This window comes from Phocoena sinus, chromosome 13 (genome assembly GCF_008692025.1).
Source record: "Phocoena sinus isolate mPhoSin1 chromosome 13, mPhoSin1.pri, whole genome shotgun sequence".
In the NCBI taxonomy this organism is placed as follows: domain Eukaryota; kingdom Metazoa; phylum Chordata; class Mammalia; order Artiodactyla; family Phocoenidae; genus Phocoena; species Phocoena sinus.
Window position 1 is genome coordinate 89241769 of NC_045775.1, and position 72089 is coordinate 89313857.

The 72089-nt window shown below is 42.3% G+C and overlaps 1 non-coding gene across 1 annotated transcript; it reads right to left on the bottom strand.

Moving 5' to 3' along the window:
• Positions 1-30964: 30964 nt before the first annotated feature.
• On the bottom strand, positions 30965-31037 carry TRNAK-CUU. Its single transcript has one exon. It is a non-coding gene; the product is annotated as a tRNA-Lys (tRNA).
• Between the last annotated feature and the right edge of the window lie 41052 nt (positions 31038-72089).

A 72089-nucleotide genomic window follows, 5' to 3' on the forward strand; every position in this document is an offset into this window, starting at 1 on the left:
TTATCATCTGATGTGGCCATGTTCAAGTTGTCCTTTTTGGATATATTCCCTGGGATTCTTGGTCCACAATACAGATGTGGTCCCTGACTTGTTCTCGTCTGGGACAGGTCGAAAGAGCTAAGAAAAAAAGAGGTTAAAATTTGAGCAGTTTTTCAATCCCAAAAGTTATTAAACATTATTCAGTCTAAAAAGGAATTTGTTCAAACTATATTTTAGACTGTCTGAAATTAGCAGCATATTTCAAAATCTTCTTCTTCGCATTGGCTATATAGATCCATCAAGTTAAAAAAAACCGAAATCAGTCTTTATTGGACAGGAAATACCCCTGCAGAACAGACAAATTTGAAAAAAGATAATTGGGATCATTTTTCGCAAGTATGGTAAAATAAATCTGGATCAAAATATTCGTACCATTTATTTCTTTTTCTTTTAAGAATATTTGATGTTCTGCTCAACTGTCAAATCATAGAAAAAAATGTATAAGGAATTTCTAAAAAGCTATCGGAATATTTAGAACATTTTCTGCCATGAATGTTACATCTTCTTTTGGCTCCACACAAAACTCTCCAAATCTTTCCTCTTGATGAGTCACTAAACATTTTGCAGAACTGAATCTGGGTGTAAGATGTAAAAGCAACCAGATAAGGGATTAAATATGGAAACGGGTTTCTTTCTGACAGCTAAAAGGTGTCATGAATTTTAAATGCTTTTTCTTAAAAAGAGTCAAGCTTTTCTCCTTAAGAGTGTTTTCCTTTGACTCTAGAAATTATTTCAGCTGCTTATGGTGTGGTGCTGTGGACTGGTCTGCAAGCAGTCGCCATTCTGAGGTAAGATAAGCAAAAAATCGAACCTTTAAAACTTTTATAGTCATTTGAGCATTGATAGTAAGTTTATATCTGTTTAATCTAATAAAAAATTTAGGGGCTTTATTATATATATATTTCATTTCTCTAATAATTTGATTTTTATATATTTTGTGAAAGTTGAAAACTTTAAAAAAAAAAACTTATTTCGGCACACACAGTTTGAGAAGCATTTTTCTAGCACACACAAAACACTTCTAATTGATTTTCCCAAATTAAAGATGTCCTGTGACTCCATATGCCTTTGAGAATCACAAGTCACTTAGATCTAAATGAGCACCAAAGTGAGTAGTGGTGGAGGCGCTTATAGCTTATCTGCAGGTTATTATTTTTTTAATTAATTAATTAATTAAATTTTGGCCGCGTTGGATCTTCGTTGCTGCGTGCGGGCTTTTTCTGGTTGCAGTGAGCGGGGGCTACTCTTCATTGTGGTGCAGGGCTTTTTGTTGCAGTGGCTTCCCTGGTGGCGCAGTGGTTAAGAAGCCACCTGCCAACGCAGGGGACATGGGTTCAATCCCTGGTCAAGGAAGATCCCACATGCCGCAGAGCAACTAAGCCGATGCGCCACAACTCCTGAGCCCGTGCCCTAGAGCCCACGAGCCACGACTACTGAAGCCCGTGTGCCGCAATAGGTTATTTTTTTTAATGGAGACAACAGAATCAAAATTGATTGAGAATATATTTTGGAAAGATCTATAATTTATAGTTTCGTTTATATGAACCTAGTTAAAAAAGGCTATGATGTGTAAAGAGCAGAAAGCATAAAGAGTAGCCTAGTTAAAATCCCAAGGTTAGGAAAGTTAATTCCAGCTTCAGCCAAAGGACGTTCTGTCAACGCGTGTGTGGCCGAGGCTTTAGGTTTCGTCCTTGTGATCTAGGTAGGCCTGCTAACTGAAGCCAGATCAGAGCAGGAAGGCCAGATGGACCCGTCCTTGGTTCATTCCCTGATGGCAGAGTGCACTTCCTCAGTCCTGGGGGACACTGCCGAGGTCAAGGTCACAGGACCCAAAGAGGTAGATGAGCTCCTCCCTCTCTGCCGTCCCAAGGAACATCCATGTTCAACAAGCTAAGCCAAGTTGTTTAACTGTTAAATCCAAGGGTGACTTTTTTTTAAACTGAAGTTTGCAAGGGAATGAAACATGAGATAAACATTTCTCAATTTTAAGTTCCCATTTACCATGATTTCAAAACTCACGGCGTCTTCCTCTGAGCATCCGCTTTCCAGCAGGAGCTATAAAAAACTCGAAGGGCCATTTTTCTTTCCTTTAAACATGGCTTCTTAAAAATATTTCATGTATTAAAATGTTTAAGACGAACAGATACATATTACACAGAGCTGTATATTTTTGCTCGAAAACGATCGTCCCAGAACATAAAGAGAAATCAGTTTTTATGCTAAAAAGACAACATAGCACGCAGATATTTTGCATGTTGAATACATTTTGAGACTGACGGGCTTAGATCAATGCTTGAACAGTCCTTCCTAATCTGGGCAGGTGGACCATCGATTTACAAATGAAACCCACACTTATTCACTTGAGGGACTGGGATTTCGGGGGGCGTTTCTCCTTCTCCCTGAGTAGTGTTCTTTTTGAAGGCGTTGTGTAGAACCCCTTCGTTATCTATTGTCAGGTAACCATTGCCTTTGTCTATTCATTCATCAACAAATATTTCAGCATCATCTGTATGCCGGGCCCTGGGCTAGTTACTAGGTACCCAGTGTTTAATAAAACACCAGGATCCCAGCTTTTATGTAGGTAGCAGTCCAGCAGGAGAGGCAGACAATGAACAAGAAGATAAATATGTCATTACAAACTGTGCAAAATGCTAAACAGGAGACAAGAATAGGAATAGGGCTGTGCTGAGAAAATGATACGGAGAAGCCCTCTCTCTGCCGTTTCCTGGGTCCTTATCTGCCTGCTCAGTTCTCCCCAGGGCTGGTGTGAGGTTTACCTCCTTTCAGCTCCTGGTCCCATAGTTCTGTGAAAACCTCTCCACTGTCCAGCGCAGAGGGTCTCACAAGACACTTGCTACAAAAACTCCCACCCCGTCAGCTACAGCCACAGCCATTGGGAGCCGCGTGTTATGACCCCCTCCCACTAATGACTGGGTCCTTCTGGAACAGGACCCCACATCCTTCACCCCCTCTCCCCACCCCTAACCCTGTTGCAGAAATAAGCAGATTTTCCATTGTTAAGTTGCATTTTTGTTTCCCGTGTTACTCCCTTGCCCTGGTTTGCCCTCTGTTTCCATGAATCATAATTTCTAGATTTTTCTGAGATAGTTCTGATACCAAATACTCTGTCTTTTTATTCTCATAAAATTAAACAAATGTTAGAATTGCAGTGTTTGAGCATTAAAACTATATTCGAAAGTCACTCTTTGCACCAAAAGTAGAAAGAAATTAAAAAGGCCATGGACCCCCACCCCCCCGACAAAGCATGACGTCACTCACTCCCCTTCCACTGTTACCTGTTGAAAACCTAGTCATCCTCCATGGTCCAGTTCAGAGGCGACTTTCTTTGTGAGTCCTTCCTAGACCAACCAAGCAAGAATAAAGCTATCTTCCTCCTCTGACCTCCTAAGGCATGTAGTCTGTATATCACTAGGAATTCATTGCAAATTACCTCTTATCATAGACATTTTTATAGGATCAGGACATTCCTCCTCCTCCCTACTCAACTGCACATTTATTGAAGGCTTTATTTTTACCCTTAGCCAAGATTTGCCATTGTCTTTTGCAAATAAGTATTTTTGAAATAAATGGATCAATGGCTAAATCAGTGAACGAAAATGTTCATCGGAAATACTTCTTTACCAAGGATTGATGTTTACACCAGATCAATCACACATTTCAGCAATGTACAAAACTCTCATCATATTTACTTATGGACTTATTATTTACCAAACTCTTCATATGTTCATACTATCAGACCAATACTAAGCTGTTACTATATTCTAGGTTTCCAGATACTATGGTGAGAAAAAAAAGTAGTGATTACCCTTTCTCTTAAGAAATGTATAGACCAGTGGGGGACACAGACATTAATTAGTTCCTCACACAAATAAATGAATAATGACAACGATATCAACTACTGGTAAGGAAATTTCCTTCCTTCTCGAGAGGCTACTAAATAGCAGAGTTGACCCAGACTGGGAGGTCTGGGTGGGCTTCCCAGGGGCTGTGCTGCTGGACTTGAGGTGTGGGGGGAGATCACAGAGGGAACAGGATGTCCCTGGAGGAGGAGAGAATATGGAGGTGAAGAAACTGAGAAGGTACCTGATGCTGGAGGTAATGAGAGGTACAGGGAGGTGTGGCTGGGGCGTGGGTAGGGCTGGGACCCTCTGTACAGAGCACTCTGCTGTGGTGTTAACAACAGATGGGACAGAATGATAACTTTTAAAAAATTTTTGGCTGCACAGTTAGGCTTGTGGGATCTTAGTTCTCTGGCCAGGGAGTGAACCTGTGACCCCTGCAGTCACGGAGTCCTGACCATGGACCACCAGGGAACACACTACTATATATAAAACAGATAACTAATAATAATCTGCTGTACAGCACAGGGAACTCTACTCAATACTCTGTAATGACCTACATGGGAAAAGAATCTTAAAAAAAAAGAGTGGATATATGTATAACTGATTCACTTTGCTATACCCCTGAAACTAACACAACATGGTAAATCAACTCTACTCCAATAAAAATTTAAAAAAAAACACAAAACAGATGGGAGGCAGAGGGGACCACATGGCTCTAAGACGTAGTCAGGAGAGCAGAGTCCACGAGACAGGATGCTGTCTGGACTAAGGCAGAGATGGAGAGAAGATGGAGCTGAGTGATGCTCAGGAGACATGGCGACTTGATGTGGTGGGTGTCTGGGCGTGAGGGGATGAGGGGGTGGCTGGGGACATACAGGAAGCCTCCCTGGTCTCCATCCTGCTCACGTGTTTGAGGGTGTTGACATTCACTGACCAGAAACTGGATTTCAGGGGGTGGTGAGACATGGTGGGTGGAATGTGAGGAGTCTGCTTTCAGACCAAATGAACCTTGTGTTTAAGATATTGTCGGTCCTTTCTTTCAAACATTTAGAGAAGAGCTAACACCTATCCTTCTCAAACTCTTCCAAAATATAGCAGAGGGAGGAACACTCCCAAACTCATTCTACGAGGCCACCATCACCCTGATACCAAAACCAGACAAAGATGTCACAAAGAAAGAGAACTACAGGCCAATATCACTGATGAACATAGATGTAAAAATCCTCAACAAAATACTAGCAAACAGAATCCAACAGCATGTTAAAAGGATCATACACCATGATCAAGTGGGGTTTATCTCAGGAATGCAAGGATTCTTCAGTAAATGTAAATCAATCAATGTGGTACACCATATTAACAAATTGAAGGTTACAAACCATATGATCATCTCAATAGATGCAGAAAAACTTTCAACATAATTCAACACCCATTTATGATAAAATCTCTCCAGAAAGTAGGCATAGAGGGAACTTACCTCAACATAATAAAAGCCATATATGACAAACCCACAACTAACGTCATTCTCAGTGGTGAAAATCTGAAACCATTTCCTCTAAAATCAGGAAAAAAACAAGGATGCCCACTCTCACCACTATTATTCAACATAGTTTTGGAAGTTTTAACCACAGTAATCAGAGAAGAAAAAGAAATAAAAGGAATCCAAATTGGAAAAGAAGAAGTAAAACTGTCACTGTTTGCGGATGACATGATACTATACATAGAGAATCCTAAAGATGCTACCAGAAAACTACTAGAGCTAATCAGTGAATTTGGAAAAGTAGCAGGATGCAAAATTAAGGCACAGAAATCTCTGGCATTCCTATACACTAATGATGAAAAATCTGAAAGAGAAATTAAGGAAACACTCCTATTTACCATTGCAACAAAAAGAATAAAATACCTAGGAATAAGCCTACCCAAGGAGACAAAAGACCTGTATGCAGAAAACTATAAGACACTGATGAAAGAAATCAAAGGTGATACAAACAGATGGAGAAATATACCATGTTCTTAGATTGGAAAAATCAACATTGTGAAAATGATTATACTACCCAAAGCAATCTACAGATTCAATGCAATCCCTATCACACTACCAATGGCATTTTTAACAGAACTAGAACAAAAAACTTCACAATTTGTATGGAAACACAAAAGACCCCGAATAGACAAAGCAATCTTGAGAAAGAAAAACGGAGCTGAAGGAATCAGGCTCCTGGACTTCAGACTATACTACAAAGCTACAGTAATCAAGACAGTATGGTACTGGCACAAAAACAGAACTATAGATCAAGCCCAGAGATAAACCCACACACATATGGTCACCTTATCTTTGATAAAGGAGGCAAGAGTATACAATGGAGAAAAGACAGCCTCTTCAATAAGTGGTGGTGGGAAAACTGGACAGCTACATGTAAAAGAATGAAATTAGAACACTCCCTAACACCATACACCAAAATAAACTCCAAATGGATTAAAGACCTAAATGTAAGGCCAGACACTATAAAACTCTTAGAGGAAAACATAGGCAGAACACTCTTTGACATAAATCACAGCAAGATCCTATTTGACCCACCTCCTAGAGTAATTGAAATAAAAACAAAAATAAACAAATGGGGGCTTCCCTGGTGGCGCAGTGGTTGAGAGTCTGCCTGCCGATGCAGGGGACACGGGTTCGTGCCCCGGTCCGGGAAGATCCCACATGCCACGGAGCAGCTGGGCCCGTGAGCCATGGCCACTGAGCCTGCACTTCCGGAGCCTGTGCTCCGCAATGGGTCACAACAGTGAGAGGCCTGCGTACCACAAAAAATAAAAATAAACAAAAAAAAAAAACATAAACAAAAAAAATAAACAAATGGAACCTAATCAAACTTACAAGCTTTTGCACAGCAAAGGCATCCATAAACAAGACAGAAAGACAACCCTCAGAATGGGAGAAAATATTTGCAAACGAAGCAACTGACAAAGGATTAATCTCCAAAATATACAAGGAGCTCATGCAGCTCAGTATCAAAAAAAACAAACAACCCAACCCAAAAATGGGCAGAAGATCTAAATAGACATTTCTCCGAAGAAGATTACAGATTGCCAAACACATGAAAGGATGCTCAACATCACTGATCATTAGAGAAATCCAAATCAAAACCACAATGAGGTATCACCTCACACCGGTCAGAATAGCCATCATCAAAAAATCTACAAACAATAAATGCTGGAAAGGGTGTAGAGAAAAGGGAACCCTCCTGCACTGTTGGTGGGAATGTAAATTGATACAGCCACTATGGAGAACAGTATGGATGTTCCTTAAAAAAACTAAAAATAGAACTACCATACTACCCAGCAATCTCACTACTGGGCATGTACCTAGAGAAAAACATAATTCAAAAAGAGTCATGTACCACATTGTTCACTGCAGCTCTATTTACAATAGCCAGGACATGGAAGCAACCTAAGTGTCCATCGACAGATGAATGGGTAAAGAAGATATGGCACATATATACAATGGAATATTACTCAGCCATAAAAAGAAATGAAATTATTTGTAGTGAGGTGGATGGACCTAGAGTCTGTCATACAGAGTGAAGTAAGTAAGAAAGAGAAAAAACAAATACCATATGCTAACACATATATATGGAATCTAAAAAAAAAAAAAAAAGATTCTGATGAACCTAGGGGCAGGACAGGAATAAAGGACAAGGGCAAAGGGAAGGGTAAGCTGGGACGTGGCATGTACATATATACACTACCAAATGTAAGATAGATAGCTTAGTGGGAAGCAGCGGCATAGCACAGGAAGATCAGCTTGGTGCTTTGTGACCACCTAGAGGGGTGGGATAGGGAGGGTGGGAGGGAGACGCAAGAGGGAGGAGATATGGGGATATATGTATACGCATAGCTGATTCACTTTGTTATAAAGCAGAAACTAACACACCATTGTAAAGCAATTATATTCCAATAAAGTTGTTAGAAAAAATTATTGTTGGTCCTTGTTGCACTTTTTCTATTTTCCTTATATGTTCACTAGGCTCTGGCTCCAGAGCTGAAACAATCGTGGAAAATCTGAAGACAGTGAACTAATGTGGTGTCTGTCCCACTGGGATTTAGCATTTCAGCCCGAGCTGATGCTCCCATCTCCAGGGCTTACAGGCCTTAGGTGTTTTCAAGAGAACTAATGCCCTGAACCGCTGAGAAGCTACCAGGGGGCTTAGAAGCTTAACTCTGCAAGGGGAGAAAAAAATGCACCCGGATCTCTTCCTTGTTAAAGAGGCATTTGAGAGCACAGAACAATGATTCAGTGTAGTATAATCATTCTGAGTGATACGGCTTTGATGCAAGCAGATTTCTGAGTTTAGTGAAGTTTAACTTTATAATCCATGCTGGAAAAAAGGTTTTTAAAGAATTTTTGATAGTGCTTGAGATTGCTGGAGAATTGTATGTGCTTTTTTCTTTACACGTTCCATACGTTTTCTAAAAATCAACATGTTTTATTCTTACAATTTTAAAAACTAAAGTTTTTCAGTTAATAAAACGCCGTTTTCTTTATCAAGTTCCACATGGATTTTTGCCTGAAGCGATAAACGTCTGATGTGTGTAAACTACACAGCGGGAGGGGCGGTGTCTGATGCTGGTCCCTGTTATGGATTACGATGGGCGTGGATATAGATGTTGCCATGGCTGCAGTGCACGACAGCATGTGTATCAGGAGCAACAGCTGTAGGGGCCCCTCACTGTGAGGGCCAGGCTTTCAGAGCAACAGTGCTCCATTCAGTTCTCTGGGCCAATAGCACTTAGAAGTCCATAGTGATACTCAGCGTCCTGGGACTAGACAGCCCCCCCCGCCACTTGCTCTGGTGTGTCCATCACTGTTTTGCTTTCCACACAGAAGAACCCCCGTCTCTAAGTGGCCTGTCCACATCCAAGCCTGGCCACAGTGTCTGCGTTGCAATGCTCTCTTTGTGTTTGTGTTACGAGGCTGCTGGGCGCTGCTGTCGTATTTAATGAGCCTTTATCAGACACACTCCCTGAGGGTCTTTTGTCAATAGAAGGTCCAACTTTAAAAACCACTCAATATACATTTAATCAAATATGTACTCTGAGAATGAAAGACAGACAGTGTTTACCACTTGGTCTGAGTCTCCCAGACACTGATATTTGCATTTGTCATAAATATCACTAGCATTTCCTCATCTGGCGTCTTAGCCTGGGCTTTGATAACAAAATACCACAGACATTTATTTCTCACAGTTTTGGAAGCTGGAAAGTCCAAAATCAAGGGGTCAGGTCATTTATTTTGGTGAGAGCTGTCTCCCTGGTGTACAGATGGCTGTCTTCTTGCTGTGTTTTTACCTGGCAGGAGAGAGGGAGAGGGAGAGGGAGAGGGAGGGAGGGAAAGAGGGGGGGAAGGAGACGGATGCTCTGATATTTCTTCTACAAGGACACTAATCCCATCATGGGCGTCACCCCCATGACCTCTAAACTTAATCTAATTATCTCCCAAAGGCCCCACCTCCAAATACCTTCCTGGGAATTAGGGCTTCTACATATGAATGTCTTGGGGGTGGGTCGGGGAGACACAATTCACTCCACAGCACCTGGTCATCTCACTATGGGTTAGGGTAGGAGAGGGTGAGGGGTCCACATTTCAGTCTTTCAAGGTCAACTGTTTTGGTCTTATTATATACTGTGTTTCATGCTTTCATTTTATTTTCCTTCTACAAGGTCCCTTCAGTAATAGGTATACTTGTTTATTTTATCATTAGTTATTTTGCAGGCAATGCATTTTTCAACTGATTTTTTCTTCTAGAAATGCCTCATAAACGATCCTATTATTCAGTTTCCAAGTTGTGGTTACCGGCATGACCTGCAGTCTCATCGCTCCCAATGTCTGTGTCTGACGCACACATAGCGAAGCCGCTGGTTGTGATACTGTCTCTTCTGTGAGCTATACTGTGCCTGCTTTTGTTCCTCACACACAGCACAGTCTCCTTTAAGTATCTATTGTTGTCTAGTTAAATAACTCTGAGCTTTTAAAAAAAATCCCCAGATAAAATATTCTTATTTTAAAAGGGTTGAATATCCTTGCACGTACATATTGCATGATTGATATTAATACAACAAGATTATGGAAACATTTATATGCAAAATTAAGCAAACTTTAAGTGAAAGTATGTTCTCATCACTTTGAGGTATGTCTGGAAATGGAATTGCTGAGTCATATAGGAAACTCTGTGTTTAACATCTTGAATGCCAGCCAAAATGCTGTCCAAAGCAGCTGCATCCTTTTACAGCCCCATCGACAATGTATAAGGTTCCGTTTTCTTTACGTCCTTGCTAGCATTTGTTATCGTTTGCCTTTTTAATTCATCCTAGTGGATGTGAAGTGCTATCTCATCATGGTTTTGATTAGCATTTCCCTAATGACTAATGATTTTGAGTATTATTTCATGTGCTTATTGGCCATTTATAGATCTTCTTTGGATACATGTCTATTCAAGTCCTTTGTTAATTTTGTCCACCTTAATTGAAATATATTTGACATATAACATTGTGTAAGTTTAAGGTATACACTGTGGTGATTTGATATGTACTGACATTATGAAATGACCACGGTAAGGTTAGTTAACACATCCATTGCACAGTTACCATTTGTGTGTGAGTGTGTGTGTGTGTGTGTGTGTGTGTGTGGTGAGATCATTTAAGATCTCTCTAAGCAACTTTCAAGTATATAATACAGTATTGTTAACCATAGTCGTCATGCTGTACAGTAGATCCCTAGAACTTATTCATCTTATAACTGGGAATTTGTGCCCTTTGATCACCATCTGACACTTACCCCACCCCTTGGACTCTGGCAACTACCAATTTATAAAAAATAAAAACAACCCAAATATCTATCTACCGAGGAATGGATAAACAAAACATGGTATATCTATACTGAGGAATATAACTGGCAACTAAAAGAATAAGCTGCATGCATGCTACAACATGGATGAAACTTGAAAACATCGTGCTAAGTGAAAGAAAAGTCTTTGGTGAAAAGACATTCACCAAAGTCTACACTGTTCCATTTATAGTTCCACAACAGGCAAATACGCAGAGACAAAGTCACTTAGGAGCTGCAGGGGATCGGGGGAGGGAGAGGACAGGGCAAGATTACTAATGTGTATGAGATTTTTTTTCTCAAGTGAAAAAGTATTCTAAAATTAGAAAATGGTGAAGGTTAAACAACTGTGCAAATATACTAAAAGTAAGAAACCAAAGTACACTTCAGAAGGATGAATTGTATGGTACGTGACTTATATCTCAATAAAACTGTTAATTTGTTTTAACTAAGCAAATGCCGTTCTTGTCTTTACCTGTGAGAGTGTGATGGTCTGCCACAAGACCTGTAAGCAAGATTAAGGATTTGGGAAATTGAATAAATATAGCCTTTTATTTCCTCAAGGAAATTATCAGGGGCAGTAACAGGTTTCCCCCAACTTTTAGTTTGAAAATTTTCAAACCTACAGAAACACTGAAAGACTAGTACAATAAACACTCAAATACACTTTGTCCATATCCGACAATTATTAATACGTTAATAACTGTTAACGTATTACCACCTGTGTGTGTACGTGTGCGTCTCAGTGATTAGATGGTGAGTCGCAGATATCATGGTCCTTTCTCATCAATACTCCAGATCCAGAATGTGTCTCCTAAGGACGAGGATGTTCTCCTATATAACCTCAGCACCATCACTGGCAAGAGACCCACAGGTGACAGTATGTGTAGCATCCTGGTAGGTGATACACAGTCAGTAGTCTTGTTTCCCCAGTTTTCCCAGCAAGGCACTTTATAGCTTTTTATGGCCCCAGATCCAGGATCAAATCATTGCCTGACATCTAACATCTTTCAATCCAAGACGGTCTCCCTACTTCTTTTATCTTCCATGTCACTGACATTTTTAAGGAGTCGAGGCCAGTTATTTTTCTAAATGTCCTCTAATTTTTTTTAAAGTATAGATTCATGTTACACACTTTGGGCAAGAATATCACGTTGGTGATAATGTATCATATCTGAAAACATGATATCAGCTGTCCCAGTCTTAGTGAAATTCAGTAGAACAACTTGGTTAAAGGTGGGGTATCTGTCAGACCTCTCCAGTGCAAAGGTACCTTTTTAATTCCTAATTAATAAACAATCTTTGTAATTAATAAGTAATACAAGTGAATATTCTGTTCCCCCAAATAATGAAACAGATACTACGTGCTAAGAATTTACGGGGAGTATTTCTGATTTCCAGTGAGCATTGCTGGCTGTGTCTACCCTGGGCTGCCTGGTGGGAAAAGCCTGGGGGATTGTCGGTTCTCAAGTTAATGGTGTCACCACAGCAAGGATGTGGGGTTGGGGAGTATTTCTTAATCTATGTCAGTAGTATAATCACATGGAAATTTGAAGACTTAATAGAAGTCTAATAAAGTAATGTTGCAAACTCCTTCTATACATTCTGCTTATTTTTAAAATAGATTTAATAGCACCTAATTCTGTAGATTGGTGCCAAGAGAGAGGAGCTGGATGGTATGCAAATGTCCACGGGAAACGTCTATGCTCTTGGACGTGGTTAAACTATTGTTTCTGTCCCAAGAAGAGCATGTCTGAATAAACCGCAAGTTGAGGAGAAGCTTAGAGATAACACTTTGCTTTTCCAGAGCACTTTTGTGCCCAATCACTGGATGCACTCCAGTCATCATTCAGTCTACCTCTAGGAGACACACAGGTGGTAATGCGCTACCTACATCATTTCCTTTGAGGGCTGGAGAGAACCAGAGCACAGAATTGTGACCTGCTCTGTGCATCCATCCGCATCCCTGCAGGGGTGGGAGTGCCTTATGCTTTCCTGCTCATTTCTTTAACGTTAATGAAAAGCAGATTAATTTTTTCATTGGAGGCTGCTATGAGATAAGTGAAAGGTGAGGTCAGCTGAGTCTCTTCCTGCTTGAAAATCGCGCAGTCACATCTTCTGAGACACCTTCTTAATTCTAAAACTATCCTGGAGTAAAAGGAGTAATTTAGACCAAGAGGATGAATGAATGCTGAGGAGTGGGGAACAAAGAACTTAAGGAAACACTCAAAATATCTCAAGGATTTAGTTCGGAGGCAAAGCTAGGAATTCAGAGTCCTATTATCCTGGTTTTGAATGGGATTTCAAAACACTAATTAGTGCCCTAACTCTCCCCCCAAGCAACCTGTTTCACTCAAAGGCCAGTGAGGAAGCAGAATTAGAAGTGAAAAGAATGATTCTCTAGGCGGCTTTGTTGCCCTTCTTCCCCATCTCACTTAGGACTTAACCATGGGGGAAACCACCGGCAGGAATAAGCTACAGTGTGTGAGAGAGATGGGGTCCCTGGGGCTGCAGGTGGCATCAGGAACACTGCTCAGAGCAGGTTAGATGGTCTGTGAATTGGGGGTGGGGCAGTAGCAGTTTGGACTTGGTGGTTAGCCTCCAAGCAGATCACACTGGTCAGCTGGAAGCTTTGCCCCCTGAGTTGGGCACACAATGATTCAAGCACTCTGGCTAGATGTGGGACCCATCTGCCAGACCTTCCAACCAGAGTCAGGCTCAGGACCTCCTTCTGTTACCTTCACAGCTGCATATCCTATATAAATGTTAAGGATGCACTTCCTTCAACAAGTTTATATTCTGAAACACAATGTTGAAAAGTACAAACACATCAGTTTGTGAAGTTTAGATCCATACTCTGAAGGAGGGAAGCGCACCCGTTCACTGTCAGAGCCCCTCACATCTGCAGTTCCGATCACTTTCACCTTTTTCTCCTGGAGAGCAAGTGTGTGTTAAGTTGGTGGGAACCCACATTTTTACTGACTGAACTCAGATAATACTATTGACAGAATGGGTGGTATCAGAATCCCCACCACCGCAAACCTAGCTTAGACATTATTACGGGAAAAAGAAAATACTTCCAGTATGTGTAGAAGCCAAAATGGGACCATGACACCTCCACGGACCTTCAGAGCTACCAGCTGACAACAGCAAGATGTGAAACAATGACCCGGGCATCAGCAAGGTCTCAGCTAAGGGCCTGGGTGCTGAGTGTTTCCTGGAATCACAACAGCTAACATCTTTATTAAGATCTGGTGATTTTGTTTGTTTGGAGCAAATTAATTTGTACTTATTTGCATGAAACACATTCAGTTCCCTCCCTTCGACTAAAAATAGTTTCAATTCCTATCCATTGGGCAGGTCGCCTGTCTGGGTTTTAGACGTGGACATGAAGCCCTGAGGACCCTTGATGAGCTATTGTTTTAGCCACAAAAGGACTGAAGGACACAGTATTAGAAGTGAGGAGGGAAGAACAATGAGAAACAGTTGATGAGAGTTCCAAATGGAAACAAGAGAGGAAAAGAAGCGGACAGATTTTCCTAAGAAATAATAAAAGAAACGTTTTTAGTTTCTACATTACAAGGTTCCATTGAGTGTCCTAAGTAAAAATGGGGGGGAGAAAAGGAAACTTCTCATGGAAATTAGCTGATTGCTTCCCAGCCCCCATTTCCCCTCTCTCCTTCCCGACAGTCTTTTATTTCTGATGGGGACCTGTGGTCCCCGAGAAGCAGACTTCACCCCCAGCCCTAGGGCTGGATGCTGTAGTCTATTTCATCTCTCTGGCTACAGAGATTGGTTCAAAAGTGGACAGGCTACTTATGCAGCCTCAATTGGTGACTCCCAGGTTTTCTGGGAATGCAGAGATAAACCATTTGAATGAGGAATGCTGGATCCCAAACAAGGAAGCTGGGAGCTGGTGGCAGCCAACCTGGTCCCCTGACTTGATGCTGAAAGGCTGAGTGGAGATACAGGGAGAAACCGAGCCCTTGCTGGCACCCATGTCTCTGTTACTGGAGCACGTAATTCCTTTATTGTTCAAGCTCATTTGGGCTTGCGTTTGTTTCCCTCTGTTAATGAGAATGATTTATAATTGAATCCGAGTAAAAGAAATCTCATCAAGAAATTTCAGAACAGCCAGGATGAAGCTATAGTTCTAAAACCTTCTTGCAAGAAAAAATTAAGTACATCACCTACAAGGAAACGATCAGGCTGTCAGTTTTTCAGCAAAATTTCCAGGTGGTAAAAATCGTGGAAAAATATCTCCCAAATTTCGAGGGAAAATTATTTTTATCTTAGAAATTTATGTAGTGAATCTCTTCTGAAGTGTGAAGCCATGACATTTTCAAATTTACATTTTTAAGTTCGCCTCCCACTACTCTTTCTTAAGAAGTTGCTTAAAGATGTGTTTTCAAAGAAACGAGGGGCTCGAACAAGGGAGAGGAAGACATGGGCTGGAGGCTGCACCCGGTCAACCCAATAAGGGATACAGGGATGTCCTGGGACAGCAGCTGTGCCCCAGCCTGAGGGGTGGTCTGCATGAGTGGGGGGGGCGGAGAGCCTGGGGCAGACACCTCTGCAGGGGTGGTCGCTTGTGGGAAAAGCTGACCTGATGGGGCAGATTGGAAAGAAAAGTCACCTGGAAAAGCATGCAGTTGAAAAAGTTAGGCAGATGTTTACTATAGTGAAGAAGAAAATGCTGTATAAAAATTTCATGGCACACAATCGCTATCAGGGATAATGGTAAGAACACAGACTATCGCTTAGTTATCAAAAGATGTGACGTGGCACCATTGGGAGAATGTGATATGGCTTTTGAAGAGCCCCATTCACATCATGACACAGTGAAATGCACCCTTACTGCCTATAACTTACAGATAATTATGAATAGTTAGCAAATGTTGTATTTTACAACGAAGCGGATATGAATTTTATTTTTGTTGTTTTCTTACATTTTGGAACCCTTTTTTTCTCAGGTTTCACACATAAGTGCTTGAAAATCTCATAGGTCCTAAGCAAATATCTATAGTGCCTCCTAGATAGGACATGATGGGAGCAGTGTTAGGACAACACGTCATCATCTGCTGTAAAGTGAATCAACTGGAAAAACAACGAAACTGTGATTAATGACAAAATCAACAACTTACACGTATTGAGTGCTTACCACATGCCAGGCTTGTTCCAAACACTATTTATGTGTTATTTTATTTAATGATCTCACTGACTACATGGTATTGGTATTATCGCTTCTATAGAAAATGAATGGATGGATTTTAACCTCTAGCCTAGAGCCGCCCATGCACTATTTCTCCAGAACCTGATGACATCTAAAACAGAAATCAAGAAAGAACAGAGAAGCACGGTATTTAGAAACATGACAGTCAATACCAGCAGAAAAAAAAAAAAACGAAAAAACTTAAAGTGATCATTTGAAGAGTGGGTTTGCAGGTAGGAAGTGGTAGGGAAAAAAACTGCTAATTTTCACTATAAACTTTTTGAACTGTTTGATCTTTGAATACCTGCCTGTATTAATTAACAAACTTTTTTTTTTTTTTTTTTTTTTTTTTGCGGTACGCGGGCCTCTCACTGTTGTGGCCTCTCCCGTTGCGGAGCAACAGGCTCCGGACGCGCAGGCTCAGTGGCCATGGCTCACGGACCCAGCCGCTCCGCGGCATGTGGGATCCTCCCACACCGGGGCACGAACCCGTGTCCCCTGCATCGGCAGGCGGACTCTCAACCACTGCGCCACCAGGAAAGCCCAATTAACAAACTTTTAAAAAATAAAATAAAGAACATGAAAGCAACAAATGGCATAATTCTGGCCCCAGACAAGCTTTTTCCATGTTACTTTCCACATGGAGTTGAACTTGGGTGAGCGCTTGTCAGAGTTATCACTACCTGAGTCATGGAAGCAGAAAAGAAGGCTCCAGCAGGACCACTTCAATCCCCAGGAGCAGATTCTTCTCTGCCTCACCGCACTGTGATGTTTTTCACTCAGTTTTAGACTAGAATTCAAATAGTGATGTGAGAAAGAGACACGAAGAATTTCAATAAAATATTTGTATTCTGAGTTAGTTGCATTCAGGAGCAATGCCATAGCCTGCTCTCCACTTACATATTGAAATTCCTACTGCTTTGCTCATTTGTCCAGTAGCATTTAATTGACAAACGTTAGCAGATGTGAATTTTTTCATGGTAGGTCCTGTTGGTGGAGGGAACTGCTAGGTACATATGAGCTAAATCAGAGGCAAGCAGAAACTTAGCTGGAGTGTGTGTGCGTGTGTGTGTGTGTGTGTGTGTGTGTGTGTGTGTGTGCGTGCACGTTGGGAGGGGTTTAACAGACCCTAATCTCAACTACTGAATTAATCTAATTCCTGAAAGCTTGAATCTTTGGGTCTTATTCCAATAGTTAAAATATCCTAACATAGTTGATCTTTGTACTCAGACAGTGTACAAAGTCTATTTGATCTAGACAGTGCGTTATAAGGAATTGAATTCTTTTTTTTTTTTTGCGGTACGCATGCCTCTCACTGTCGTGGCTTCTCCCGTTGCGGAGCACAGGCTCCGGACGCCCAGGCTCAGCGGCCACGGCTCACGGGCCCAGCCGCTCTGCCGCATGTGGGATCTTCCCGGACCGGGGCACGAACCCGCGTCCCCTGCATCGGCAGGCGGACTCTCAACCACTAGCGCCACCAGGGAAGCCCCTGAATTCCTTCTTTAGCTTAGTTTTGGACATTCTGTCTCATATTATAATGCAGTGCTAGAACAAAGATCTTTTGAACACTCAGTGATTGTTCATTTTTTTCCCAGGAAACTATGTCCATGTCAAGAATTTCTCCTACTGGGGCATCATCGCTCAGCGCCACTGGCAAACACATAGCTGAAGACTTACAGAGATAGAGTGCGGGTAGGGTGACAAAAATCATGATAAACCTCATTGACAATATCCTTCTTTCTGACAGAAACTTACTGAGACACAGGATCTGAAAAGATGTAAGGTTGGTGAAACTGAGAACTTTTAAGGTTTGATTCTCTTCCAGTGTAGGAAGATGAGTTATTAAATATCCCCAATGCATCCTTAAATTTTTAATGCATACAATGAACAAGGCAGACCACACAACATGGAAACAACAGAAAACTTGTCATTCCCATGCAGGAGAAAAGATGGAGTGGGCATGTACCAGGTGACAAGCCATGGGACACAGAAATGGGAAGTTGAGGAACAGGTAAGGTAAAAACATTGAGACAAATGCTAATGTTTTGTTCCAAACTTCAAAGAACGTTGTCAGTGAACTGTGTAATGATTCTCAGTCTTCTCCTGCCATCAGGGAAGTTCTGAGATGCCCAGCATCTGGTAGTCAAGCCATCAGGGTCCATGACATCATTTTTTTCCCATCAGTTGAGTAATCCAGCCGTAAGTAAAATCAAATTTTTCTTTCCTTACTTTTTATTGATTCAGTATTTTGTTTTAGTAGTCTCTGCTATTGTGTCAATAGACTCACAAATAACTCAGAATCCTTTCCACATCTATCACCAGGCTCACGGGGCTGCTGTCAGCAGAATCTTCTTTCCATCGTTTCTTGAAAACCAATGATGTGCCCAGCTCCGGGGTGATGATGGCTTTTGCCCTATTTTCCATGTTTTCTTCAAATCCTGCTGAGTAACCTTTAAGTAAAATTTCTGATAACTTGTGAATCAATTAAATCCCATTTTATTTCTCCACCTTTCAATAAGAATAAGAGTCATTGTTGTTGGAACCTTGGAATCAGCATTTGTTTGCATATTCCAAGGCTTTTTGTCTCCTGAGACATCAGGGGCCATGGCTGCCCTTGCTGCTTACAACCAGGGAGGTCAGGTGGATGATCTGTTTCAAAGTTCACTCTCACCCATTGTCTGAATGTGGCTTCCTCTCATTACCTGTAGGTGTGTGACAGGGGAAATAATACGCATACCGGTTTTCACTATTAATATAATGGGGAAATATGTTGAACCATAAAATTTTAGCTTTTCCTAAGTTGACATTCTCTTGACTTCCTCTCTACAAGGAGAAAGTGAAGTTCAGTATCACAGTGTCTGAACAGTTTTGAAGTACAATTAATATGTTTTTGTTAAATAAAGACCAAAATTTACTTAGATGTGTTCTCTCAGAAACAAAGAACTTTTAAAAAATCTAACTCCACCAACTCTTTCAAGCCATTTAGGAACTGCCAATAAATTTTTAAGGAAGAAGGAATGAAAGGAAGGAAGGAAGGAAAGAAGGAAAAGAGGGAAGGAAGGAAAGAAGGAAAAAAGGAAAGAAAGAAAAGAAAGAAAGAAAGAAGGAAAGAAAGAAGGAAAGAAAGAAAGAAAGAAAGAAAAGAAAAAGAGAGAGAGAAAGAAAGAAAGAAAAGGAATGACTCCTGTACCAGAGTTAAGTCTGGGACCTTCTAACTTGTCTCTTCAATTACGTCAGTTGAATATGCTTTTAAGAAATTCACTTTAAAAATTCAATCAGTTGGACTGCATTTTTTTTCTTCAAGTTTTAATACCATAAATTATTTTTAAAATATTAAAATGTTCACAAGACCACAGATTCAAATAGGAAAGGCAGGAAAGTACATGCCCAGTCATGAGCTACCATGGTGGTTTCCAGCTTGGAAGAGTCATAGACCAGAAACACCTTGAAAAATCTTTCAGGGGAATTGAACCAAATTACCAACTTTTGATTTTACTAAGTAAGAAAAAACAAGTGAGGAAAATTAACACACCAAACAACAAAACACATGATCTCAGAATAAGAATTTTTTAATTAAAAAAAATTTAGTTTTTAAATTAAATGAGTTTAGCTTTATGAGAAGTGCAGTGTATTTTTCTGATTTCTTTCATAAGCTCTTACTTGAGAGATGAAAACCTTATCACAAAATAGCCTGGGTAGTTTTATTACTGCGTAGAAATCACTGAGCTAAAGGGCTGACACTTCACTCAGCACCGTTTATGGAAAAGTTCAGAAAATGAAAAAAAATCTTCATTGGAAGCTCTGCTCCTTCCAGATGAATGAATAGTGTCATCGGGGACTAGAAAAGATAAAAACAGACACATCTGCTCTGCTGCCATCATCCTTAACAAATACAGAAATCTGGAAATGAAGATAAAAAAGATAGATGAACATTTCCAAAAGTATGTTGCATAAAGCACAACTTTCAGAAGCTGTTCTGTGAAAAGTGGCCAAAGACGGGTCGGTGACGTTTGGAGTTTCATGACGGATTGTGATGTATGGAAGCTCTGAGAAACTGCCATGCTGGACCAGAAAACCTGATTAATTCTGTCCAGCTACTGTCCACGTACATTTAACCTCAGAACTCCCCTTGTAAGAACTGTGAACCTGGAACACGTCACGTTCTCCAGTGTTTCACTAATCTGTGTGACACTTAGGAGAGCTTTCAGGAAATTAAGGAATTAGTCTAGGCACTGAAATTGTACCGTCTTGAATTATATCCAGTGACTTGAATCATATCCAGTCACTCATTAACTCACATTCACTGAGCAGTAACTGCAGGTAAAATAATATCCTAAACAATGTGAAGAATTAAATAATAAATGAGTAAAGTATAAGGGGTCTAACTTCAAAGATCATAATCTATAAAGAAAAATAAAACTTATTCAAGGAGCAAAATAAAGTATAAGCACATTAAATCAAGTTGAAGATAAATTATTCAGAATCACTGAAGGTTGAAAATAAAGAGGAAATAAAATTGGGTTGAAGATATACAGGTTTCTCACAGGCTTTTTTTTTCCTAAGCTAAATATTAAATAATTAATTTATTTTATAACTCTGAAAAAGTCATTTAACCCCCCCTGACCTCACTTTCCTTATCTGAAAATGAGAAAATTAAGCTAAACTTTTCCTTCCTGCTCTAAAGCCTGATGCCGGGATTCTGACAGAATTTCCCATCCGGCAGAAATGACATTTGAAGAAAGATAGGGATTTTCTTTTATCAAAACAAGTAGATAGTTCTTCTGTCACCCATATTCAGATCCCTGGAGATGATTCCAGAGGAAAAGTTCCATATGGCAGTTGTGGAAAGCAATGCACTTGACAAATAGCTCCCAGAGCAATTTAAGGGCAAGGAGGGCGTGCCTCTAATTCATGCCCCACACCAGGGCCACATTAATCTTCCTACAAGACAGGTTGGGCACACTGGACCTTGCCCAAAACACTTTAATAGTTTTCCACGGCACACAGCTACTCATTTCAAACTGCCTTGAACGTATGTCCCAAGATTCCATTCTTAATTACAAATTATTGGGTTGCAAAGAAAACAATGTTCATGGGCTACTTTATGCAAAAGAGAAATATATTAAAAGAAGCGGGGATACTCTTGAAACACAGGGCAGTAAGTACAGCTGGATTTGCTAAGGGCTTCACTAAGGAAGGGAATCATACAGAATCAAGATACTTACGTATTTATTTTTATCGGGATAGAATCCTAGTACCACAAAGTTCACCACTTTGGAGTTTACATTTCAGTGGTTTTTCATATATTCACAAGGTTGTACAACCAGCACCATTGTCTGATTCCAGGACATTTTCAGCACCCAAAGAGACCCACACTCCTTACTGTCACTCCCTACTCACCTATCCACCCTCCTGTAGCAAAAAATACTTTATTTACTATCTCCATGGATTTTCCTATTCTGAATATTTTTAAAAAATGGAATAACATAATAGGAGGCCTTCTGTGTCTGCCTTCTTACAGTTAGAAAGTGTTTTCAGGGTGGATCCACATTGTAGCATGTATCAGGACTTCATTTCTTTTATGGTTGAATAATATTCAATTGTGTTGTCATGCCATGTTTTGTTTCTCTCTCCATCAGTTGATAGACATTTAGACTGTTTCCATTTTTTTGGCTATTCCGAATAATGCTGCTATAAGCATTCATTTACAAGCTACTACATAAACATATGTCTTCATGGGTATATGCCTTGGAGTGGCATATGCCTAGGAGTGAAATTGCTGGATCATGTGGTATCGGGGATTGAATTTTGTTTACCTCCCCACACCGAATTCATATGTCGAAATTGTAACCCTCATGCAACCTCATTTGGAAATAGGGTCCTTGCAGGTGTGACTAGTTAAGATAAAGTCATCTTCATTGGAGTAGGCCTGGCGTCCTTATAAAATGGGGATATTTGGACACAGACACACTACATGAACAAAAAGGCAAAGATTGCAGGGATGTGTCTACAAACCAAGGACCACCAACCATGGCAACAAACACCAGAAGCCTGGAGAGAGGCAGGGAACAGATCCTCCCCCAGAACCCTAGGCAGGAACCAACTCTGTGGACGCCTTTGTCTCACACCTCCGGCCTCCACAACTGTAAGACTATACAATTCTGTTGTTGCAGGACATAATACTTTGTTCTGGTAGCCCTGGGAAATTAATTCATATGGTAATTCTACGTTTGATTTTTGAGGAACTGTCTAAGTGTTTTTCCAAAGTGAGCCATAACTACTGAGCCTGCGCTCTAGGGCCCACGAGTCACAACTACTGAAGCCCGCGCGCCACAACTACTGAAGCCGGCATGCCTAGAGCCCGTGCTCTGCAACAAGAGAAGCCACCGCAATGAGAAGCCCACACACCGCAATGAAGAGTAGCCCCTGCTTGCTGCAACTAGAGAAAAGCCCATGAGAAACAACAAAGACCCAATGCAGCCAAAAATAAATATAAATAAATAAATAGATAAATAAATAAATAAAAAAGAAAGAAAGAATGCCAGCAGTTTACTTGCTCTGTGCCAGACCCTGTGCTCATTTAATACTTTTTCTGGATTATCTCATTTGGTCTTCCCAGTACCTAGTAAGGTAGGAAATACTGCGATGTCCATTTTATAGATGAGGAGGTTGAAGCCCAGAGAGGTTAAGTAACTTGCCCAAAGCCACAGAGATAACAAGCAGCAGATAGCACATAAAAACCCATCTGCTCACACTTTTTTTTTTTTTTTTTTTTTTTGCGGTACGCGGGGCTCTCACTGTTGTGGCCTCTCCCGTTGCGGAGCACAGGCCGGACGCGCAGGCTCAGCGGCCATGGCTCACGGGCCCAGCCGCTCCGTGACATGTGGGATCTTCCCGGACCGGGGCACGAACCTGTGTCCCCTGCATTGGCAGGCGGACTCTCAACCACTGCGCCACCAGGGAAGCCCTGTTCTTCATTTTTTATTATCTGGTTGTTTGTTTTCCTTGTTAATATCGTCACGTATTAATGACTTTTTATTATTCAGTGGGTGCTAATCCATTACTATAATTGCTTATTTTTATGTTCAAATTGTTACGTTCAACACAAACCCGTTCATGTTAGTACCTGTGACCTTGTGACCTTGTGACCTATGACCTCCTCCCACTATTCTTTCAGCATTTCTCCATTTTCTGGAGCAATAAGATGTCCCAGGATCATCTCAGAATTTCCCTGTCCCAACTATGGCCTCATTTATCTAAGGAAACCTTTTTCATTTTACTGGGGAATGATATTTAGAAATCAAGATCTGGGTGTTTATCGGACATTTATGTATCTTCCTTTGTGAGTTTTCTATTCAATATTTCATATTTGATGGTATAGTTTTCTCTGTTTTCTACTTTGAATTGTCTCCAAAAGTGAATTAATTAAACTCAACCCGAAAGTTGGATGAGGTGAAAATTCCTAAAGGAAATAATTGTTCTTCCCTAAAGAAAACTCCAAAAGTCAAATACGTACAAGTTTTTCATAAAACATGATATTACAGAGGGGTATAATATTCATACCTGTTCTACTTTCATTATTGAAGGGTCACGTCCTTCATCCTTGCCCTTTTCCTCAATCAACCTTAATGTATTCTCATGGATTAAATTGCCAATCTAATATCCAAAAAGTATTGAACAAATTAGAATAATTATTGGCTAATTATCATATCTATTTTTAAATGAATTATATCCTTTCTAAGAAATGTCACAATACTTCTACATGCAACACATTCTTGGAATAACACATTAAATCTAAGAAAATCTATGTCAGTCATCTAACTCGGGATACACAATCTTTTGTCCAAATTCTTACAGACGGGCCCCACTGATGCCTAACCTTCCCAGTGAAAGTGAGCACTTGTTTGAACCGCTTGTTTTCTCCCAGTGGGTGTGTGTCCTCAGCTCCCCGCTGGGCCCCCCACTGATGCCAGGGACGGGAAGCTGAGGGTTGACTCAGAAAACACTCTTTCCAGCTACGGGATTGAGGCAGCCGCTCGGCCACTCAGTGGGGCCCGCTGACGCCAGGGGAGGACGGCGTTGGGGGGGGGGGGCTGGGGGGGTTCAGGGCAGCCTCATCGAGTCCCAGCCCTCACAACTTGCCCCCGCCAACCCTCCCCCTGCTGGTGCCGTGAAGATGAGCGGGTGCCGTGAAGGTGAGCGGGTTCCGCCTCCCTCTGGGCGTCCCTGGCTGTAAGTGGAGGGATGGAGGGGAGTGCTGAGTAGCCTGAGTGCCTTCGGGTGTTAAATCTTCCGGCTGCTCGGTGAGGGGCAGGGCGAGGCTCAGCTCACAGGGGGATCCTGCCTCTGAGGGGAGGGGCTTCAGAGAGCAGCTGCTTGCACAGTGGGTGGGAGGTGGGACAGAAGACCTGAAGAGACATTTTTCCAAAGAAGATAGCCAGACAGTAAACAGGCACGTGAAAAGATGCAAAACCCCAGTGAGCTATTGCCTCTCACCCGTCAGAATGGCCATCATCAAAGAGTCTGCAAATAACAAATGTTGGCCAGGATGTGGAGAAAAGGGAACTCTTGTTCACTGTTGGTGGGAGTGTAAATTGGTGCAGCCACTATGGAAAACGTTATAGAGGTTCCTCTAAAAATTAAAAATAGGACTACTATATGATCCAGCAATTCCACTCCTGGGAATATACGGGGAAAAAATGAAAACACTAATTTGAAAAGATACATGCGCCCCGATGTTCATAGCAGCATTGTTTGCAGTAGTCAATATAGGCAAGCTACCCACGTCCACCGACAGAGGAATGGATGAAGAAGATGTGGTACATATGTACAATGCGATATTACTCAGCCATGAAAACCACAAAATTCTGCCATTTGCAGCAATGTGGATGGACCTAGAGATTATTATGCTTAGTGAAATAAGTCAGACAGAGAAAGACGAATACGGTGTGATATCCCTTATATGTGGAATCTAAAAAATAAAACAGAAATAGACTCACAGACATAGAGAAGAAACGAGTGGTTACCAGTTGGGAGAGGGAAAGGGGCAGGGGCAAGATAGGGGTAGGGGATGAAGAGATACAAACTACTATGTATAAAATAGGTAAGCAACCAGGATATATTGTACAGCACAGGGAATCATAGCCATTATCCTGTAATAACATATAATGGAGTATAATCTATACAAATACTGAATCACCATTCTGTACACCTGAAGCTAATATAATATTGTAAAGCAACTATACTTCAATTTGTAAAAAGTCAGTGCTAAGTAGATACTGTGGGACTCCTTGAATGTAAAGTAGGAAAGCAGGTGGACCAGGCTGTTGATAGAGGTCAGTGGTGGTTACTGTGGGGAGGGTAGTGACTGCTAGAGCTCACGGGGACTCCTGGGACACAGCTGTGTCCTGTGCCTGGGTGCTGGTTACACAGACATGCTCACTGATACAATGAATATTATCCTCCAATAGAAAGTTTAAAGAATAGTTTACTGGAGGAAAGCTGCGTACAAGAAAGAAGTGGGATCTTGAGAAAATGACATCATCTTTCTCGGAAACAGTAAGAACGTTCTCCTTTATAGTTTGAAATTGCACTGAACTCTTTAATTCCATATTTAAGATTTTCTCACCCTCTCCCCAAAATCCTACTTTGAATACATTATAAAAACACAAATGGTAGCTATAGATGCTAATTTTCAGCTCTAAATGCCATTTATAAAATATGTTCTTCATTATTTTAAGAAAAGGAATTATAATCCATCTTTACTATTTCATCCCCCACTTGAAAGACAAAAATCTTGTCAAGGTTTAAAAAAAGGGGGGTTTTCTTTACCCTGACATTACCATTATAATGTATTTATAACTCAGCACAATTTCTATCCTGAAAATAGGGAAAATGCAAATGCACTAAGATGCTGAAAATTCAAAATCATCAAAATATGACCTCAGCATGACCAGGGCAGAGAAGGAAGGAAAGGCACCGTCCTGATCTCAGGATTATTCTGATAATCCAGCATTCAGTGTCTTCTTCATGTAGTCAACTTTCCCCAATATAAGTTGTTCTAGCTCTGGCACTGCTGTTTCCCAGGCAATTGCTTTGAAAGCAGAACACATTCTTACGCTACGTAAGTGTGCATGCCTTGGTGCTGAATATCATTTCTTATTCTAAGACTAGAGTATTAAAAATAAATATTTGCAGCCCCCATGATAATAAAATAAACACACTCCAATGAGAATGTAAGAGCAAAAGAAGAAAAACATTTAAATGCTGAAATTATTTTAAAAAGAAAGAAAGAAAGAAAACTCAAGCAACTGTTTGGCCTTTTAGAACTCATTGGCTTGAATTATTTGCTTATTAGGAATTTTGTTGTTGTTGGGTTTTTTTCCCTTAAATTAATAGTATCTAGTTAGATAAGCAAACCTATCCTTTTTTGCTTAGATGGACCCCAGTTTGTATAACAGCATAGAAATTTATTAATTAATGTTCTACTAATGCAAATAAATGTCCTTCACACACAGCAGACAAATAAAATCACCAGCAAAATCATGGTTTAATTATTTCCTCAATAGCAACTTGAAATCAACACATCAACCTAATACCCACTGCCAAGACTTAATTCCCATCATATTCACTTGCTTTTATGTGGTTTCAACCAGTCAGAAGATGGAGAAGAGAGAATACATTTCATTCATATTATAATAACAACTTTAAAAAATTACAGATTTAGTGTTTCAAAGGGAGCAAAACAAGGAAAAGGCAATGAATAAAGAGGACAAGCCCTGGTGTGTTTCATAGCTCTGGCATCCACTTCCAGGGCGGAGGAAAATAGAATCAACCATCTTATCCCCGCTGGCTCCAGCTTCACCTCCAGGATAAATCAAACAGCTGAGCATATGTCCACGAATCCAGGCTCTCGGGTTATTTTCCTGATTTGGTCACCAGTTGACGTGATCTTGCAAAGCCTACTTCCTTTTCCTAAGCACAGGTGGTTTTAGAAACAGGTGCCTCTTTTGCGTAGCGGACAATCAGTAAATGATGCTTTTTATAGAAAAGGCGCATTCCATTAAATTGTTCATAACGCATGTTTCCTCAAAACAAATCATATTTTTCTTACGGACCTTCCTGAGGCCGTTATATTCCTATAAAGAAACTATAAATTCCCCAGACACAACATTCAGATTCAGATTCTATTTACGTCTATTGGCTGAGCAATGAAAAAATGTCTGGCGGTATTTTAGGAATGTTCACATACTTCATGAAATTTAATCCTTACAACAGTTATGAAATTTATTTTTTTAATGACAAAAATAAAGCAGTTACTATTTTTTTTCTTTTTTTGTTTTAAACAAATAAGGAGGACTTCCCTGGTGGCGCAGTGGTTAAGAGACACAGGTTCTAGCCCTAGTCCGGGAAGATCCCACATGCGGGGGAGCAACTAAGCCTGTGCGCCACAACTACTGAGCCTGCGCTCTAGAGCCTGCGAGCCACAGCTACTGAGCCCACGTGCCACAACTACTGAGCCCACGTGCCACAACTACTGAAGCCCGCTCACCTAGAGCCTGTGCTCCGCAACAAGAGAAGCCACTGCAAAGAGAAGCCCACGCACCACAACAGAGAGTAGCCCCCGCTCGCCGCAACTAGAGAAAGCCCGCACGCAGCAACGAAGACCCAACGCAGCCAAAAATAAATAAATAAATAAATTTATAAAAACAAAAAATATATAAGGATTTGGGGACTCAGAGCGGTTAAGTGACTTATGAGGTGATAGATCTACGAAATGGTTACACTAGGATTGAAAACTGGGCTCCTTCCTGCATGTTTTCTATGTAATAAACCATTACTGAGAAAAGAGGCGACGACCTCCCAGCAGACTCCCTGCAGGCCCCCAGAAGCCTGGCCTGGCTGCAGTTTTATTTTCACAGCCTTTCACTGACTGTGTGTGGCTTCTGTGGCACTGACTTGCCCCCAGCCCTCATATCCTGTCACCTGGACCAGAGAAATGGTATCTCTGTCAAAGCACCCAGGGACATAACAGCTGCTGAGCCAGGAACGTACCTCATTTGTGTGCCCACAATTCCTAAAGAGCTGAGCCGTGGTATTGACCTGCTAGGAGGCACTTGCCTGGAATAAGCGTTTCTTCATTTATTCAGTAAATACTTCATTTTAAGGAATTACACGAGCGTGGCAGGCACTGCATTAGACCCTGGGAATAAAGCAGAGCCCCCCAGTAACAGTCTAAGTAGGAGACAGACATGTCCACAGTCACAGTTGCTCTGGCTATGTCCCAGGATGTGTGAGGATCCGTCCAGGGGCAGAGGGGGCTGCACTGGGCATCCTGGTCAGTCCAGAGAGACTCTTCAGAAATGTCCCTGAGGTTCCAGTGCAGTGAGGGCTCACTGCACTGGAGATCTGTAACTTTGAAAAATTAATTAATGTTGTATACCACCTTACCATTTTACATTAAGAAACGAAGTATACGACCATTCTCCAGAAGGGCTAATCAGACAAATGGCAGGCCAAGTGCCACACTGAACACACTTCCCAATGTCTTGTGGATGGCTTGTTCGCTCCTCGACAAAAAGGGCTGAAGACCAGCAGACTTTATCAAGATTTCTTGGAGTTGATAAATCCCCCAAAATCTCTGTATAAGAACATCTGAGGCTTCAAGTTCATCAACATTAGACGTTAGCAACTTCATCAAAATACCTTTATAATGATGTTTAACCTACAGTCACATGAATAAGCTTTATTTCCTTGTAAGCTGAAATGATTACACGTATTAATGCGTACAGGTGTTGCTAATCTACCTGAGTTCCTTTTGTATGTGGCCTGTTTCCCAAATCGTGCAAACTTACCATTTACCTGAGTTCCTTTTGTATGTGGCCTGTTTCCCAAATCGTGCAAACTTACCATTTTTGTCTGCATTCTCTCCAGGTTTCTCTTTAATGCCTAGATACCGATGCTCTTCAAAGAGATGGGGAAATAGGTGAAGAGGCAACAGGGGAGAAGACTTAGGCACTTTAACTTGGGGGTTCTCATTTACAACAGCTAAGACAGCCCTTTCATTTAGGGACTCCGTGGGTTTTAGCGCAGAAAAGCCTAATCACAGGAACTCAGACATCAGCAGAGTCTGGGAGCCCAGACAGAAACAATGACAGGCTGGATATAAAGTCTAGTGTTTTGACTTTTAAGTTCACGTAGCCTGATCCTCTTAGAAAGAGCTTGGGCAGAGCGCTGATCAGATGCCCCATGGGCTGTGCTACAGTCAGGGACCACAGGACCCTAGCTGGCAAAGAAAAAGAAGAACCAAGGAAGAGCAATGCTGTCTTCAGACCACGGTGTTTCTGACAGGATCCTGCGGTGACAGCAGTGCCCCTCAGCTCCTGCTGCTCACACAGCTGCGAGAAAAGGGAGGAACAGTCCCAACGCACGGACAGCGTCTGATGTGTCTGTAATGCTGTGTAGTGTTCGGGTTCTCAAATACAACTTTCACAAAATTGGGGGAAATGCTGGCGTGTCCGGGGGGAACTAGCTGGAGGCAGGGAGCTCAGGTGATCCCCGTGGTCACAATGTTGCTTTGATCAGCAATGTTCCTAAAAAAGTTCACAGGCCAGTTTGGTTCTTTCAGAAGAGTATTACGTGACGCTGTAGGAAAATCTAAACATTCGGATGATACAAAGAGACTCAGGAATTTTGTGTGATCTATGAAAGAATAAAGGCGAATTTTTAGCTGATTTTATGAAGTCTGCTTGTAAAATAACAAAACGGGGAAACAGAAGAAGGAACAGAGCGAGGACAGGCTGTGGTCTGTCAATGTCTCCCTTATAAATTCCTAGAGGGAAGGTCAGGGCCGAGGGCACGGTGGGCCCTGGGGGCACAGATGTAACTGGGGCCGGGTGTGGATGGGGAGGGAGAGAAATGGGAGGGAAGGGGGAGAGAAGGCACTGACCACATGGGGCAGGAGATGGGTCTGGGAGTGCATAAGACCAGAATAAAGAATAAAGCAAGAGGGTTTCCCTGGTGGCGCAGTGGTTGAGAGTCCGCCTGCCGATGCAGGGGATGCGGGTTTGTGCCCCGGTCCGGGAAGATCCCACGTGCCGCGGAGCGGCTGGGCCCATGAGCCATGGCCGCTAAGCCTGCGCGTCTGGAGCCTGTGCTCCGCAACGGGAGAGGCCACAACAGTGAGAGGCCCGCGTACCACAAAAAAAAAAAAAAAAAAAAAAGAATAAAGCAAGAAAAAACAAACACGTAACTGCACGTAACACGACATCATATCAAAGTCAGTGAGGAAAGGATTAAGGATTCATAGAGTATCTTAATGACATAGTATAGAAATGGAGGTATTTTAAAGCCAAACCATGAGCAAGTATAGGAATATAATTAATATAATTACCTTCCTGGATAAAGAAGAGGACCAGTAGGAAGTGGGAAAGATGGCTTGGAGCCAATAGCTAGTTTATGTCCAAAAAGAGTCAGAGTGAGGTAAAGACTTCTTTTTCTGTATCAGCCAGATCATATTACCCCATGTAAGATCATAATCTCATTCTCTGCAATGTCCCAGATCCCGGAACGAAGTTGCAAGTTCAAATGAACAAACAAACACAATCCCTATTTGGATTTGCAGACACTGGGGTGGGAGCCCGTCCACTCACAGCAGCGGGATGGGAGGGAGTCCTCGTCTGAGCCCTGGTGCCTGGTGACAGGTGGGCTTGAGTGGCACTGGCAGCAAGCTTTTCACGGCTGTGAACTTGCTCAGGTTTCCAAAGCTCAGGTGTGCAGGAGGGAGGGGTTGAGCGAGGCACTGGGTCCTTCTATAAGGGAGCCTCAGTCTCCCCGTCCTGAAGCTGAGAGGGTTGACCTCTGTTATCTCTAAGATCTAAACCTCCAAGAGTGAATTTGCATCATTACACCTGTTTGTTTTATTTTTTATTTTGTTTTAGTTTTGGCCACACCTCGCAGCTTGTGGAATCTTAGTTCCCTGACCAGGGATCGAACCTGGGCCCTCAGCAGCAAGAGTGCAGAGTCTTAACCACTGGACCACCAGGGAATTCTCTCATTACACCTGTTTAATAACCCATGGACTGTCTCTAAGGGCTCAGTGGCTCAATTCAATTAAAGTGAGTCCTTGTCAAGCTACTACATGTAAAGGCAAAATAGTAAGAAATGATGTTGCATTGCTACTGATGGGCTCTTACAACCTCCTGGGCTGTGTGTGTGTGTGTGTGTGTGTGTGTGTGTGTGTGTGTGCGCGCGCGTGTGCGTGTGTGTGTGTGTGTGTGTATTTGCTATGGTCAACGTTCCTCTTTTAGTAGTATTTGTTAAGTATTCTATTTTTTTGGTGATATTGAGCATAATAAGCTAATATGTTTTCCTTTACATGTTAATACTATTTATCAGCTTCTTTAGAGATGCTTATTTAATGTATATTAATCCCCAAAGAAGGCAACTTATTCATACCCGGGAGGCATTATTTTAGAAAGTATATATTGTCAGATAAATTGGGTTAAGTTTTGCCACGGTCAAGCAGAGGGAGCAAGTTTCTCAGCCACTGAAAGCCTCGTGCCGAAGCCAGAACCCAAGGAGCTACGTACCTGCTTTACTTCAGTGTGTGGTTAACGAGGGCAGCTTTGGCAGAGAATTAGGGCGGAATCCATCCCAATTCCCAGAGTAAAACATCAGAATTAGGTTTTTATATATTTTTCCAGCTATGTTTATGCACATAGAAGCATTTACCCAAAGAACTTTTATATACACTATTCTATATCCTTGCTTTTTATCAGGTAATAATATCCCATCAACACCACATATATTTATTACATAAATTTCAGCTGCTGTGAATACAAACCCACAGTCCCCTATTCTGCATCCTTAGGGTCAGATGTATTTCAGTAGTCACAATTTTTCAAAGTTTGGAAAGATAATACTTTTTATAATAAATTCCCAGAAAGGTCTGGGGAGGCACTTCTTTTTCAACCACACTGATATTTCTGCAGTGTAACAAATGAATATTCACACCGACTGGAATGAAGAAGATCTATCAACGACACAGAACAGATTCACCAACAAATATGTACACTGCAAACTCTTTTTAAAACGTCAGTGTCCAGAACGTTGGGATTTTTGAATTGCTGACATAGATGGGTATCACATTACTTGGAGCCACTGGATTTATTATCCATTTTCCTATGGATGGAACTCAGGTTATTTTAGGGATTTTATTATTAAATACGGGATTGAAATGAACATTTTAAAAAATGCATCTTTGGAGAAATACGAGGATATATCCTTAGGATGAAGTTCCGGAAGTAGAATTGATATTGAAGATGAAAGTCAATTGACATGTGATTTTACATTTTGGTAAATATCGCCAAATTCCCTTCCAAGGAAGTTGCACCAATATAATGGTCTCACTAGCAGTATATGAAAGAGTCTGTTTCCTTGTACTCCTCCTGCATCAGATATCTGGGCTACTGTAACAAAGTACCACGACCTGGGTGGCTTATGTGGTATGAATGCCTTGCCTCACAGCCCCAGAGCGTAGAAGTATGAGATCAGCGTTGGCAGGGCTGGTTCTGTCTGATGGCTATGACGGACAGTCTGTTCCAGACTCCACTCCCAGCTCCAGTAACCTGGGACATTCCTTGGCTTGTAGACGGCTGTCTTCTCCCTGTGTTTTCCCCTTACATGTCTCTTTGCCCACATTTCCCCCTTTTAAAAGAATGCCAGTCCCACTGGACTAGGGTCCACCCTAGTGACCTCATCTTACCTTGATCGTCTGCAGGGACCTGTTTCCAAATAAAGTCACATTCGCAGGTCCTGGGGGTTAGGGCTTCACCGTGTGGTGGGGACTCAATGCAGCCATAACAGCTCCCAACAGGGACTATTATGAAACTTTCCCAACATGGTAAGTAAAAATTAGCATCTCATGATTTCAGTTTCCATTTCAAGTTGGATTGGAGTATTTTATTTAATTTTGTAAACTTTTTATTTTGAAATGAACGTAGGTACACAGGAGGTTGCAGAAATAGTTTGTGGAGTCCTGTAAGTCCTTCACCTAGCTTCCTCCAAAAGTGACATCTTCTAGAACTGCAGTATAGTATTAAACCCAGGAAATGGACGTTGGCATAATGCTGTGGACGAGACTACAGATCCTACACTGTTCTCATCAGTTTTCACACGTACTGTGTGTGTGTGGTAGGTACGGGTTACTGTTCTATTCCATCCTGTGCTTGGATCTCGTGTGCAGATCTGTGCATCCATCCCTACAACCAAGGCAGAGAAGCTTGCCATCCTACCCCCTTGATCACATCCTCCACCGCACCCCATCCCTGCCCTCGCAGCAACACTGATCCACTCTCCACCTCCAGTTCTGCCATTACAAGGATCTTATAACAATGGTATCATTCAACATGTAACCTTTAGAGATCAGCTTTTCACTCAGCATAATGAATGCCCTTATGTTGTGTGATACAGTGGTGCCTAATACATGCATCAACCTATTTGCCCCTTCTTATTGCCAAGTAATATCCTGCTGAATTGTTTTTTTAAAAACATTTTTAAAAATTTATTTATTTGGTTGCCTTGGGTCTTAGTCACAGCAGGTGGGTTCCTTAGTTGAGGCTCACAGGCTCCTTAGTTGTGGCATGTGAACTCTTAGTTGCAGCATGCATGTGGGATCTAGTTCCCGGACCAGGGATCGAACCCCAGCACCCTGCATCAGAAGCCCGGAGTTTAACCACTGTGCCAACCAGGGAAGTCCCTCTGTTGAATTATTTTTAATATTAGTAATCGGTGATGTTTATTTTTTTGTTAATTGCCTATAAATACTTTTGCCAATTTAAAAAAGCTGTTGTCTTTCTTTCTGTTGTTGGCTTTGTCTTGCTTTATTAGTTTTTTTTTTCCATTTAGAATTTTCTTTATCATATCAATTTATCAATCATTTATTTTGTGGGTCCTTGGTTTTCTGTCACCCACAGTAAGGGCTCCCATTCAAAACTTGTTGCATTTAACAAAAATGTTAAAATCTCAAATCTGTTTAGAATTACTCTGTGTGTGCTTAAGGAGTGAGGTAGGGATCTAGGTACCTGTGTGTCTTAAATGTCTATTTTCTACAGATGATTTTGTGCAAACTTTTTGTCCATCTCTGTATATATGTGCATTTGGGTGCCTACACCTGCTTGAAAAGCATGTCGTTTGTGAACCCCAGGTTAATTATGACATAAAACTTACTCAACTGCTAAGGATCACCTACTAGTTTATAGGAAAATTGTCCAGGATTCCAGATCTACGTGAAAAATGGGAATTTGGGCAGGTGTGTGTAGACGTTAAGAAACTATAAAAAGTATTAACTTGCAAATACAGGGTGTAGGCTTTTCAGATGACGCAAGTGTATAGGTTTTCAGCCAGATTCCCAAGGTCAATACACCTACATCTATCATCGTATTTTTTTTTACAAAAAGTCCTCCCTAACCTTAAGACTAGCAGTACAGGTAGGGCAGGATACAGGGTGCAACCTCAGTAGAGCTTTCCCACTGATGGGAGGGCGGGTCCCGCGGCTAGAGCTATTCTTCCACTTGGAGACACAGTGACCTACCTGGTCTAGTCCTCGTGCAGGGGTTTGGCCTGTAGCATCATGACCACAGTGAGTGCCCAGCAAAGACAATACAGCCAGTGGATGAGGCTCCAGCCCTCAGCTGGCCTTGGTGATGAGCTGCTGGTGATTTTCCTCTATGCTGTTCTCACGCCCAGACGATATTCCTGTAGAGAACATGTAATCTCCAGTGATGAGGATAAAGGAGAGTGGAGAGAGCCCCATACCATGCAAATAATGACTTTCTCCCACAAAAATCTCTGAAGACCCCACAGACTCATGGGCCTCAGAGCTGGAAGGACACCCAGATTCTGTCTATGGGGACCTCCCCTGGACGGACGCACTTCTCTCATAGCATCTGCTCTGGTGCAGCCTGATGGCACTAACGTGGCTTTGAAGTCACGGAGTCCTGGGGGTCCATCATGCTCCACAGCTTAACAGATGCGTGACTCTGACCGAGTTAGTTAATCTCCTCCATCATAAGATGGGAACGATTGAAGGTGTGCCATACAGTTTTCTTGAGCGCGTCAAGTTAGATAACTTGGGCAGCATGTCTAGCATTGTGCTGGGTACATGGTATTAAATATAAAGCTGCCAGCATCGGCACCTCCCGTGTCCAGACACTCCTTTCCTGAGGCCATCCTACAACTTAGGGGTAAAACGCCACCGAGACTTCTCAGTTCACTGCCATCTGCTAGTGAGTCCATGGCGCAGAATGAAGCTCATCAAAGGTCCTTTTATTTTGTTTCTTTCTTCGACTAGTAACTGTACCCAGCCTTTCAGGAACGTGAGAGCCTGCCCTGGGCCAAACGAGGAGGTCAAGTGGACAATCTGAAAAGTTCTTTCCTAATAAACTCTTAGTGGGTGATAATGCCTTACTGCGTCTGCCTTCCCATATAACATATTTGTCATTTTAAAAAGAACGCTCCATGTCCTATCCCAAAGGAGTCATTAACCATGGAATTCTTGTGCCCAAGGAAGGTCGTGTGGGGAATCAGCGGTGAGTAATGAGGGTTTTTTTTCCTTGCCGTTCCCATTCGGTCATAGAGGCGTCTGCCCTGATAGAGGACGTCTGTTATACGAGCCCAGGAAGAGGAAGCGTATCTCATTCTGGTCATGAACACCAAGGACCAGGTAAGCCTGCGAATCACCTTTGCTGTCACCTGAAGAGCAAAGTAGAGACAAGAGATGGAGTGAATGAGAGAGATATTTTCAGGGCATCTTCTGAGCATCTAGAGACAGCGATGTGGGGATCTAGCACTGGTCTATTTTTCTTCTCAGTTTAAGTGAGTTTGAGGGGATTCGTACAAACAGCTAGAAGAATCAGGTACAAATGGATCACTAGCTGAGGAGTGAAGGGTTATAAAAATCTATTACCACTATTGAACAGAGAACTTGAAATTTAGGCTGCATTGATCATAAGCTTATAGCATAAAAAAGTAAAACATAGACCTTATCAGTGTATCTACACAGCACGCAGATCTTTTGATGGTTCCATATCACAGCATAAACTCTCTTTGAATCAGGCTCAGGTCTCAACACTGACCCTAGTCATTCTCCATATGACCGTCCAGTTTCATGCCACTTCCTGAGTTTTCATTTTGTTAATTTGAAATTGAAGACCTTGGATTCCAGCCTTGCAGAGATTTGACTTGGCCACTTGCAACTCCATTGGCCTTGAGCGAGTGGCCAGACTATCTTATCTTCAAAATTCGTTTTTTAATTTTTATTGGAATATAGTTGATTTACGATGTTGCGTCAGTTTCCCGTGTACAGCAAAGATATACATAGATCCACTCTTCTTTAGATTCTTTTCCATATAGGCCATTACAGAGTACTGAGTAGGGTTCCCCGTGCTCTACAGTAGGTCCTTATTAGTTATCTATTGAATATTTTATATGTAGTAGTGTGTATATGTTAATCCCAATCTCCCAGTTTAACCCTCCCCTTTCCCCCCCCACCGGTAACCATAAATTTGTTTTCTACATCTGTGTCTCTATTTCCATTTTGTAGATGAGTTCATTTGTACACTTCTTTCAGATTCCACATATAAGTGATATCATATGATATTTGTCTTTCTCTGTCTGGCTTACTTCACTCAGTATGACAACCTCTAGGTCCGTCCATGTTGCTGCAAACGGCATTATTTCGTTCTTTTTTATGGCTGAGTAAGATTCCATTGTCTACATGTAACAAAATAGTTTGGGGCCTTGAAAGAGCCCTGTGTTACTATTTTTCGTCACTACCTCCCTGGGTCAGGAGCGATGTTCTCTCGGTACAGTGACGACGTCTAATACATCTACAGGTGGAGAGAAAACATGTGTGCCTTCTATTCAAATATCATGGCCACAACACTAAGAATGTATTTAGTTCAAGGAATCTTAAAATTTGTGAAAACGAGCATGTAAGTAATCGGAGCTGTAGAAACAACTGATGTGGTCCTCGGGCTGAGAAGCCACAGGATGTCAAAACCTTAAAAATTCATCCTATTAAGTCAGAATAAATATTATAATTGTAATTACTAAATTATTAATTAAACTAATTAGGTCAATGAAAAATTAATCATATTATATTTGTGGACATCCCATCATCAGGTCTCTGTGTCTAGTTAAATTATGTATTATTACTCTCGTTTTTTTTTTTTTTTTTGGCGGTATGCAGGCCTCTCACTGCTGTGGCCTCTCCTGCTGCGGAGCACAGGGTCCGGACACGCAGGCTCAGCGGCCATGGCGCACGGGCTCAGCCGCTCCGCAGCATGTGGGATCCTCCCGGACCGGGGCACGAACCCCTGTCCCCTGCATCGGCAGGCGGACTCTCAACCACTGCGCCACCAGGGAAGCCCCACTCTCTCTCTTAATTATAAAGACTTTACCTGACAAAAACAAAATATTTTGGGAGATAACAGTAACTACCACATGGTATTGTTATAAGATTTAAATGAGATGGAGAATTAACGTTTCTGGCCCGTAGTCAGTTCTCAATGACTATGAACTACTTTTGATGCTGTGATTGTATATCTTCAGCTTGCAGCACATGGCCTTCATGTGATAGCATCTAGATAGATTTTTTTTAAATTAATAAGTAAATATATCCTTAGCCTTGAAAAATTCTTCAGTTCACATTCTCCTCCACTGCATGGTCAGTTCCTTGTTTTATGGAGCCAGGGCTATAGTGCTCAGGACCATGAGTGGGCCCTGAGGCCAGTAAAACAGGGGTTAAGGTCCGCTATGCTATTTTTTATGTATGGGACTCGGACGGGTCACTGACTCGGGCAGGTCAGTTTCCTTGCCTGTACTTGGTGGCAGTGGGGCTACATGCTCTTAGGGTTGTCAAGAGGATGAAATAAGATGATTTAATAAGTGATTTGCGTGACATAATACCCTCCCCCTCTTCCCCCTTTTTAGTGGCTGGTGTCTAGCATACGTTGGTACAGAATTTCCTGGGTAAGTAGATATTATGGAGATTCTTTTAAATATTGCCTTTTGGTCCGCAAATAGCAAGAAAAAGACAAAATCACTAAGACAAGCTCAGTTTGTGAGCATCTCTGCCTGACGCCTGAGAGCAACTTTATTTTCGCTTATATGGAATGGAAACTAGAATTGCAAATGTGCCACCAGCATCAGTAAAAAGATCAACTACGATTCACGGCTACGGCTCCGGTCTCCATTTTGCTTCTTTCCAGCTACGCAGATCGCACCAAAGCTTGGTCTCTAGCAACTTGCTTCCATTTGTGTGATTCACACTTTTCATAGTTTCACACCTGAAGCGGCATCAGAAGCGGATAAACTCCATCAGCAAGGGGTCTGTGAGGTCTTCATGACCAGCACGCAGAATATTTTCAGCTCAGTCTATACTCAGGAAGGGTAAGGATGATGTCACTTGCTTCTGTTAAGAAACGCAAGGTTCTAGCGTTCTTCAATTTTCATGAACGTCTAACGCAACGTAGTCAAATTAAGGAACGAAGATAATCTGGAGACTTATCAAATCAGAATGTAATACTGGAAAATCAAAGTCAAAGCATTTCAGATTTTTGTAATTTTAGCTATATTTGTGGACGCTTGTAAAGTTGTGACGACAGCAGATTTAACGTAGTGATTAACAGCATGGGTTTTAAAGTGAAATTGCTTAGGTTTCCAATCCTTCTCCACCACTTTCTAGCTGTGTGGTTTATTTATCCTCCCAGGTCTCAGCTTCCTATTCTCTAAAATCAAGGTAAAAATAGTTACTCTTCATGGTCATGTTGGGATATTAGATATACATAAGGTACCTGTTATAGTAGCCGGCACTCAGCGAGGGCTCAATAACTGTTGGCCGTTATTATTTTCAGTTAAGGATCTGATAGCCAATCCTCGATTACTATGGAAACCAGGCTATTACGCATGCGTTCTTGCCGCTGTCACACTCCGTGATGTGAACGTGAGATTATCGGCTCCACAGGTCCAGGTCGGTCTCAGGGTTCCTGGACAACAGACTTTCATGGAATTATCAGCTGTCAGGGGACATTTTAGGGTCTCCATTTGTGAAATCGTCGTCCGTGTCGATCAGGAGATGTCTTCCCCGCCCCTCAAGGTCTCCTATAAGCGTATTTGTCTCCATCCTTGGTGAAAGTAATCAGAGCAAAGAGAAGTGCCGGCAGTTGTTCTGACTTGTCCTTCGTTCCATCACAGACAGCGACACACAGTGGCTGAGAGCATTTTGGAAGGAGCCCCCTGCACTCACCACTGTCCTCTGTCTCACTATCTCTGCGTTGCTTCAAGGTCGTTCCCTCGTCCGCCCGTCTGCATTAACACACGTGGGTGTTCTCTCTAAACTCAACCTCCGGGCTCATTACTGTGCATAACGTTTGATTTCGCTACTCCAATTTGTGGACGTGCCCCAACCGAACAACAACATTTCAAGTGGCCGTTTTGTTTGCTCTGTGCCAGCACCTACCTGCTGCTGTACATGCCAACGTCAGCTACCAGCTGGTAACAAAGGGACTGACTCCCCTTATTTGCATTAAGAAAGAACTCTGTGTTCCCTGTCTCTACCCTGGCCAGGTCCAGCAATATGCCTTTACAGACCAAGGTTAAAGGGTATTTTCCTGTCCTCTGAGCCTATCCCTTGGGCTACTAGGAAGCAGTAGATAACAGGGCTGTGAGTGACCTTGAAAATGACCAGATACTGTGAGATTTTTGCCAATATTTTCTTTCGCTTTGGAGAAAACAGCCCTGCTGTCTATTTGGAAAACACAGGAGGTGAGGTATCGTTTGATCATTGCATAAAAGGCTGTCCGTGCAATGCCCAATTTCTGTTCTCAGAATATCTTTTTAGAGCCAGTTAGGGCTTTGGGGAAAGGATGGCAGAGAGAGGATTTCATGCAGTGCAGCCTTCAGCATCACTCTTTATTTTTGTCGTTCTCGGTGGAAGAGCTTCCAGGTTCAACATCTGCCGTCGGTCTTTTTTGTGAGATGAAATTTCACGTGGAAGAGAAACATTCTTTTTTTTAATCAAAAGTAAGGAGATAAAAGCAACTAAATGCTGTTAGGAGACAAAATGGTTGCTGAAAAATTCAGCTTGCAGGTCTGAAGCTGGGACCTGCCATCTCAGGGGAGGGGATGTAGGAACAGAATGTCTTTGCCGAGTATTTTAATTGAACATTTTTGAAATGAGACTAAATGTCAAAAAAGCAAAAATAAAAGTGAAAGCAGGAACTCCTGAAGTGTCTTGTAACTCCCTGGGAAAGGGTTCCAGTTTTGAGTTTGTTAAAGCAGCTTCCTGGAGTTACCCTTCTCTTCCATCAACGAATGAGAGCCCCCAGGGCCCTGCCGCAAACTTCTTGGTCCCAGCTCTCTCGCGTGGCCGGGTCCCCTTCTGCAATGTTCTCGTGGGTTGTTTTCCATCCCGTGTACACGGGACGGCATCCGTGTCCCCTCCCATCAGCGAAGCCAAGAATTGGGTTCCTGGTCTCCCAGCAACAGCGCCTCTGCTTTCAGGGTAGCCCAAGACACGGCGATGGCTTCCACCTTCTGAATTTCATGAATGGTGAGCACGGAATGCATCTAACCCTATGAAGACGACTCCAGGAGATAGAAGAGCTTCACGGAAGGAGAGGAAAGGTCCCTGCAGGCGTGAGGAGTGGCCACCACCTGTTTCTGGGCAGCAGGATCTACCCAGAAACCACCCAGCCCTGCGGCACTGGGGTCTGAGATTTCCTGGAGCAGGAAAGCTTCTCATAAGGTCTTCGCATGACAAGCAAACGCAGGGAAAGAGAATGGGGGACCGTAACACAGGTGGCTATAATGTTATTAATCTTTAGCCTCAGACACGGATTAAGACCTGCTGCCATCTGATAGGATTCTGAGCATAGCTAATTCTCCTGATTACAGGAGGCAACTTTTACCGAGAATGCATTGCAGGGAAAAGGGAGCCCACGTCCCAGCAGCACATCTCCACCACCGGGCATGCCTCCACCTGCTGTGGGATGGACAGGACTGGAGGGGAGGGCAGGGGAGGGAGTGCCACCCCTCTTCCTGCACAATGCCAGGGGCCTCTCCCCGCACCTTCTCCTGCCCCAGCAAGAGACCAGAGCCCACCTCCCGGGGGCCCTGATTCCTGGAACCCCTTCTTTTCTTAAGCTTTTAAAAAGATGTTTTTAACAAGAGACCTGTACTTTTCCCACCTGTCCTTCCATATCTATTTCAATTTTCCTCTTAATCATCCCTCCGGAACTGGAGACTGTCGGTATCTTCAGGGACTTTTACACACAAAGGCTTTCAGGACCCTCTAGCCACTGGGAGGAAGACAGCCTGCCTTAAGGTGCAGTGTAGCTAAAGGTTTCTCCTTCTTTCCCTTCAGAGACGCCCACATCTTCCTCCCTCAGGGACATGGGCTCCTCTGAGCAGAAAGGAGCGAGGCTTGTATAGATTCCGTCACTTTCCTTTGGCAAGATGTAGTTTTCCAAGAAGGAATTACAGCTGTCTTACTCACGGGTCCCAGTGATGTTCTCTAAAAACAAAAATAAGCTAATGGAAAAACATTCCACCCCAGCAGAGCAGAACCTGCCGGTCAGCCAGCTTCTTAACCCCTCTTCCTGCCTCGCTAGCAGAGCTACGTGAAAGGCGTCGGAAAAGGGATCTCTGCAAGCCAAAGTGTTTCCAAGTTAATGTCAAGAGATTAGGAGATTTTAAGAACTCTGGGAAACCAGAGTCGAGAATCACAGGAAAGAAATACCATCCTCTCTCTGCAGGGGAGGGGAAGAGGGGAAAGGCTAAATACTTAAGGTTGCAAAGTGTGTAGGAACCTGAATATTTTACCTGAAGTATCAACTAGCAAGACTTGGAGAAGGAAGCGTGAAGCTCATTTGTCTAGGAGACCCGGAACAGCACGGGGTGCATCCTCTCCGTGTCCCACCTCTGCTCCTTCCTGTAAGAGCTGCACGGAGGTTCTCTGACCACGGATCCCAGTGAAGACCCCTTATAGATGCAGCCCGAGTGCTGCCCTGTTACCACACCACACGTTCGGTCCACACTTTATTTTTCTCTTTTTTCTTTATTGGAGTATAGTTGTTTTACAATGTTGTGTTAGTTTCTAGTGTACAGCGAAGTGGAGTTCCCTGTGCTCTACAGCAGGTTCTTATTAGTTATCTATTTTATACATATTAGTGTATACATGTCAATCCCAATCTCCCACTTCATCCCACCACCACCACTTTCCCCCCTTGGTGTCCATACGTTTGTTCTCTATATCTGTGTCTCTATTTCTGGGTCATTTGTAGAGACATGGATGGACCTAGAGCTTGTCATACAGAGTGAAGTAAGTCAGAAAGAGAAAAGCAAATATCCTATATTAATGCATACATGTGGAATCCAGAAAAATGGTTCAGATGAACCTGTTCTGTCCACACTTTTATTTGCTTCTATCTTTCAAAGGATCAAAGGCCCCTTCAGTCCTTGCTACGTAGTTTGGAGGGAGGATAGGGTGGATTCTTGCTTTGGCATATGGTCTAGCAACCACCCTTTAAAGAGATGTGGCAGAGGGGATTAAACCCAAAGGCCCAGGTATGACGTGCCTCTTTTAGCTCCGAAACACATAGAAAATTCCAGACTAATTTGTAAAAATGTGTCTTTCGTTGTACATTACTTTTTTTTTAAGTAGACTTTTGTTTTTTAAAACAATTTAAGGTTTACAGACAAATGAGTGGAAAGTACAGAGAGTTCCTCTAACGATTGCATCTCTTGTTTCCTGTATCTGATGCTGTGGCATCAGGGGCCCGGCTGACCCTGGAGAGACCGCTCCCCTCCACCAGCGTTGGTCAGTTCTGGAGAATAAACGACTCCTTCCAGATGCAAACCCCTGGTCCGGGGTCCACACCCCGACCCACCTTCTCCTCCGCCGAGCTCCCCTCTCTGGACAGTTCATCACACCGCGGCAGGTCCTGCACAGCTAGGGACAGTCCCACGACCCAGAGCCTACCGGAACCACTGAGACCAGCTGATTCTAAGCCTGCCTACCCTGCCTCGCTTGTTCCTTCATATGGAAATTGTAATAAACCATTTGCTGGCAGCTCCAGCCTCTCCACAGACTCCACTGGCAATCGTCTCCTGGTCTGTTGGCCTTGCTTTATCTAAATTATTATAAAACCTATATTTTCAAATGTTTCCCCGTCCTCCATTGCATTTTCCCTATTATTAATGTCTTGCATCTATGGATAGTCGTGACTTTTCTTTTTCAGTCTGTTGATGTGATGGATGACACCACTTGATTTCAGGAGGCCGAGCCAGCCTTGTACATCTGGGGTAAATCCCACTTGGTTGTGGTGTGTAATTCTTTCTAATCGTTTGTTTTCCTAGAATTCTATTGAGGATGTTTGTATCCATGCTCATGGAAGATATTAGCCTGTAGTTTCCCTTTCTTGTAATGGCTTTGGTTTTGGTATCAGGATGACGTTCGCCTCCTGGAATGACTTAGGAAGTGCACATTACTTTTAACTACAGCCAAGATTATCCCTCAGTAGGACACGCCATCCACAGGAGACAGACTTTGGGTTGCATTTTTAGGAACAGCAATGTGATTATGCTTCCCTGTCCATCTTTTCTTTTCACCACCTTGACTCCAAATTAGAGGCTGCTGGGGATCCCTCGTGCTCCCCAGGAGTTCAGAGCTGAGGGTAGGCTTGCGATGGGTGTGCTTGCCTTCTAGGTGGACAGCAGGTGGGCTGTCACCTGGGGTAAGGTCAGGCCTCCTTGTCCTGAGCTCCCGGCTCTGAGAACCAGGCCAGGCACCCGGGTGATGCTCTGACTTGACAGGTGGGCTTCTCGTGGTTAAAAGACCACTGGCTCAAGAGGTCAGAGCTGAGAGAAAGAAGTGAGATGAGAAGCAGTGTTGTTTATCCAGCACAGATGTCATGTGCTCTGATACTGTCAGCTCTCCAAAGGCTGCAGAGCCAGGGCCCTGGCATGAAACACCGCTGGCCGTGCCTGGTGTAACCTGGAGCAGACACAGGGCCCTGGACCAGAGCCAGGAGTGTTATGGGGACCAGGGAGGAAGGGTCGGTGAGGAGACCTGGAAGGAAGGGCAGCTGTGTTCTCTAACTCAGTCTAGAACTCTACATCTTTGTTGAGTGGTCTTTGGCTTCCCACATCTACCTTTGAAGTCAGCCAGCTAAAATGTTTCCTAATGGTTCATTTCCAACAAACACACACAAATCAAGAAGGAGGTTTTCTGGTCAGTTATTTGCTCTTCTTACACCTCCCCTCCACCACCCTCACATCACAATGTGCTCCTTTATCCCAAGATGCCGCCCACCTGACCCAGACCCCAAGCTCTAGGTTGCACAGCAAACGTGGGTGCTTTGGGCTCAGGGGTGCAGTGGTGAGTCAGAACCGTGTGCCATGAGCCATGCAGTGTGGGCGTAGACAAATACCGCATTTATTGGAGCAGTTTGCCAACTACTGAGGTTGATCATAAGGACAATGGTGAATAACTGTGCGTGTGCGTGTGTACGTGCGGCTGTGCGGGATGCACCGAGTGCTACTTCAGTTCTATAGTATTTCTTCTAAAGGGGTCTTTAAAGTGCTTTTGGAGTGGCTCGCATTAAAAGGCACTCCTGCCATGGGGCTGTTAAGCCGTCAGATTAAAGCAGCGAGTCACGGAAAGCTGCAGCTCCTCGTGGGCACGGGAGCCCTGGACGGTCCTCTCTCTCCAGCCACGAGGAAGCCCCGGCTAAGCCTGCCCCGGATGAGAGTAGGATCCTGTCGGAAGGTGCGAGTGGCCTTTCCCCTTAGGTCTGAGAGCTCTGGGTCCTTAGATACCCCCCAGTAACCCCACGCTTCTCCTGAGCTCCCTCCAGGAAAAGCTCTTCTCAGGAGAGTTGACCTCATTCAGCGTCAGGTACCCAAGACTGATCTGATGTACGTATACCCCTTCCAAAGGCGTGAGACCTTCATCCCACAGAATGAACCTCTAATGTGAGATCACATCCCCTAGCAAACGGTGAACGTCATTTTAGAGTTTTTTATTATTTCCTCTGGTTATTTTAGACGCATCTGGTAGTCCCTCAAGTCCCCTCGTAGAAGTGACACCTGCTCTCTCCACGCATCCACCAGCTAAGTCCTGATGTTTGGATGCTGGCAACAGAATCCAATGACTCAAGCACGTTATTCTCTGACAGGTTGTAGAATATTGTCCCCTAATGAGTGAATCGAATTCAGTTTGCTTTTCTGAAGTCAGTCGGGAGTACGGAGCCACTCGGAGAGCACACGCATTCAGAAATGGCCGTCTTATTACAGAACATCCTCACAGAGACTGTTGGGGAGATAGAATGCCTAGTTTATCACCTCGTAAGCACATCTCAGCAATGATGTCACATGCTTAAATAGAACTCTTTTTGCTAATAACTGGAAATAACCCTTTACAAAATAGAATGTCAGACCCATTAAGACTGAATGTGGAAAGTGGTGAGAGCACCCTGTAAGATGCCCGATTTGTGGAGGTTATAACAATTGTATTAACCAGCAAAATGAACAATTCAAACGCGTGAGAACATTGTTGTCAACACAGTGTGAAGGATAACATGTGATGTGTTAATCCTGCTGCATTCATGCCATTTGGGAGTGTAGGAGCAATTTACATTTCACGGGAAGGTGAGTCTCAAGATGAAAGGTGATTCTGAAACACCAACTTTGGTTAGCAGCATCCGTTTCCATTAAGAGCAGTGTTTGGGTAAATGTCATCGTGTGTTCCTGTGGACATGGCTGTTAACAAGAAGCTGTAAGGCTGTGTGCCGTTTGCCACGCTTAAATCCAATCCTAGAACACCCAGTCCAGTACTTTTGGTTATATCAGGAGGGTAATAATTCCTCTTTCTCCATGGTGTGTGAGATGAAGAAACAGGAGCCTTCTATCAAGTGCAAAGATGCAACTCGCATTGAAATCTGACACAAGCCTTAATCAAGAGCATAAAAACTTCATAATAATGCACTGAAAGAAATTGATTACTTCCTACAGGTTTATTTTATTACTTTATTTTATTCATTTTATGTCAGGGAGGGAGGAAGGAAGGCAGGTAGGAAGGAAGGGAGGGAGGGAGGGAGGGGGGAATTCTTACTGGTTCCCTAAGCACCCCAAAGGGCGATGGCTGTAGACAAGAGTTGGTGATGGTGTAAGTGCCACTGTGCTAACCCATGTCACGCCCTCTGGGAATATGCCAGCATCGCTATAGCTCTTTCTCTGAACAGGGCACTGCACAGAAAAGCTTAGAAATTCCTTGTAAAACTCATGCTTTCTATTTCCTTTTCTCCTTTCCTAATGGACCACGGGGTAACTATCACTCAACAAACAGCGACGAGGTGTTGAGTAGGCAAGGCAAACGTGGTCTGATACGGACACAGAGTTTTAGAGTTTTCACCTTCGAGGTACCCTGGAGATTCTCTTAAGTGATCTTCTCATCATAATGATCAGGAAATGACCATGTAGGTCTCCTAAGGCCAAGCCCAGAGTCCTTCCCATCACAGACAGAAGTCCAAGGAGAGAATTTAATTTTCTCTGGCTCCTTTGAACGTTTCTCTGCACTTCGTTTTATCCAGGGAGTCAGAAGTATCCCTCCCATCAGGACAGACAATGGACCCATGGGCCTGGGGCCCTGTGGGCAGCTGCAAGGCAGGGCAGGCTCAGGGACTGGGTCAGAACCCAGTTCCTTTCCCTTTTTACTCGTGTGCTTAGTGCAACCGCAGGCTTAACTCCCTGGTCACCCAGGGAGACGTGACCTCACTCCCACCCAAGGACAGTCATCTGGACGCTGGCTTTTCCCATCCCCCGTGATTGTGAGACAGCCTCCCACCTGGGATCTGGGGAATAAGCCTGCCTGTGGTTTCAATGGTCCCAGCTGACTGGAGCCTGTTTCTGTTACTGGGACTATATCAGCTACTCCACATGTATTTTCTCAGGGTCCCCCTGAGGCTGTGTGTCCACAGTGTTGTTTGAGGACCACACGGGGTGCTTTGTGGGGAGAAGCGTGCGTCATCAGTGGCGCCGGATGCTCTACAGCCGCCTTTCGGCCGCATCCTATACTTAGCATTTTCAAGGCTTTGAGAACTCCTGCAGAAAATAACCCAGGTAACCTCAGAGTCCGCCAGCCGTAGATGACAGAGTAAGACCTGTCTTCGTGTCTTGTTAGCAACCTCCCCTGGGACCGCTGACTCTGAGGGAAAGTGTGTACTAAGCCCAAAGGGTTTGCACAGAACATTCTAGGGCCTGCACTCATCACACCCCCAATGGTTAATGCCACACATTTTCCACTAAACCACGGGACAGCTTTATCTCCTCTCCTGAAACGGTGGACAGACAGGCCTGCTGTGTCTTCATCTTTATTTTAAAGTCTGCTGACAAAAGTGTCCCATCCTGGATGTGCTTGTAAGGACACCTCCCGAGGCTGGTGTCCTTACGAGCACCCACCGCAGGGACAGGCCTGGATGGGGGGATGGGGGATTTCACACCGGGGCCTCCCCCTCCCCCCAGCAGGAACACAGGCCTGGCGCTGGGCGTCCCCAGAGCACAGGGCTAAACACCGGCGGCTGTTCCCTGATCACAGACAGAAACCTGATCATAATCACACCTGACCTCAGACGGAACCGGGGCGGGGGCCGCGTTATCAGAGTGTCCCGCCGCCAGAGGAACGGGAAAATGTCTGCTGGGTGTTTTCGGAGCAGTGTTCCGAGCGAGTGGACTTTGGTTACACTCCGTAAAGGAAGAAAGGGAGCTGTGTCTCGGGTCTCTCGTGTTGAAATGTCAGCCCACACCAGTCCTGACTGCAACCTTCTACCGAGCGATCTGGGCTCAGACAGAGAGCATCGTTGTTGCCGCTGGCCTCCCGTGGGGGTCCTGTCCTTCACTGCTGGGGGTGAAAACCGTGCTTATTTTGAGGCAACCTTTTGCATACTAAATATTGTCTGAGGAGGCCCCCGACAGTGGCAGAGAGTTTGCATAAACCCGAGAACTTTCGACAGCGCCTTTGTCTGAGGCACAAGCAGCTTTTGTAACTTCTAGGCGTTCCGTGGCCTGTGCTAGAGCTACCGGCTCAGTCACTTGGAAAGTGTAAATCAGGGACCGTGTTCTTTGAAACCGGATGCGTGCGTATGGACGAGGTTCAGCCCAGGCGCCTTGCTTTCTAAATGAAATGTCACTAGACACTTTAGTTTCACGAATGACGCCATGAAATACAATGTAGAATAATGGAAGGTCACCTCATTCCCTGGGCGGCTCCTGGAGAGAGCTCTTACTTCTGAAACCCAGGCGATGCCTAAACTCTACATCTGATCTGCTTTTTCTTCTCTTTTCCACGTTCGGTCCCCATGTTTGACAAGCCTCGGTTTGGATTGCCATTGAGTCAAGAGGTCATTGGCTTGACAAGCATTAATAAACCACATCTACACTTCATATTTGTGAAGAATTTCGCAGAGTTGGAGCTGGTCTTCACGGAAGAGCTCTCTGAGATCGTGGAGATGGTATTAGTACCCAGTGATCTTAGCACGTGTGCACGTTCACCTGTCCTAAGATTGGATGAGGCATCTTATCTAATTTTCTCCACAGCCCTATGAAATAGACACCATGGGGAAAACGAAGAGAGATTATGTAAGAGACGAGATCAGCACATACCATGAGCTATTTTTGTAACTTTTTATTTTATATTGGAGCATAGTTTTTTTTTTTTAATTGGAGTATAGTTGCTTTACCACGGTGTGTTAGTTTCTGCTGTACAACGAAATGAATCAGCTCTATGTATACCTATATACCCTCCCACTTGGACCCCCCTCCCACCCCCCACCCCCTGCCATCCCACCCATCTAGGTCACCGCAGAGCACCGAGCTGAGCGCCCTGTGCTGTACGGCATGTTCCCACTAGCTCTCTGTTTTACACGTGGTAGTATATGTGTATGTCAATCCTAGTTTCCCAACTCGTCCCATCCTCCCCCTCCCCCGCTGTATCCACTCGTCCATCCTCTACGTCTGTGTCTCTATTCCTGCCCTGCAAAGATTGATTAACGATGTTGTGATAGTTTCAGGTGTACAGCAAAGTGATTGTTATACGTATAAATGTACCTGTTCTTTTTCAAATTCTTTTCCCGTTTAGGTTGTTACATAATATTGAGCAGAGTTCCCTGTGCTGTACAGTAGGTCCTTGTTGGTTATCCATTTCACTTATTTCTTTAATAGATCTTTATTGCAGTATAATCGCTTCACGATACTGTGTTCGTTTCTGTTGTATAACAAAATGCATCAGCCATATGCATGCCCATGTCTCCATATCGCCTCCCTCTTGAGCCTCCCACCCTCCCTATCCCACCCCTCTAAGTCATCACAAAGCACCGAGCTGATCTCCCTGTGCTACGCGGTTGCTTCCCACCAGCCAACTATTTTACATTCGGTAGTGTATACATGTCGATGCTACTCTCACTTCGCCCCAGCTTCCCCCTCCCACCCTGTGTCCTCAAGTCCATTCTCTATGTCTACATCTTTATGCCTGCCCTCAACTAGGTACATCAGTACCATTTTTTTTTTTTTTAGATTCCATATATATGTGTTAGCATACGGTATTTGTTTTTTTCTTTCTGACTTACTTCACTCTGTATGACAGACTCTAGGTCCAGTCACCTCACTACAAATAACTCAGTTTTGTTTCTTTTTATGGCTGAGTAATATTCCATTGTATATATGTGCCGCATCTTCTTTATCCATTCGTCTGTCGATGCACATTTAGGTTGGTTCCATGTCCCGGCTATTGTAAATAGTGCTGCAGTGAACATTGTGGTACATGACTCTTTTTGAATTACGGTTTTCTCAGGGTATACGCCCAGTAGTGGGATTGCTGGGTCGTATGGTAGCTCTATTTTTAGTTTTTTAAGAAACCTCCGTACTGTTCTCCATAGTGGCTATACCAATTTACATTCCTGCAGTCTTGCTATGGCTTTAATTTTTATTTCCCATTTACTTAATGTTCTCTGATGTTTCATATGGTCATTGCATATTTGTATGTCTTTCCTTATGACGTGTCTGTCCAAATCTTTTGTTAAGATTTTATAATTGCTTGTTTGTTGCATTATAAGAACCTTTTATATATTCTAAACACCAATCCTTTGTCAGACATGTTTTCTGAGAATATTTTCTCATTCTATGGCATCCCGTGTATTTTTAAGGATGTATTTTGATGTGCTGTTGCTTTTACTTTTGATGAAGTATAATTTAGCACAGTTTCCCCATAATGTTTATTGCTTTCTGTATCCTGGCCAAGAGACTGTTCCTCCTCCACGGCATGAAGAAGTTCTCCTATGTGTTCTTCTAAAGTCTTCATAACTTCAGCTTTTATAGTTAGGTTGTGTAATCAAGCTCAAAATAATTTTGTGTACATGGTGGAGCATGGATCAAAGTTTGTTGGGTTTTTTATTTCCTGTGGATGTGCAGATTTACCATCACCATCTTTAAACGGACTTTCAGTTTCCTCTGGATTTCTCTGGCACCTTGGTTCAAAATCAAATGACTAAGTTTGTTTCTATTTCTGGGCTTTATGTCCTGTTTAAGCTGTTCTATTAATTTATCTGTTCTTCATGCCTGAAAAGTCACATTGTCTTGATTACTACAGCTTTATATTGTCTTGAAGTCAGATAGTATATAGCTACTCTTTTATTGGGATCTTCTTTAATTTCTTTCACCAATGTTTCTTTTTAATTTTTTTCAGTGTAGAGTTCTTATGTATCTTTTGCAAAATGTGTTCCTAAGTAGTTTATGATTTTTACACTATTAAAAATGGTATTTTAAAAATTGCCATTTCCAACTGGCTGCTATTACATAGAAAAATTGTTTTTGCCTCGTGTCAAGCTTAGCTCTCCACCCTTCTCTGGTCAACAGGATCTTAGCCAGACAGTTCTCCATTTTTTATTCCTTTTCAGTTTCATGACTGCCCAAACTCTGCCTATTTACCTAGCTTTTCCACTACCAAGTAGTGACCCTTTACCTGGGCAAAGCTTGGTCCAGCCTCACAATCAGGAAAGGTCCCCACAGAAAATTAACCATGAGATGTGAGCTTGTCTCTTAGCAATCTTTCTCCATCTAGTCTGGAGATACATAGTTAATAATATTATATAATATATAATAACACAAAATATATGATATACTGTATTATTTATGTAATAACATACAATATTGTAAACAGTATTGTATGTTATATAGTAGTACATATAATACGTTATACTATATTTATACATTTATACAAAATATTATAGACAGAGATTAGGTGAGATTTTATGAGCTTTCTAATTGTTTTTATTGGGAGGTTTAGTCTGCTAAAAGCTACTATAGCAGACATAAACGCAGACCCAGGGCTGACATTTAAGAGTTAATATTAAATGGATTAGAAATGGAAAGAGAAAGAGAGACAGAGAGAGCTAAGAACTTGTTCTAAACCATTTCTATCACTTATCTAAAGGTGCCGTTTGGAATAGATAATTGGATCTACGTGGAATAGATAGAGCTGTGGTAACTCACCTTCCACGGATATCCTATTATGTTTTATCTCTACTTCTTTCTTTGCTAAGACTTTCTTATATGCATTTATGTTCTAATTTATGTACTACTAAGTCACCTTGCCTCTTTGGAGCCACCAGAGTTCAAAGCTCCACACAACTCTATAGTCTTCCTTCATCTAAGTACTTAGGATAATGTCTCCTACATATAAGCACTTGATAAATACCTGTCGAGAAAGAAGAAGAAAGGACTATTGGCTTCTTTTTTTCTTTTTTCTTTTTTTTGCGGTACGCGGGCCTCTCACTGTTGTGGCCTCTCCCGTTGTGGAGCACAGGCTCCGCAGCCATGGCTCACGGGCCCAGCCGCTCCGCAGCATGTGGGATCCTCCCGGACCGGGGCACGAACCCGCGTCCCCTGCATCGGCAGGCGGACTCTCAACCACTGCGCCACCAGGGAAGCCCGACTATTGGCTTTTACAATAAACATTTTCAAGTTAAATATTATGTTATAAAACAGATGGTCCTCATATGTGTAAACATAGTTAAATGCTTCTGTGTCCAAATTCCTTCCCGGAATTTTCTGGGATCTTGCTTTCTCAAATCCGAAATCCTGTGAGAAATCTTTCAATAAATCAGGAAAACAGGAAATGCAGTATAATTTTCATATAAGAAATAAAACTTAACAAGCGACATAGTGGCTTTACCTGTTCAGGGGGATCTATTGACAACAAGTCAAAAGCAAGAGCTGATACTCAGTTGAAGGTGAAGGTCAACATTTCCATGGACCAGAACAGGAACAGGAGAGAGAAGACATCCTGTTCTAATTCTTCTCTCTTGTAGTTGTCACCATATTATGTGTTTTCTGGCTCTGTGTGATGCTAATGGTGAAGCATTCTTGCAACTAAAACAGACATTAATACATTTATATGCACAGTATATTTTGTACGACTCCTGTGAGTAGTGTTCCAGCAAATAGCAAGCTTTGGAAGCAAGAAAAAGAGTCCTTAATTCGGCGACTTCATTAGGACATTCCGTGGAGTGCTATTAACCTTGCTAGCTATAGGCTACAGTTCTCTGTAAATAACTGAACAGAAGAGATTAAAAAAAAAATAATAATGTTATGAAATATTGTGACATGGAGTTAGAAACTGATCTGAAATCTGAATTAAAAAACGATAGTGATGTCAACCGAAAACCCAGTATTAGAGCAAGACAGCAAAGCTCAATGTGAAGATGCTCTGGGACGCATTTAACAACGAGACCAACTTCAACACAAAATGAGACATTTTCTATATCTGGGATATTTGTCATGAAACAAAGATCAACATTATAGGATAGGGCAATTAATCCTTTGTACTTAAGGTAATGAAATCTTCTAATATTAAATATTTATAGTATTATCTTTCAATTTTTACAAAATGGCCTTTAGTATCAATATTCTCTGCTATTACCGCTTTTATTGCCAATGTCTCTATCAATTAGAGATCATTTCTATATTTCCAAATATTTTTACTATTTGAATATTTTGAATATGTCTGTTTTTATTACTTTTAAATACATCAAAATATATTGGTTAATAAGCCATGCTTTTATTATATTATATATAGTTATAATTTTTTTAAAGAAAACCTCTAAAAGGTTTAGTGAAATTCTGCCACAGAAATACGATGCCCTGCTTAGCATCACGGTCACTTGTTATGTTAAAATACAAAAAGAAAGAGTTACAAAAAATGAAGAGTAACTTTTAATATTAAGAATTTCTGGGAATTTTAATTTCTCTTTCTTGACTTCTCATATTTAATACTGGGGATTTAAAAACACTACATAGAGTTATAGAATCTGTGGTTTGACGGTAAAAAATTATTTATTGTAGGCACCTCTGGAACTTTTTCAACCGTTAACCTGGGGTTCAATCAATGACAGAAACAATGATTGCCCTTCGCTGTGTTTGTTTTGAGATATTATTTATCTCAGTTATGTGGATCTAAGCAAGTCAACAATTTATGACAAGATTCTAAAGCCTCTGAAGCTTGCTACCTATACAGGTAGCATTCAAGGATGCTTGATTGCAGGTGTTAAAAGAAAAAACAAATGACGACCAGCCTTGAAAATTCCCTGAGTGTACAATACCATTTTAGTCAAACCAACAAAGCTTAATTTAGCTTACTTTGCAAGACTACCTTGACCTGGGTCATTTCTTGTTTATGCCTCTGTAGATCATGAGGAAAACTTGTGCTCCCCAAGGTTGATATGAGATAACACTGATTTCCTATCATTTAAGAAAATTCTAATATTATAATCCATCACTGTGAGGAATAAGCAGTCACTGCTTTTCACTATAGAAGCTGCTTTAGAACAATACAGCCCAGAGCTTCTTTCCCTGTTTTGGTTGGCATGCTCCCAGGATGCTCACCGTCTCTTTGGTGTTTGCACAGTAAACTTTTATTCACTATTATTTGGGGATTTATTGTTTTTACTTCCATTATTCCTGAACTTTTGATGCACCCTATAGTAATAGATGGTCCAGTGAGGCGTTCCTTTAAAAAGACTGTGATTCAATTCCACGACCAGTTTTGAAAAACATGGAGATAAACGGAGTGTTTCATGATTTTAATGATAAAATCTTGTTTCTGTTTTTTAGTTTCTTTCTCTTGGAGTATTTACTAGATTATTATCTGGTGCAAGTCAGGCAGTCACTGTGCTGTATTCTTTTTCTAACCCCGTTTACACCGAAACAACCATCATAGTTAAGCGTATAATATTTGAACATGAACAAGAGTAATACGGAACAGTCTGATTTTGTGGGCTAAGGTCATAGCTGCCATACTTATTCTTTCATCTTAAGAAATGTAATTGCCTTCTGTGCATATTCATTTTATATCTAGATGTAATAATATGTCTGAAAGAGTCTGTATATTTTAAGGAAAGTTGTTTAAAACGAATACTTGGAGAGCACTATGGAGCTCGGGAGGTAGGGGACAAGGCAGAGAGAGAAAGTGGGGGTGAGGGGTTGAGCAGAGAGGGTCAAGAGAAACGTGCAAACATTGGGACAGAGTCGGGGAGGAAGGTCCTTCAAGAAAAACACAATGTCAAACACCTGGAGATGCCAATAAAGATGAGACTGAAACGTAGGAATCAGGACAATAAAACAGTGGTTTGCTTGGAAATAAACATTTCACTGGAGGTAGACAAAAGACTGCTGTAAATTGAGGAGTGAAGAAAAAGGAGGTGAGGAAGCGGCTATAACACGTTCTGAGTTGTTTTCCAAGAGTTTCAGCTGTGCAGATGACGTGACAGGATTTCTGGAGGAGTGGAAAATCTCCGCAATCTTAGTTGCAATGTTCCTATCCACACAGATGGGATGTTAATATAAATAACACAGGCTTAGCATGGGCACTGAGTGAGGTCATGTCTTTGGAGCATTCACTCCAGGACCATGTACGCAGTAAGCACTTAATACGCATTAAGCAGTATAATTTGTAAGTTTTGAAATCTGGAGAACAAAAGGTACTAGTTCGTCACTTTTTATATGATTTTTGTTTCTTTTATTACTTGTTTGTTGGCCCTTGGACTTTTGTGAATTGTGATTTTATACCATTTACCTGGTTGTTTTCTATTGGGTTGTCTTTCTTTTGCTTATTATTTTCAGAAGCTTTACACAAAATATGTTTTGTAAAATATGTTACATATTCCTTTGTGTCTCTCCACACTGCACACTGAAAGACTCATTTTTGACATGCTTTTATTGTTCCTTCCAACTTAGCCACCTCCTGTGTTTTCTTAAAATCCAGTGGAATTTTAGTTCCAGATGACAATTATTTTTACGTTAGGCCTCTAAGTACTCAGAAATAATTTCTTAGCAACTGTTTTATGTTTTATAATCCTACTGTCTGCCATATAGTCAGACTCTACAAAGGATGCGAACTGAGTCAGTCTGCTCTGCACCCCGTGGACCCTTCGTTCCTCTGCACTTTTAAGTTTTATTTTATGTTTCTATAAGTTTCTGTGATGCTTTCATCATTTACATACCTTTTTACCCGGCTTTTAGAACTCCTAGAGGTGGATTTAGAACTTATACATTTATTGTCCATATTTCAATGTTTTTTTCAATACCCACCTTTTATTTCCTTCACACACGTTTCCTCCTTACAAATTATTTTCTCACCAAGACCCTTTATAATCCACTCGCTAAATCTTTAGTCTTTTGTTTCCACAGCAATATTTTAGAGCTCCAAAACCCTTGAGAGATTTCTTTCCTCCCTATTAACTACTTCTGTTCCATCGATTTCTTCTTTTCCTTCTCTTCTTCCCTTACCCCCTGCTCTTCCCCCTCCTTGGATTCTTTTTTAATGGATTGTATCTCACTTTTTGACGAGGACTACTTATTTCAAGGTTTTTCTTTTCCACTCTATTAATTTTGTTTTTGTAGGGTTTTTTCTCTTTGACGTCTTTCTCTTAGGCTCTGATTCCTGTGTGTAAATGTCTGTAGATAACAGTCTAAGGTGGATAAATTGCTAGGTGTCATCTGTTTTCTCATTTACAGCAAGGATCCCTGGAAAGAAATGAAGATTCACATTAAGAATGTCACATTTGGTGATTTCAGGAGACCAGTAGGATGGGAATTAAGTTGGAATTCACCTAGAGTTTATTTTCTAGGTTGGGAGTCTCCCCATATCTCCCACGTTATTACGTTACCTAAGACCGTCCCCCAGACCAAGAGCTCCTACTTCTGAAGGCTGTGTTCTTTGCTTCACCCCAGAGGCAAACACTGCTTTTAGTGTGTGTATCTCATTGGTGGTTGTTATGGCAGCACTGGCCCAGCTATACTCCCTGTGTGGCCACTGACAGATAGAAGGAAATCAGTGTGAGTGACTAGATTGGGAGTCAAATGATGATATTATTTGGACGTGCTACGTTGAGCCTGTTGGGTGTCCAAGTAATAAGCCCAGACAGAATGTACAACCATGGCTCTAAAGCTCCTACAGGAATATGTGTGTTGAGAGAGGGACAGGAAACCAGCAAGATGGAAGAGACAGATGATAATCTTGAAAGAAAACTTATCAAACACAAAGAAACCTTTAAAATAGCAAAACTGTAAAATGCATCCTTTTAGAAGATGAAGAAATCAGGAAAAATGTGGAAAGCAATGTGGGAGCAAAAGGAATTACCATAAACTGTAAAGGAAACTAGAGTGCCAAGCTAGAGGGTACATTTTACCCTTCAAAATATTAGGTAACAAACAAAACGTGAAATTAAAATATAGGAATAGTTGACTCTTCAAAGATCCAGACATACTGTCTTGCCTTTGTTTTTTGCTGTTCTTAAAGGATTTGCTTCTCCCACATTTTGATGTAAATTTAATCTTTCCTACATGAAGAAAGAGTCCCATAAAATGAAAGAAACATATGGATAGGAATTACCCCCAAAGTGCGCTTTCATCAAGGTAGAGTAGAGGAATCTAAGTACTGTAGGCGTTTAACAGACACTCTATACAATCAAAAGTAATGAAACTGCCTACCTCATAGATCAAAATAAGTATAAACAGGATAGAAGTGTTATTCGCAGCTCCTGCTGTGAGCAGGGAGCATAACTTACAGTCAGCGTAACCAGGTGATGTAGCATCAGAGGTTTAGGGTGAAACCAGAATGCAGAAAAGTAGTGAGAGTTGGATATAGTAATGGAAAACCAGGAAGAATCATCGAAACCAAGAAGAAAAATCAAGGTGGGTGTTGAAGGTGATGGAAAACACAGATGCTCAAAGTAAAAAGGGTCTATGGATTGAACATCCCCATAGACAAAATAAACAATTCAGGGTTTTTTTTTTCCCTTTAGAAGCAAGATGTCTTTGTTTATTAGGAGGTATGGGATATTCAATTTTCTCTGAAAGGCGTTATACCTGCTGCATGCTAGCTCTTTCTGGTTCAAGGTTTCTTCCTAAGCCTCAAATAAAATTCCATCACAATTTTAAAAGCAAAACAAACAAAAAAGGATGAACAGCATTATTCTTCTATTTCTTCTTTGTGAAGATTCCCTAGTCATCCAATTCAGTGATAGGCAAGGTTAACTATTTCCTGCCAGCTTCGTTTCAAAGCATGGGAATATCCAGACACAAGGCTGTGAGTCTCACAACAAACAACATTTCCTCCTCCTGTACTGTTTCACTGAAATCCCTGGTGACTTTGTTGTCCTTTGACTCAGCTTCCCTGGTGACTACCTGCTTCATTGCTTTCCCGTTACATCCAAACCTTGAGGAGGGGGCAGCCACTGGAGGAGGGGGCAGCCACTGGAGGAGAGGGCAGCCACTGGAGGACCCGCCTTCAGCAACACTGAGACCTGGCTGACTCCGGTTCTGTTCTCTTTCCTTCCAGATTGACCTCTTCCCAGGGAATTAGTATGAGCTACAAAAAGTTCCCACCAGAGTAAGACTAACCCTCACTCAGATTTTACCTGGTAAGAGGTTAAGGTATTAACCCTTCCAGCAAGTGCTTCAACGTCCAGAGAAATAAACGAGTCGAAGCTCACATTTATGATCTGTACCCTGGAAATCTTGTTGGCAGGATCTTGCCCTACGACCTTCAACCTCATCTGATAGGCGTCTGCTTTCTGTAGCCCCACATAGGCTTCTCCTTTTAGAGCGAGTATCACACCAAAATTTTAACTTTTTGATTCATGTTTCCTTAACATTGACGGAACTGGAAGTACAAATTGACGGAACTGGAAGTACAAATCTGGCCCTGATTTTTAGAACTCAGCCCCACTGAAATTTCTTTCAGGACACATTCACTTTGCCCCTGGCCATCTTGCTTAACTTCTCCGCTTTCACTCATTTTTAGTATCATTTCAGCTGAGTGTCTATCCGCATCTGAATATTACATCCTGGTGTCTGCGTCCCTCTACTCGACCCTATTGTCTGTGGTTGGTTTCACCATGGCTGTGTTTCAGATGCAATAATACTGAATAATTCTTCTGAGAACTTCTCCACCCGTTTCTTCATGGACAGTATCTGTGTCTTCAAATCAAACGGACCTCCTGAATCACCAATTTCCAATGGGCCAATTTTCTACAGGAATAGTTCATCTGTGGCCAACTCAGTGTGTCCATCCAGTTGCCTGCTTGGGTCCCCCCTTGAAATGTCCACGTGTACTCAACCGCCTCCATCTTTCTTCTTTTATTGTCTTCCGCTTCCAATTCTTTCAGGCGTTGTCCCCAGCGTGCCAGTGAAAAAACACTTCTCAGCAAGACCACCGGCCAGCCCTACCTTTCCGAAGCCAAGGGTCGCCTTCACTCATCTTCAGCGGCACATGGCACAGCTGATCGCTCTTTGCTTCTTGAGACCCTTTCTTGTCTTGACTCCGATCTCTCCTAGTTCTTTCCCTCCCTAGGCTGACGCTTCTTCTTGGTCTCCTTCCCCAGTTCCTCCTCATGTCAGAGATAAATGTCCCCACCTCCCGTCTCCCTTAAGTAGTCTCTCTCCTTCCTAAGATGATTTCATTCACGGTCACACCTTTAAGTGCGTTTTACACACCAGCAACTCCCAGATTTGTATCCCCAGGCTCACCCTCTCCCCAGAGCTCCTGTTTCCAGCCACGCCCACTCCACTTGTGTAGCTAATAGACGTCTCTAAATTAACTCCCCAAACTGAGCTTTCGGCTTTTTAACTCCTCCGCAACTCCTACCAAAATCTGTTTCTCTCTGAGTTTACATGTCTCAAGGACTGGACACTTCAAATGACTACATCGACGCCTCGACACCTTGGGGGGTGGTCCAGCCCCCTCACCTCCAGCACAGCTCTGGCTTTTTGCTACTTTGTAAACTTGTTCCTATCTGGGTGTTAAGAGCAGAGGGCCCTTGGCAATACTTTCTGTTGAGCTTTTAAAGGCTCAAACACACACACACACACACACACACACACACACACACACACACACACACACAAAACCCAAAGCCTGGTCCATATTTTGAAAGTTCTAAAACGAATCCTAAGTGACTTGCCTCAACTCTCTCATCCACACATGCACCCACTCACACCAGCTGCTTAGCCCATGGTGAAAGCCACCCTGCAGGCAACTTTAGCAGTGCCCTGCCCTGGGGAGGGCACTTGGACAGCTCTGCTTTTCTGCTCCCACAAGTGTTATATTAGACTCTTGTCAAATATGAACTACAGAGTGAAAAGCGTCTCCTTCTCTCCCAACCTTTTTTCTTTTTCTTTAATAACATTTCTGTCCACTGGTTAATATCATTTATAAGTGATTATATCTGCCATTCTTTTAGCTTATGGAGATACAAATTGGTAAGAGATGTTATCTGTGATCTGAAAGTGTTTTCTGTGTGATATTAGTTTTAGATCTCCCATTTTTCACAGAAAGAGACATTCTCTGCCGGGGGTTCATGCATCTCTAATTTTATCTGCCTTCAATTAAAAGAAAAAGAAAAGATCAGTAATGAACCCAGAATGAAAAGTTTCTACAGACAGCCGGCTAAGAAGGGATTGTTATCACATTTTTCATTTTGAGATATGCATATAATACTCTATTTCACCACTGTGGGAGGAAAATAATCTTGCCAAGGTCCAGGGATTTGTGGCAGGGAAAATCCTGGTAAGCATTTGCCTCTTTGCAGTTATCTGCATTACTGCAAATTCCTACAAAGGCGAGAGGCTACACTCCTAGAGAGACAGAAAACAGTGCTCCGTGGGCAGCAATTCCATTTCTGGAATCACCATAGGAGTCACGGCTTATTGCTTTTCTCACAAAGCAGCTTAGAGGAAAGATGCTTCCATTAGACTTACCAGGAAGCTTGCTGCTGGATGGGATTTGAGGGGGTCATCCAAGCCCTTCCCCTGCATCCACGATGACTCCACAGAAACGATTCACTGCAGATGAGAACATTCTCTGTTTAAATGTTTCCAGGGAACAGTCAGATCCACGTTTCCTGAGGACAATTAGAAATGATGCGTTTGGGCTTCCCTGGTGGTGCAGTGGTTGAGAATCTGCCTGCCGATGCAGGGGACGCGGGTTCGCGCCCCGGTCCGGGAAGATCCCACATGCCGCGGAGCGGCTGGGCCCGTGAGCCATGGCCGCTGAGCCTGCACGTCCGGAGCCTGTGCTCCGCAACGGGAGAGGCCACAACAGTGAGAGGCCCGCGTACCGAAAAAAAAAAAAAAAAAAAAAAGAAATGATGCGTTCATGATTTCTCTTTATTGCCAAGGGGAAAAAAAATAGTAGATAGATTTAACTGTAAGATAACATAAGATTGTCATGGACAGAAATGACTTCTCTTTATAAAAGCTAAGCCCATTCAGCCCCAATCAATTAGCCAGGATTGAAGATGTTGGAATTTAGGCAACTTAAAGCTGAAAAAGAAGTGGGTAAATCCAAATATGCTTTAGTAGTGGAACCACACCTGTAATGCACACACTTTCTTGGTCTTGGTTGGGTACAGAAAATAGAAAAATGCAGTAGGAATGTCGAGACATAACCGTTTCTTTCTGTGGTTTTTAAGCCAGTATTTGTTCCTGGGATCTCTTCCTTTTGACTTTAAGCTGAACTGTCAGCCCGTGTATTAATTTCAGCTAATTTCTTGTACAAAAATAAGGTGAGGCTGGAGTCCATCTGGAGGAAACTTATTGAAATTTGTGGACCCGGAAGTGACCACTTTTGTGACGTTTACTCTCTCCCCTTCCCCTGTACAAAATTTTGCTCACAGACCATTGACAGGCATGCAGGTTGTTTCTGAGCCATTTCCAAGAATGAGACAAGCACAGAACTCAGATTGATACAATACTCGGGTGTCCATGACCAGCCACTAATTACCTCTGTGCTGGCCTGAGATGTCCCTGCTCTGTCTCGGAATAACGCCATTCGACGTGAGCAGTCATCTCTGCTTTGGCTACTGTATTCTTGGTGTCCATTAGTTTGCTGTTTCACTAAACAGGGGGTGAAAGGAATTTGGTACAAGCTGTTATTGGAGGGATGACAGCTCTGGCAGACCTTGACAAATTTGCTAATAAAAGTAAAGCTATTGGAAGTTATTTAACTTTCCTGTTTAGAATAGAGAATAGAGCCTGACACATAGTAGCTGCTGAACAATTTTCACTAAATGAATGGATAAATGCATGATTATTGTAAAATCGGTGCTCCTTTATCCTTAAACGTTACTTTTTTTCCAGTGGACTAGTTGATTAACTGTTTCGGCAGCCATTTGGACCAGTACTGATGCCGAATGAGAGAGACAGACCCTTTGATTGCCCATTATTTGAGGAATGAAATGGATCCAAGTAGCTTTTCTCTGCAAAGTTTCAGTTGACTGCTTTTGCAGAATTTGCATGTGAGAAAATATGAAAGGATTTTGACTGACTGCTCAGATTCCTTTAATTATAGGTTCACAATATCTTTTAATATTTTAAAAGAGAGGAAGACGGGGTGTCATGGTACAGCCACGGCTAAGACATGACTAAGGCAACTAAATTATTTTCACGGGAGAGGAAGTCCTGGTGACATTCACCATGACGTTTTTTTCCCTTCTCCCTTTCCTCTAGTGTAGAGCCCGATGCTTGCCTCCTGATTAAGGGACTGAAAATAGAGGAACGTCTTCCCCTCGTGACCCAGCTGCCTTGACTGCACCGTTTCCATCACTTTCTTTTCCCTCCACATCAGCCACCCTCAGCTCTTTACGTGCTCACCAGACTACCTCACTCTTCCCATGTTGCCACTGGCATCACTTCCCAAGGAGCTGGTTTTGACCCTGGGATCTGTCATCACGGCTCTCCTAGCACAGGTTCGTCTACTTCAAAGCATCTCTCAGGGGTCCTTTGACATTTTTTCATATCTATGTGATTATCAGGTTCTTTGTTTCCTCACGAGGCCACAGTCTTCAAGGACCAAGCACTACTCTTCTCATCGTTATTCCAGCTCAGTGCCTGGCCCAGAGCTGGCACTGATAAATATTGACTGATTGAACAGATTAGTGAAGAAACTAACATTTGAAGGAGAGGTGCCATGATCTCCACCACAGCACAGGCGAAAAAGAAATGTGATGGCTCCAGTGGAACATTCCTTGCACAACAAGGATTAGCTGGTAAAAGGTGTGGATTCCAGAAATCTCCTTCCCCTCAAATGTATCTATAGAAAAGTCTCCATTAGAGACCTTTTTTTTTGGTTCAGGCTAAGACACTATTAGTCTACGATTCAAACGCTTCTGGAAAGGTTGACTGGCTACTAGCTGTTATCACTTAGACGTGAGTCAGTCATAATTTTTAGTACTTGGGCTCAGTACGCAGGAGGCTTTACTCAACTTACTGGATTGGAGCAATAAGGGCAGAGCAAGTTTGGAAATTGAGAACATTTGTTTTGCTACAAATAAGCCACAAAATGACACTGAAGCTTCCCTCAAATGTGTGAGGATCTCTGTGTTCCTAGGTGACTGGGCTTTAGGGTCCACGTAGGTCAGAGGAGGCAGGAATTTGACACACAGAAAAATGGGGATGTAGAAAGGAAACTTCACCCAGAGAGCCAGGAACTTTGATAAGCTACACCTTCTGGGAAAAAATAGACGAGAAAGAAATCTTCTTGCCAATGTGGGGAGATTCAAATGGCATTAATCCATCTGGGTTGGCTCTGGCGAGAAAAATCTACCTGAAAATCCACTTATAACCACAACTACTTTATGTGGTTTTAAATTTTGAGCTGACCTGCCTTCTAATCACAGCATGTTCCTGGGTTGGAAGGGTGCAAAACCTCAGTAGATTTGCATGCCCAACTCAAAGCGACACTTCACAGATAGTGGGCAGAAGATGATGAACTTTTTTTTTTTTTTTTTTTTTTTGCGATACGCGGGCCTCTCACTGCTGTGGCCTCTCCCGTTGCGGAGCACAGGCTCCGGACGCGCAGGCTCAGCGGCCATGGCTCACGGGCCCAGCCGCTGCCGCGGCATGTGGGATCTTCCCGGACCGGGACACGAACCCGTGTCCCCTGCGTCGGCAGGCGGACTCCCAACCACTGCGCCGCCAGGGAAGCCCGATGATGAACTCTTAATCAAATCTCTCTCTCTCTCTCTCTCTCTCTCTCTCTCTCTCTCTCTCTCTCTCACACACACACACACACTTGTGCACACAAAAGGAAACAAACCACCATGAGTGAGAAAAGAAATAAACAGTCGTGGAGTCAGATCTTCACTAGCTAAGAGATTCAGCCTTCGGAACTCTGTGATACTAAATGAAAGAAGTAGGATTAAATGTTTGAAGCTATAAAAGAGAAAATAGTATATATAAGAAAGGCACAATTTATTCTCACAAATAACCAAGCCAACTCGGTAAAGATTTAAATACAACTTCTGGAAACAGAACTTTTCCATCGGAATAAAATCCCCAATGGATGAGTACACCTAAAATCAGACATAGATGATAAAAGAAGTAGTAAACTGAAAGTTAGATGTGAAGCACTTCCCCATAAAGCAGGTTAGAGAGACAGAGAGAGAAAGTATGAGAGAGAAGTGGAAAATAAAATGCGTAGATTTGATATACGTCTAAATGGAATTCTAGATAAAGAAAATGGAAAGAATAACGGAGAGGAAGCACTTAAAAGATAAAAGCAGGGAAAAAAACCCTAATCTTCAGACCCAGAAAGTCTAATGACTCCAGATAAAAATAAATCCACACAAGGAAGACAGAGAGAGAATAAAAGAACAAGGGAGAGAAGACAGATCACCACAAAGGAAAGGCTTTGCTGCTCTTCTCATCAGATATTGGAAGATGCTTGAGATGATGGAGAGATAGTATCTTCAATTGGGCTGAGAGAAAGCAGCCGTCAACCTCAAATTCTATTCACAGTAAGTTTTGCAAGAATGGTGAAATACAGACATTTTTAGACAAATGAAAACAGATCATCAAAAGACTTTCTCTAAAGGACTTTGTAAAGAAAGTATTTCAGGAGAACAGTGTGCAACGCTGGACAAACAAAAGGTCGATTTTACAAGACGGAATGTAGACACCAAAGACCGTAGTAAATTCTCATTGTACAATTACTATGTACCAGGCAATTGTCTAAGCGCTTCACATGTGTTAGCGCATTTGATCCTCACTATGTGCTATGAGTCAGTGGAGAAAGGTCATCTGTTCAACAGGTGGTCCTGGAACAACTGGACATCTGTACAGACAATAAATAAGTATGCCTTGACCCTTACCTCATGCCATATGCCAAAATTAACTAAAAAGGATCATATGCCTACACATACGAGTTAAACTGCAATAGTGGAAATAATACAACAAATCTTTGTAACTTTGTGGTATGTAAAGATTTCATAGACAACACTTAAAAGTCATGAATGATAAAAGAAAAACAATAAAATAAACCTTATCAAAATTAAAACATTTATTCTTTGAAAGACACTATATTTTAAAAAATGAAAGGCAAGCCAGAGACTGAGAGAAAATATTTGCAATATATATCGTCTCAGGAAGGACTTGTATCCAGGATACATAAAGAGCTCTCACAACTCAATAATAAGAAGACAAGCAACTCCATAAAAAAATAGGCAAGAGATTTGAACATTCAAAGATATTTGAACGCCAAGTGGACTCGTTAATATATGCTCAGTAGCATCAGGAAAACACAGATAGAAACCCAAATGTGATACCACTCTAATTCAGTAGAATGGCTAAAATTAAAATTCCAAGTGTGAGCATAGATACAGAGAAACGGGAGCGCTCACGTGTTGGTGGGGGGGAGCATGAAAGGTACAGTCATCTTGCAATCATCAGTTTGGCAATCTCTTTTAAGTTAACCATAGACTGGCAATATGACCCAGCAGGTTATGAGTTTTTACTGAAAAGAAATGGGAACATGTGTCCATGCAGAGACTTCTACATGAACGTTCATAGCAGCTTGATTCATAATAGCCCCAAACTGGAAACACCCCAAATATCCATCAACAGGTGACTGGATGAGCAAATTACTGTGCATCCATACTACTGAATTCTGCTTAGCAACGAAAAGGAAAAGCTATTGTTATAAGCAGAAACGTGGATAACCCTCAAAAACATTACAGTGATATGGTGTATAAAAGAAGTCAAACAAAAATGTGTATGTACGGTATGAAGAATGAGTTCCATTTATATGAAGTCTAGGAAGGAAATCTAACGTGGAATTTCAGAAAAAGCAGATCGGTTGGTCACCTGGGGCCAAGGATGGGGTGGAGTTTGCCCGGGGAGGGCCTCAAAGGTAGAGGCTTATGGGGATTCTCTGTATCTTGATGGGCTGGTGATTACATGGCTGTGCATAATTGTCAAGACTCAAACTGTGCGCTTAAACTGTACGTAAATTATACCTCAGTGAAATTTATTTTAAAAAATAAACATGTCCTCTGTGGTGACCTAAATGGGAAGGCAATCCAAAAGAGAGGGGATTATATGTGTACACAGAGCTGATTCACTTTGCTGTACAGCAGAAACTAACACAACATTGTAAAGCAACTATACTCCAATAAAAATTAATTTAAAAAATAAAAATAAACAAGAGAGAACTAAAATACTGGTCAACAATAAATGTAAGGGGAAAAGGGTTTGACCAAAGTTAAAACGTCCTAAAATACATCTAACTGTTCTAGAGCAGGTTGGAGATACTGATTAGACTTGAAATAGCTATGAGATTTTTTTTGTTTGTTTGTTTGTTTTTTGTGGTACGTGGGCCTCCCACTGTTGTGCGCAGGCTCGGCGGCCATGGCTCACGGGCCCAGCCGCTCCGCAGCATGTGGGATCTTCCCAAACTGGGGCACGAACCTGCGTCTCTTGCATCGGCAGGCAGACTCTCAACCACTGCGCCACCAGGGAAGCCCAGCTATGAGATTTTGATGATAAAGATTTCCATGATAATCACTGAGATAGAAATAGAGTGTGTACGTTTTCAAAAGAGTGAATATGGGTGAATGGGTGTGTGTGTCGGGGGTAGGGATGAAATAAAAACGAAACACAAAATCAATCCTATAAAATAGGGAAAAGAAGAAGAAAAAGAGGCTTGCCCCCTTGCCTGTGATGTAAATGATACATTTTATGCATTTGATTCCGTTTTATGTTAGTCCTCTAGGATTTACATGTTTTCCTAGGTGATTTTATCTCTGGTTTCCCCAACACCTTACCCACCTAATTCGCAAATATATCCATGCCAATGCAAAAACTTACCATTTCCTTTTGCATCCTGGAGAAAAAGATATCCTTCTCTCTGTTTAAGATTGAGCCTTTCACATCCCTGTTGCCTGCTCAAACTTCCTTTTCTTATCCTATGAAGTATTTTCTCTTACTTCCATCACTGTATCTCCTGGATCCATCTCTCTCTCTCTCTGTCTCTCTCTGTCTCTCTCTTTCACATACACATACACATATGTACGGTTTGTGATTTTATATATATATACACATGTATATATGTGTATATATTTATATATAGATATGTACAGACTGCAGCTCCCTGTCTAATTCGTGACCATCCATCATGACTATGAGACTCTCATGCCCATGATTTCCCTCAAACTGCTCTGAGATCAGTGGTGACACCCTAGGTAATAAATCCCACAGATAATTTTCACTGCTTACTATACTGTATGTGAAATTTGGTTCTATTTGCCACTCCTGTCCTGTTGTTGGTTTTCTCTTCTCTCAACCATCTGTCATATGTGTCCAGGTCACTAGACAGCTGATAAATTAGAATTTCTTGAATGGAAGATGGCTTGCTTTCTCTCCCCTTTTCCTTTATTCTTAACCTACTAAACCCTCCTTCCTCCAGGAAGCCTTCCAGACCATTTCTGGCTGGGTTTCTGAAATATCTGTGTTCCTAAAGCAACTTCTGCATTACGTGTCTTCTGCTGTAGGAATGTGAGTTCCTTGAGGACAGGTGGCATACACTTTCTATCTTACACCAGATATTCAGCCCATTGTTACAGGGCCCTCTGTAGGAGGACCTCAGTGTATATTTGGTGGATGAATGAAGATGAAGATGGGAACTATCTATAGTCATTATTGTTAATATTCCCCTTTATTTCCTTTTGGGCTAAGGCATGAGTGGCTGGCATGATATCTAGGAGTCAGGGTCTGGCAAAAATAGAAAGAAAGGGGACTTCTGAACAGAGGACAGATGCTAAAGGAAATTGACTACCCTTTAACTAAGCGTGGTTTAAAACTAGAAGTTCTCACTCTCTTTGGGATACTCAAGACATCCCAGGTTGTCGCCCTTTAGTTTCCAAGACAGAAATAAATAATGGCATATTGGTACATTTTTAACAACTGGCTCTCCGCAGTAAAGAAAAATAAAACAAAGAAGAGCCTTAATATGTAGCATTTGCCTGTAGTAGAAATAGCCCATCATAGCTGAATTTAAACTATGTGATGTCAACTAGCTTTCAAAATTCCTAAAAATTTGAAAATTGGCTTGTGTGAGCTGGTACAAGCTGCCTTTAGCACACCTCTGGGTATAAATAATGTATGTACAAAGGTATTGGCCTCCTAGTTGTATAAAGCCTTTCAATTCATAGTATTTTGTACAGATTTCCTGGAAGACACGGAAATATTATTACTGATGTTTAATAAATGAGGAAATTAAAACTCAGAGAATTTAATGACTTATGGTATCAAGAAGGATGATTTTAGCAGCCAATAACAGAAACCCCTTACATCAGTTGACTTAAAAATAAGGAGTTTAATATCTTTTGTAAAGGGGACACCAAAGGGAAAATCAGGTTTCAGAACTGTGTGTGCCCCTCGTGATGAGTCTAAACACCTTCCTCGTTCCCTCTCTCCTCTGACGTTCTTGGTGTTGGCTGGACCCTCTGCCTTGATGTTCAGGCTGGTTCAGTCAGTCCAGCTGGACTTGACAATGGCCAGTGTAAGGGCGAAGACATCTCCTCCTGGCCCATGACTTAGGGTCAAGGAACCTTTCCCAGAAACTCCCCCTGAGATTGACCTCATTTCTCACTGACCACAGCTGGGTCATATGTCCAAGGCCAGAACACTTGAGGGCAAGAGAATGGGATAGCTTGGCTGACTCAGATAAACGGATACGCCCCTAGCGCTGGGAGTGAGTAATTGTCCTCTGGGATCCGTTGGAGAAAGCCAGAGATCCAAACACATTTGGTGTCTGTTAGGGAGGAAACGACGGGCAATGGATAAGCAACTACTGGCAGTGTCCATAGCGTTGCCAAGTTCACAGTCTAGCTGGCGGTAAAGCCTGCAGTCTACTGCCATAATCAAGCACCACCCTCCCAAACATGACATCCAGTTTCTTTATAAAGATGTAGATAAAAAACATCTTTCTTTGTGCTCCTCTGACATTTTTGTATGCAATTATCTCTGTCTATTATTCCAGCAAAATTATATGGAGTTGCCTACTATATTTCATGTTCTAGGTGTAGGTGCATGCCTCTGTGTATTTCTTGTATGAGCATATATATAAACTCTGTGTTACTGGGTGACAACACTGTTTATACTCCCAATTTGTGCTCACACAGTGCCTTGCAAGGAAAAGGCACAAACACTATATATATATGTATATATACACAAATATATATATAGTATATATATAAACTAATATGTACATAATATATACACATTTGAAAAAGAAAACTTCCAGGCTTCTCTTCCACAGGAGTCTTTCAACAACTTTCCAATATTATTCACCGTTCAGTAGAGACAAACTTTAAAAGTTAGAGCCCTGAAAGAGAATTTTTTCTAAAAATTATTGCAAGCATTGGAAAATAAAGAGTTACAGCCCAAAAGATCTTGCAACTATAACTATAGAGCTCACTGCAGTGATTACTATAATGTGCAGTGTGGCGGAGTTACAGTTGCCATGGGAACCTTAAATTTGATTTTCTGGGGTTTTGTGTATACAAAATCTCAACTGTATTGCTGCCTCCATGTATTGTCTTTTTCATTTGTTATACACATACTTGGGTCCAAAGTAGGTCACCTGAACTAAACACAGAAATGTTGATTGCTTTCTTCAAAGATTTCTTTAATATCTCAGCAGTATCAGAGTTAATTCAGAAAGTGCATGTATAAAAAATTATTTTTGATCTTACTTCAGACGTAATAGATTAATCTCTTCCATCCCAGCTTACACCATTCTTTGGAATACAAACTTCCTCTGTATTTTCAGCTTTTGATCTATTTACTTTTAAAAAGTTTATGTGAGTTGGTGCTGTTTCAGGTGGATAACAGATGATGTAGTCCTATCGATGTTTTGTTGTTTGTCTTTTGCTTTCTAATAATTCCTTTATACACTATTTCTGACTAGATTATCTCTCGGCTTCAGTCTTCTAATAGAATGGAGCTCATCTCCTTGCCTGGGAGGGAATGCTTTACCAACACCCATGATGCAATGACCATAGTTCAACCATCCTGCTTTTTCTGTTGCTTCTTTCTATAAGTTCTTTGGAACATTGAGAACTCATATCTCTATGACTTTAACGAAGAGAAGGTTTGAATTCCTGCAGATACAAAGTCCCGGCAGACTCTAGATTTAGCCTTTACTCCCTGTTGTAGGTCTGTCTTGACATAGCAGGAAACGCTAGCTTTCTCATTAACTATAGGAGTGCACAAAATGTTCCAAGTTTATTTGTCTACAGTGAATCAGAGCATTGCTTTCATCGGATTTACCCCCGTGGGAAGTCAACAAGAATTTCCCACACCACCGCTTTGCCAGGGCTAACAGCAGCCACTAATGTTATCTAGCTATTGCTTCGACATCTCGTATTTTGGATAAGGAATGTTCATACTTGTTTGCTGAATAAGTTTGGACGCTGTGCTGTTTTACCTTGACGACTTCACATTGTCACAATGTTCCCATTTCTTTTTTTTTCTTTTTTTTTTTTTTTCGCGCTATGCGGGCCTTTCACCGTTGCTGCCTCTCCCGTTGCAGAGCACAGGCTCCGGACGCGCAGGCTCAGCGGCCATGGCTCACGGGCCCAGCCGCTCCGCGGCATGTGTGATCCTCCCGGACCGGGGCACGAACCCGTGTCCCCTGCATCGGCAGGCGGACTCTCAACCACTGCGCCACCAGGGAAGCCCTGTTCCCATTTCTTTAATGTAGGTAGATAAAAATCTTAATTCTACCACTCTCAGCAGAGCTCTGGAGTGGTTAATTGAAACGTTGCTTGACAGAAAGCATTTTTTAATAATTGTTGCATTTTTAAATAAAAACAGAAAAGAATATGACAGTGTGTTGATGCCAGTTTCGATAAGGGATGAGCAGGCATTGTGATGTATTGCACTAGCTACAATAAATCAAAACTTCAGAGACAAGATGGCATATTTAACAAACTCGTCATTCTGTAATGACGAGGCAGGTGATGGATGACTCACCACAAACTAGCAAAAGACAAGGGCAACATTCATGGCATCAGCATGCCTGCGGGCAGATCAATGGTGTCAGCAATCTCCATCTGCGTGTGTGTAATTCACCTGAATAATCTTCAGAATCCTAAACCCTTCGAATTAGTGTAAAACAGAGAGCTGAGGAAAGAAGGCGGGGTAAATTAAAGAACGGGAACAACGCACCATCAACCGGAACGACCAGCAAACCTTTACTGATGAGCTTTCGGAGAACTGGGTGCCATGTGAGTAGAAAATATCCCCAAGGTTTAATTTGGGGGATGTCTGTCAGTGAAACAATGACTTGTAGAGAGACGTGACAAATGGCCTTGCCTGAGTTCGTGCTAAATGGCAAAAACAAAATTACATGAAGGAAACATGTACATGGTGGACAAGACTCAGTCCACCAAAACACATAGAAATCGTGGATAAAGTACAATAACAATACAAAACCATATGTCAACCACTCATTTAATTCTCCCAAAAAGTCTATGATGAAAATAACAGTGAAATACACTACACTCCTACTAGAAGAGCTAAAATCCCCCCAGAAAACCTATTGCTAGAGAGGACGGGGAACAACAGGAACTTATATTCCTTGATGGTAGGAATGCAGTAGGGTACAGTCACTTCAGAAGGCAGTCTCTTACAAAGGTAAGCGTTGTATAATCATACAATCCAACAATTATGCTCCTAGGTATTTATCCAACTGATTATCCAACTGTGAACGTATGTCCACACAAAATTCTCCATGCAAATACTTATAGCAGCCATAATCATAAGCATCAAAAATTCGAAGCAGACAAAATGCCCTTCAGTAACTGAACAAGCAGAATCTGTACAATGGAACATCATTTAGCTTTAAAAAGGATACACTGTCGGGCTTCCCTGGTGGCACAGTGGTTGAGAGTCCGCCTGCCGATGCAGGGGACGCGGGTTCGTGCCCCCGTCCGGGAAGATCCCACGTGCCGCGGAGCGGCTGGGCCCGTGAGCCATGGCCGCTGAGCCTGCGCGTCCGGAGCCTGTGCTCCGCAACGGGAGAGGCCGCAACAGTGAGAGGCCCGCGTACCGCAAAAAAAAAAAAAAAAAAAAGGATACAATGTCAACCCATGAGACAAAGTGGAGGAATCTTAAATTCACATCATTCTAAGTGAAAGAAGCAAAC